The 72,089-nt window shown below is 41.0% G+C and overlaps 1 protein-coding gene across 2 annotated transcripts; it reads right to left on the bottom strand.

Moving 5' to 3' along the window:
• Positions 1-15,562: 15,562 nt before the first annotated feature.
• On the bottom strand, positions 15,563-70,694 carry syne3 (spectrin repeat containing, nuclear envelope family member 3). 2 transcript variants are annotated; one of them, XM_085391894.1, is made up of 18 exons: positions 70,550-70,694; positions 63,511-63,668; positions 59,095-59,267; positions 54,115-54,424; positions 52,625-52,780; positions 51,954-52,313; positions 48,187-48,323; positions 47,096-47,270; positions 45,088-45,270; positions 43,890-44,033; positions 41,709-41,843; positions 36,638-36,799; positions 29,854-30,026; positions 28,674-29,160; positions 27,090-27,233; positions 23,649-23,834; positions 22,747-22,797; positions 15,563-18,443 (listed from the first exon to the last, which is right to left on the bottom strand). In XM_085391894.1, exons 2-18 carry the CDS (start codon positions 63,652-63,654, stop codon positions 18,258-18,260), a joined length of 3,306 nt encoding a protein of 1,101 aa, XP_085248020.1. In that variant the 5' UTR covers positions 63,655-63,668; positions 70,550-70,694; the 3' UTR covers positions 15,563-18,257. The 2 variants fall into 2 exon arrangements, with proteins under 2 accessions (XP_085248020.1, XP_085248021.1); XM_085391895.1 differs by having other exon boundaries at positions 15,563-18,440.
• Positions 70,695-72,089: the final 1,395 nt, after the last annotated feature.

Here is a 72,089-nt window from a genome sequence, read left to right as displayed (position 1 = left end):
AGAGCTGGCAGTGAAGACAGGAACAACAGGAAGTGAGCCACAGCTCTTCACTTTATGATCTATCTGATTTATCTAGTCACTTGTTAAACTTGCTCAGTGACAGGCAGACAAGGCCTCATTAAGAGTTGAATTAGAGTCAGAATGCTTCTGTAAAACAAAGATTTCTGCCGTTGATTTGAATACATTTATGAGGTTGTCCAGAACCTTTCATTAGTTCATTTGGTTGTGCTTATTGAATAAAGCTCATAGCAAAATGTGCTATTTTTATATACTTTAAATAGATCTGAGATCAAACACACTGACATGTATAAAACACAAATTGGTGTGAAATGAATCAGCTGTAATTGTCATGGTCTCCGTGCCTGCCCGGTCGGCCCCACAAGGCTACAATTGCTGTTTCTGTTCTCTCCCTCTCTGCCTGGGCGGAGCTCACTGTGGGCTCCCGCCCTTGGCCCACACACACACCTGACAACACTCACCCATCATCACCGGGAGCACTATTTGAGGCTGGAACACAGATCCTCTCGTCGCTGGATGATTGTACCCCTAACGTTAGTGTTCTCACAGCTCTTGTGCTTCATATTCGTGATTTGTGATTAGTTGGTGACCTGCCTTCTCGTCTGCCTCAGATCTTCCCCCCCCCCCGGACCTGCGACCTCCCTGCTGCGGGAACGTGTGTGAGTGTGAGCGAAGAAGACGTGAGCGAGTTACCCTGTGATTCCCCCGGAGTTTTGGATCCCTTCACTGTACATATATTGCACTGGCACTGTAAATAAACTACACCTTGGAGATACCTTACCGCTCTGCGTTTGAATCCCTGTACCAGATCGTGACAGTAATGGTGCTTTGCTTTTGTTTTTAAGGTGTTAGCTTTTACTTTCAGACACCAGAGACGAGTTTAGTTTTCTTCTGGCTGAGAAACAAGCTAAAAGGGCAGCACCTACTAGTGCTGTGCAAAACTGCACATTTTGGTATTGATCTGATACCAAGTAAATTAGAGCAGTATTACCACCCATATGGAAAAGATATATATAAATCTTATAAAGTTTGTATCTGTCTTGTGTGAAACTTGTATGAAAACCATACAAGAGTGAAAACAGATATAAGATCCCTTGAAAAATTGTATAATGAAACTTGTATGTTTTGGATACTTACTAAAACAATATATGAAAGTAATAAGAAAGTGGCCACTTTCATGAGTAAATCATATAAGTTTTTACTATTTCTTTTCCATATGGGCAGTACCGATACCTTTAACCTATAAAGGGACCTTATGTAGGGGAGAGCAGTGTTTCATGAATTATAAGCTGAATCATCGTACATTTGCCACATCTTAACACATTTCAATAAACACCAGCATAACAGTGTTGTTATTTTAACTATTTTTTACTTTTTGAAGGACTTTGGGTCTACGTCTGTTGTTTAAATGTGCTCTAGGCTATGAAGAATTGACGTGGTGATATCTGCAAGAAGATGAATGGATATTTGTTCATTAAAAAAAAGATTTAAAAAATGTATTTAACATGGTTCAGTGGGATAAAGTAGGGTTACACTGTAAAAAAATGTAATATAAAAATATTTTACAGTGTATTTTACAGTTTTGTACTGTTCTTCTAGAATAGCATTAAATTTACATAAATAGACAGTGATTTTACATTTCAAATGTAAATTAACGTAAAATCACTGTAAATGTAATAAAACATAATTTTCTTGTTTTTTTAAATGTATTTGTCTGTACATATGCATATTTAGATTGTTAAAATACATTCACAAATGTATCATAATTTCACAAATATTTGTCCGTTATTTGAAAGATTGAACTGTTAAATTCAAATGTAATGATATGGAAAAATATATAAAATCATTCTTATAAACTTTTTTTTACATCAAATAATTGTTATTATCATTGCTATTTAGGGCAATCATGGCTCAAGAGTTGGCAGTTCGCCTTGTAATCAGAAGGTTGCTGGTTCGAGCCCAGCTCGGACACTCTCAGTCGTTGTGTCCTTGGGCAAGACACTTCACCTACCACCTACTGGTGATGGCCAGAGGGGAATTATAAAGTGGAATTGTAAAGCGCTTTGAGGGTCTCAAAGAGCGCTATATGAATGCAATCCATTATTATTTAAACCAACTGTTAACTGTATATTTCTGTACATTGAAGTATTATTATTCATATTGCCGCATTCATTGACCTTGTTTATAGGTAATTTCATTGTTTAGTCACATTAAACTGTTCCTAATTTAATGTTTAAAAGCGCTTGAAAAAGGCAAAATCCCATGTAAAATTAGGGCAACAAACTGTATTGTCATTACTGAAAATAACCGTATTTTCATGTGAACGTTATTTTCTGTTATTTTCTGGTATTATTTTGGCGCCCCAGCTGCTGGAATATTACTGTTTTTTTAGGATTTTTTTTTTACGGTTTAGGTTAACTGGTGATCCTAAATTGCCCATGGGTGTGAATGTTAGTGATGTGTCGGTCGCGAACGAAACGGTTCTTAGAGCCAACTCTTTGAAGTGAACGACGCGAGCCGGCTCCTTATTGGGAGCCATGGGTTGTTTTTTTTTCTTTCTCGCTCTCTCGCACTTTTTTTCCGCTTCACTCCGCACGCGAGCCTTGTGCTTTATGCTGGGAAGAGGGGGGAGGGGCGGTAGTTACACTCGTAGTAGCACAGGAACAGAGCGGGCGGGAGAGAGAGAGAAAGAGAGCCAGGGACAACAACGTCACATTAGAAAGGTGATCATCCACAACTATTTTCAGTTGCGGATGATAAAGGATTCAGAAAGTTTATTCATACAGGCCCATATGACAGAGAATGTGCCTCTTCTTTTTGTTTTCATATTTTAATTTATATTTAATTGTGTTGTGGTTTGCAGTGTTTTGTGTTGTTTCACTTAAATATTGTTTAAAAGGAATAAGCTGAAAATTTAAATAGTTACAAGTTGAAATGTAAATAGCTGTTTTTTGTATTATATGATTTATTTATTACATTTTATGTGAAGTGAATAAATAAAAGTATATTTACGGTGGCCCCTAGAGACAAAGCACATACAAACTCCAAAACACGTACAAACTCTGAAGCTGTACAAACCCCAAAACACGTAAAAACTCAGAAGCACGTACAAAACACAACAGAAGTGCTCCAGGATGCTAGGGGCAGTGTTGAGCTTTTGTTACCTAGTAGCTACACAAGCCAGGAAATACCAACGACTGGATTTGGTGTGTGGTAGTAACAGGTAAATGTTCCTTTTGTGCATAATTTTATATTGTTGTTAATAATAAATTAATTAAAGCAACAAAGCAACCTGAAGAGCCGGTTGGGAGCCGAAAGAGCCGGCTCTTTTTAGTGAGAGTGAGCGGTAGAGTGAGAGGAAGGCAGAACATCTAGTGTAGTGAAAGAAGAAGTAGAAATTGTAGTAGTTCAACTGGAGAAATGTTGCCAATTAACATTACCTCTTGCATGTCTTCAATTTGTGGATGAAAAACCAGAGTACCCAGAGCATATTTAATATAGTATAGCCAGAGTCATGTAATATCTTGTAGTATGAATTCAATGAAGGTGTCTTAGTACACTTCTCAAATATATGTTCAAGTAAAAGATCAATGATGTTATAACGAGCTAAGATCAAAAGGTTCATCCCATCCCCAAACACTTCTCATCTTCACAGGAAATATCGACACACTGCCACAAACATGAAGACGCTCCTTCATTTATGCAGCATAACCTCCCTCTCACAGGCCTCTGTGTGACTACCTGGATCCACAAGCCTAAATATAGCCAGTAAACACACACGTGCTCTGAAAGCACACGCATTTAGATAAAGGACAGATGTCAGATTTTTAATAAGTATTGAGTTTTTGGTCTTATTTTCATTTACGGCATTTTTGTCTTTGTCTTTCTTACTATTGATCTTTTCATCACATTTCTGTGTTTCATAGTCTTTGGTTGCAGCTGAAGTGTTAAAATGAAGTCATGAGGTCAAGGAAAATTGTGAGAGAAAATTAAGGAGTTACAAAATACTTTAAATACAAAATACTGTTCTCAGTTAGGTATTCATGCAAGATCCTATTCCATTTACGACCAGATTGTTTTAACCCATACAAGGATTTTTGTAATCTACAAACTAAACCTTCCCTCTTTTCATAACCTTCTGGCTGGTTAATGTAGACTTCATAACCAATGGGAGCGTGTAAATACGCAGTCTTCACATCCATTTGATGGCGTAACAGGTTCTCCTGCGCTACTTTCTGTAACAGAACTCTTATGTGGGTTAAGTTAGCTGTTGGTGGGAATGTCTCCCCACAATCTATCCACATCTTTTGACTGTAACCCTTGGCTACGAATCTTGCCTTGTATTTGTCAGTTCCTTCAATGTCACTCTTAAAGCATCTGTTCCGTGTTATAGCTGCAGTTTGAATGGAATTTTGGTAGCTGGCTCTCAATTAGCATGCACTTGCCCATTTCAAAAAGAGTACGCCACCTGCTCTTGGCTGTACCGTTCTGATGGGGTGAGTACGGGGCTGATGTCTCATGCTTAATGCCATTTTTTTTTAACAGGGTTTGGAAATCTCTGCATGTGAACTCTGTGCCATTGTCTGATCTGATGCATTTTACATTGCCATATGGTGCAACATCCGCTAGAAATTTCTCTGTTGCCTGTAGCGTATCAGTTTTTGTCTTCAGGAAATATACAAACACTGAGTTTGAATAATCATCAGTGAATAACTGTACATATTTGTACCCGTCAATAGATTCAGTGGCTATCGGACTGCTAAATCTGTGTGTACCATCTGTAAAGGAGCCTTTGCTCTTGTATCAGGATCTCTATTTCGGGTTTGTGCAAACTTTCCCTGGATACACACTTCACATTCCTGGTCAGGTCTATCGGTTCTCCCCTTAATCTGCATACCATTAACCACACCCTGCAATCTTACTACATCTTCGTAGTTGCAATTACCTAATATCTCATGCCATGCCTGTATGTCATGACACGTGTTACACTTACAGTATCATTACCCTCAACTTCAGTCTGCAAATAGTACAACTTGCCATACACATGAATGTTAAAGTTAGTACCGTCTTTGTGGGTAAACATGTCCTGCCCTTGTGACTGTTGCTCCTAATGCAGTGGCTGACTTTACTGAGAATATGTCCTGGAATAAACGGCGCATCTTTAAGCGTTGCTTTGTGTCATTGGCCTGTATTGTCAATCAGGAACACCTCTGCATCCCCCCTCTGTTGGGTGATGCCTCCGCACTGGGTAACGTCTGCCAGTTCCACGCTGTGTGACTCCGGTCTGAACGCATCGTCAAAGCTCTTGAATTTGGCGATGTCATTACTGGGTAGCCCCAGTGTCCACCAACAGGCCTTTCTCCTCAATGCTGTATGCTGACCAGAGATGGGCAAGTAACGCGTTACAAGTTACTTGTAATGCGTTACTTGTAACGTGTTACTGTAATCCGATTACTTTTTTCAAGTAACGAGTAAAGTAAGGGATTACTATTGCAAAAACGGTAATTAGATTACCGTTACTTTCCCGTAGGAACGCTGCGTTACTGCGTTACTAAAACCATGATTTTTTTGCGAGATTGTCTCATGACAGTGACGTAAGCGAGTGCGACATTCGTGACAACAGCTGTGTGCAGATTAACAATGGGTAATATCTCGAGTGCGGGAGAGAGTGTGAGCATGCAGCGTTTAAAGCGTGGAAGTACTGACCTTACTTTGAGTTTGATTCCATAAAAAGTGACAAAAACATTAGTGTCCGCTGTGCGTGGGAAGAAAACTTCTTTTTACACCGAAAAAAACCCCTAAACTTCCAAGCAAGCACCGAGTAGCTACGACGTAATGGGAAACTCACAGAGAAATTCGCGGATTCTTCCACTGACCACGGCACACCTGCACCAGGGTAAACCTCCGCCTACCTCACTCCTGCTTTATGGGTGAAAATAGACCAAAAGGACCGCTGAGTCTTTGACTTTATTTATTTGTTTTACTTGCATCTATTTGAAAGAGTGAGTGTAAACACACACAAAAAAAATTATTTCATGTGCTGGAATGTGCAGAAAATAGGTTTATATGTTAAACTAATTTCTTCCAGTCAGAGAATGTTGCATATAATTAAATGTTTGCTTGATGCATAAAGTTAAAAGATTAAAACTGATAAAACAAGTTTTAAAAAGGGACTTTTTTATTTGTTTACATTTTGTATGATGGATTATGCAGAAAAAGTAGAATTGGGCTGAAAGATCTATCACTTTATCACCTATTCAGGTTGTAAATCGTGTTTTTAAAAAGTAATTAAGTAACTAAGTAATTAATTACTTTTGAAAATAAGTAATCAGTAAAGTAACGGGATTACTTTTTGGGGGAAGTAATCAGTAATTAGTTACTGATTACTTTTTTCAAGTAACTTGACCAACACTGATGCTGACTATTGGACTTTGATGTCTGCACCCTTAATCCTGAAGGCATAATCCGGCGTTTCTGCTTTGGATCCGTTGCCACTCTCATCTGCAACCTTCCGCGCGCCATCTTGTTTGTCTTTATGTCTACATGTGGTACCACTGTGTGTGTTGCTTTTGCAATGACTGCACCACGTCCTCCACGTGGAGCACACTTTTGCTCGGTGGCCTTTCCACACTTGAAACACACAATGTCCACATCACTCTCGTATCTGCATTCTGTGCTTGATCTCGTGTGCTCACGCCCATTTCTTACTCCTGTTTTCATTACATTGTCGCTACACTCCGATGCGCTTGTCTTTTCGGTGTCTTCAAAACTTCGTAGCTTTGTTTTGAACTCAGCAAATGTCATATCTTCCTTATCGTGGGTCATGTGTATTGCAAATGGTTTAAAACTTTCAGGTAGTCCCTTTAAAACCATAGCAATCAGTAATCCATCACCTAAAGTCTCACCCGTGTTGCGCAGCGCTGTAATGGCGGCCTCGGCTCTGATGACATAGTCTGTGACATTCTCTTCCCTCTTTTTCTGAAGGGATGTCAGCGTGGTGTACAGGTTGATGATTCGGGGCTTCCCCTTTCCAGCGTAGTAGTCCCTCAATATTTTTAATGCTTTTCTCCCATTATCAGGGGCATCTCTCATAATCAGTGAGAGGCTTTTATTGTCCAAAAATTGGATTAACTCGGCGTAAGCGTCGGCGTTCTTCTTACCATCTGCCGCTACTTCAGCCTTACTGTTCGGTTCCTTCAGAACAGTGTCTTTTAATCCCAACAAGTGCAAATATCCTAGCACCTTAGTTTCCCAAAGTTCATATTTGGTCTCATCTCCGTCAAACATAAGTCGAGGCAGCCTGCTTGCTCCTCGTTGATCCATGTTGCTATTTACCCGTTAGCCTGCTATCCATTGCGGCTCCGGATCTTCATAAGAAAAAACTCCTCTTCGAGTCAGCCCTGGGCCCATAACCTGTTGAGACTGTGTTGAGTATTGCAGCATTGACAGCGATCAACTCAAAGGAAAATGACGACGGAGGCAAAAATGTCCTTAATATTTTGGGAACTTTATTCCACCTTAACACGCGGCAAAACCTTTACTCACGGGTGCCATTTTTGTTTTGGTATACTTTCTTTTCAGGGGCGTGATGACTCAGCATACGTGCCCTTACAGTGAAAACAGTGCCTCCTTGTGGTGACAACTAAAATATTGTATCTGTTAAACAACAGTAACCATAATAGTAACATTAATCGTCTCCGTCCTTTTCTCTCCCCACATGCCGCTGCCATTCTTGTCCATAGCCTTGTTACTTCCCGGATTGATTATTGTAATTCACTTCTTTCTGGTCTTACCCAAAAATCCATCCACAAGCTCCAACGCGTCCAGAACTCTGCTGCCCGTATTATCACCAGGACCCCTTCTATCCACCACATCACTCCTGTCCTGCAGGAGTTTCATTGGCTCCCGGTCAAATATCGTATCAATTTCAAAATACTCTTGTACACATTTAAGGCTATTCATCATCTCTCTCCTCCATATCTCTCTGATCTGGTTCAGATCACCGCCCCATCTCGGTGTCTTCTTCCCTTTCTCTCTCTGTCCCCTCTCCCCGTCTTGCCACCATGGGGAGCAGGGCTTTCAGCTGCTCTGCTCCTCAACTCTGGAATTCCCTACCTTCTGATTTAAGAAACATCTCTTCCTTCTCTCTCTTTAAGTCCCAGCTCAAAACTCACTTGTTCAAAATAGCTTATCCCACATAACCTCTCCACTCTGCTATTTTAAATTTGTTTCATGTCTTATGCTTTTATGATTGTGTAAACTGCTTGCTTTTATGTTGCTTTTATTATTTTACTGTGTACAGTGTAAATAGTAAATGGCCTGCATTTGTAAAGCGCTTTTCTAGTCCTAAGGACCCCAAAGCGCTTTACACTACATTCAGTCATTCACCCATTCACACACACACATTCACACACTGGTGATGGCAGCTACATTGCAGCCACAGCTGCCCTGGGGCGCACTGACAGAGGCGAGGCTGCCGGACACTGGCGCCACCGGGCCCTCTGACCACCACCAGTGTCCTTGAGTGTTCTGAAAGGCGCTTTCAAATAAAATGTATTATTATTATTATTATTATTATTATTATTATTACAATGCAGTTCAACACATTTTATAACAGGAGTACACACGATGTATATCTTAACAGACTGTTGTTTCTATTTACTTAGCTGATTGGTTCTTACCATAATATGAATTCTAACAGTTGTCAAATATGGCTGTCAGCTGTGTACCAACCTGACTTCTGCACAACACAACTGATGGTCCCAACCCCATTAAGAAGACAAGAAATTCCACCAATGAACCCTGACAGCCACACCTGTGAAGGGAAACCATCTCAGGTGACTACTTCATGAAGCTCATTGAAAGAAAGCCAAGGGTTTGCAACGCTGTCAACAAAGCAAAGGGTGGCTACTTACAGGAATCTGAAATATAGGACATATTTAAAGTCATTTACAATTCGGCAATTTGTCAAAAAATATATACCTTGAAAGGTATTTCATATATGACGCTAAAATTTCATCATAACTGGTCACATTTTCAACCATATTGTAATTTTCACCATTATGCAAATTGGAGACAGTCAAGCAGAAGGCTGGGTTTATTTAAGACAGACTGACTATATCTGTGTGTATGTATAGCAAACTATAGTTGTGAAAGTTAGACACTAGAAAAGGTTTTTAAAAGGGTGAGCATCCAGCACATTTATAAATCTGGAAGCTTCTTTCAGCAAGGCTGCTCTGCTTTTTCTGCATGTGATTTGGCAGCAGGAGCAAGAGTACCAGATTGCAGAACAGCTCGGTGAGCCATCTGGGAGGGTGAGGTGAGAGCAGCGTAGGAGGCTTCATACACAAAGAGCAAAAAAAATGACACAGATGTGCATGTTGGATGACAAAAACAGCAACAGTGATGTGAGAAACCAGTTTTAGATCAGGTTGAACTGTATTTAACATTTAAATTTAAAATAATTGATTACACGGCAGCGCGGAGTAGAAGTGCTGTAACTAAGTTTAAGAATATAATTCACCCACTGTTATCATCTTCAATGCCCTGTACCAACACACAGCAGAGCAGCTACCGACAAGCTACTCCAACAACAGAGGTCGATTATTTTGTTAATCATTTTTAACTCTTTACTACGTATGACTGTGGATGCTGTAGCTCCTGTGATAAAGAGAGCCTCAAATAAGAATTACTTAACTCCCTGGTATAATTCTCAAACACTTACCTTAAAGCAGATAACTTGTAAGCTGGAGAGGAAATGACGTGTCAAAAATTTAGAAGAACATCATTTAGCCTGGAGAAATAGTTTGCTGCTTTACAGTGGGGCAAAAAAGTATTTAGTCAGCCACTGATTGTGCAAGTTCCCCCACTTAAAATGATGACAGAGGTCAGTAATTTGCACCAGAGGTACACTTCAACTGTGAGAGACAGAATGTGAAAAAAAAATCCATGAATCCACATGGTAGGATTTGTAAAGAATTTATTCGTAAATCAGGGTGGAAAATAAGTATTTGGTCACCTCAAACAAGGAAAATCTCTGGCTCTCACAGACCTGTAACGTCTTCTGTAAGAAGCTTTTCTGTCCCCCACTCGTTACCTGTATGAATGGCACCTGTTTGAACTCATCATCTGTATAAAAGACACCTGTCCACAGCCTCAAACAGTCAGACTCCAAACTCCGCCATGGCCAAGACCAAAGAGCTTTCGAAGGACACCAGGAAAAGTATTGTAGACCTGCACCAGACTGGGAAGAGTGAATCTACAATAGGCAAGCAGCTTGGTGTGAAAAAATCAACTGTGGGAGCAATCATCAGAAAATGGAAGACATACAAGACCACTGATAATCTCCCTCGATCTGGGGCTCCACGCAAGATCTCATCCCGTGGGGTCAAAATGATCATGAGAACGGTGAGCAAAGATCCCAGAACCACACGGGGGGACCTGGTGAATGACCTGCAGAGAGCTGGGACCAAAGTAACAAAGGTCACCATCAGTAACACACTACAACGGCAGGGAATCAAATCCCGCAGTGCCAGACGTGTTCCGCTGCTGAAGCCAGTGCACGTCCAGGCCCGTCTGAAGTTTGCCAGAGAGCACATGGATGATACAGCAGAGGATTGGGAGAATGTCATGTGGTCAGATGAAACCAAAGTAGAACTTTTTGGTATAAACTCAACTCGTCGTGTTTGGAGGAAGAAGAATACTGAGTTGCATCCCAAGAACAACATACCTACTGTGAAGCATGGGGGTGGAAACATCATGCTATGGGGCTGTTTTTCTGCCAAGGGGACAGGACGACTGATCCGTGTTAAGGACAGAATGAATGGGGCCATGTATCGTGAGATTTTGAGCCAAAACCTCCTTCCATCAGTGAGAACTTTGAAGATGAAACGAGGCTGGGTCTTCCAACATGACAATGATCCAAAACACACCGCCCGGGCAACAAAGGAGTGGCTCCGTAAGAAGCATTTGAAAGTCCTGGAGTGGCCTAGCCAGTCTCCAGACCTCAACCCCATAGAAAATCTGTGGCGGGAGTTGAAAGTCCGTGTTGCTCGGCGACAGCCCCAAAACATCACTGCTCTCGAGAAGATCTGCATGGAGGAATGGGCCAAAATACCAGCTACTGTGTGTGCAAACCTGGTAAAGACCTATAGTAAACGTTTGACCTCTGTTATTGCCAACAAAGGTTATGTTACAAAGTATTGAGTTGTATTTTTGTTATTGACCAAATACTTATTTTCCACCCTGATTTACGAATAAATTCTTTACAAATCCTACCATGTGGATTCATGGATTTTTCTTTCACATTCTGTCTCTCACAGTTGAAGTGTACCTCTGGTGCAAATTACTGACCTCTGTCATCATTTTAAGTGGGGGAACTTGCACAATCGGTGGCTGACTAAATACTTTTTTGCCCCACTGTATAAGAAAGCCCTCAAAGCTAGAACATTTTACCCCATCACTGATTGAAGAAAATAAGAACAACCCTAGGTTTCTCTTCAGCACTGTAGCCAGGCTGACAAAAAGTCAAGGTGCTGTTTACAAGTAATGTTAACGTTAACTAGTAATAACTATATCACAAATAAAATTTTAACCATTAGAGAAAAATTTCAATTACATTTTCAATACAATTTTATTTGTACAGCGCCAAATCACAACAACAGTTGCATCAAGGAGCTTTATATTGTAAGGTAGACCCTACAATAATAAATAGAGAGAAAAACCCAACAATCATATGACCCCCTATGAGCAGCACTTTGGCGACAGTGGGAAGAAACCTCCAGCAGAACCAGGCTCAGGGAGGGGCGGGGCCATCTGCCACGACTGGTTGGGGTGAGAGAAGGAAGACAGGATAAAGACATGCTGTGGAAGAGAGACAGAGATTAATAACAAGTATGATTCAATGCAGAGAGGTCTATTAACACATAGTGAGTGAGAAAGATGACTGAAGAAGAAAAACTCAATGCATCATGGGAATCCCCCAACAGCCTACACCTATTGCATATAAATAAGGGAGGATTCAGGGTCACCTGAGCCAGCCCTAACTATATGCTTTAGCAAAACGGAAAGTTTTAAGGAAAGAAAAGTTTTTATCTTAAGAATAGAGATAGTGTCTGTCTCCTGAATCCAAACTGGAAGCTGGTTCCACAGAAGAGGGGCCTGAAAACTGAACCATTCTACTTTTAAATACTCTAGGAACAACAAGTAGGCCTGCAGAGCGAGAGCGAAGTGCTCTAATAGGGTGATATGGTACTACAAGGTCATTAAGATAAGATGGGGCCTGATTATTTAAGACCTTGTATGTGAGGAGCAGGATTTTGAATTCAATTCTGGATTTAACAGGAAGCCAATGAAGGGAAGCCAAAACAGGAGAAATCTGCTCTCTCTTTCTAGTCCCTGTCAGGACTCTTGCTGCAGCATTTTGGACTAACATTATCTACAGCTACAGTTTGAGTAGTAGTAGTTCAACCATTACTTACAAAAACATCTGGAGACCCAGTGGTCTTAGCTAATTATAGGCCAATCTCCTTCCTTCCTTTCATATCAAACATCCTTGAAAGAGTAGTTGTCAAACAGCTAACAGATCATCTGCAGAGGCTTATTTGAAGAGTTTCAGTCAGGTTTCAGAGCTCATCACAGCACAGAAACAGCTTTAGTGAAGGTTACAAACGATCTTCTTATGGCCTCTGACAGTGGACTCATCTCTGTGCTGCTAGACCTTAGTGCAGCGTTCAATACTGTCGACCATAATATCCTATTAGAGCCATTAGAACATGCTGTGGGTATTACAGGTACTGCACTGCAGTGGTTTGTATCATATCTATCTAATAGACTCCAGTTTGTTCATGTAAATGGAGAGTCCTCTTCACACAGTAAAGTTAATTATGGTGTTCCACAGGGTTCAGTGCTAGGACCAATTCTGTTTACATTATACATGCTTCCCTTAGGCAGCATCATTAGAAGACATAGCATACATTTTCACTGCTATGCTGATGACACCCAGCTCTATCTGTCCATGAAGCCAGATAACACACACCAATGAGTTAAACTGCAGGAATGTCTTAAAGACATAAAGACCTGGATGGCCGCTAACTTTCTGCTTCTTAATTCAGATAAAACTGAGGTTATTGTACTCGGCCCTGAAAAGCTTAGAAATATGGTATCTAACCAGATTCTTCCTCTGGATGGCATTACCTTGGCCTCCAGTAACGCTGTGAGGAACCTTGGAGTCATTTTTGACCAGGACATGTCCTTCAATGCACATATTAAACAAATATGTAAGACTGCTTTCTTCCATTTGTGCATCATCTCTAAAGTTAGAAATATTGTCATGGCTACTGGACGGACTCACGCACAGACAGTTCTTTCTTTCAGAACAAAAGGAGATTATTTATTTACAACAGGGATCACCTCAGTGCTATATATGTACAGTGAGTTGGGAGGGGGGGGGGGGGGGTCCAGGGCTCCAGGGAGAGAGGGGGGGAGGGAAATCCACACACGCTTCCTCTTCCACTCAGTCACCGCCACAGCTCCTCCGCACACCCGCACTCCTCTTCGGCCGCACTCGCTCTGAAACTCCACACACGCTGCCACACCCAGGCAGGTCCCGTGATTTGGTCCAGAAGATGGATATCTACACACAGAATTCAACGTTAGTTCCACAGCAAAATACACACAGGGGATTCTTTTGATAATGCCGAGAGCATGAACTCAGGAGGTTCAACGTTCCAACGATGAGCTGCTCTGTGCCACTGCCTTAAATAGCAGCTGGGGAAATCAGCCAGATCAGCAGCAGGTGGAGACAATCACACAGGTGCATGGGCCAAGAGCGAGAGCCTGTAACGAGCTCCACCCAGGCAGAGAGGAGGAGGAGAGACAAAGAAAACAAAAAATCGGCCACGGCCATCTGTTATGGCCTATGGATCATTTGAATTTAAAGGGCTGTAAAGCGAGATACCACCGGGTGATCCGGGCTTTGGGCTTTGAGAAAACGTCCCCCTGCCCTGTGTTTGAGGCGTCCGTCTGCAGGATGAATGGGAGGGGAAAGTTAGGTGTGTGGAACAGTGGCTCCCCACAGAGAGCCTTTTTCACCTGCACATTTGCCACTCTGTCCACTGGACCAGATCTGGGGTGTCCTTTCAGGTGAGATCGGTCAAGGGCCTGATTGGGTCCGAAAACCGGAGAAGAACCGGAGATAGTAACCAGCCAACCCCAGAAACGTCTCACCTCCTTTTTAATCTTTGGGAGTAGGCAGGATGCAGTACCTGCTGTTTTCTACATCTGTGGACACACCTGTCCGTCTCTCAGTGGTACCCCAGATACTGTACCTCCCTCCATCCAACTGCACACTTCTTTGGGTTGGCCTCATGGATTTTAGAACCGTGGCCACCCGCTGCACATGCTCTGCCCAGGTGTCACTGTGGATGATCACGTCATCCAGGTAGGTGGCCACATATGCAACGTGTGGCTGCAGCACCTCATGAGGCGCTGGAAAGTGGCTGGGGCTCCGAACAAGCCGAAGTGTGACAAATGGTCAAACTTCAACCCGTACGAAGTGGAGAAGGCTGTCTTTTCCTTGGACTCTGCAGACAAGTGAATCTGCCAGTAACCATTAGTTAAATCCAGTGCAGTGAAAAATTAAGCTGTGCCTAACCAGTCCAGGAGCTCGTCCATCTGGAGCATGGGGTAGGCATAAAATCGTGACACTTCATTTAACTTGAGGTAGTCGACACAGAACCATTTAGACCCATCTTTCTTCATAACTAAAACTATGGGGCTACAGCAAGCACTGTGCAACTCTTCTATAACTCCCATTTTCAGCATTTCAGTCAATTCTTTCTGAACAATTTGTCACCTCAGGGCCCTGGGGAAGAAGAGTGGAGGTAAATGGATTAGTGTACGCTCTGCAGTGGCAGGCCCAGGAGGCTTCCTCCTCAGTGCTGGCACAGGAGGTGGTTACGGCTCACCACTCCCTCTGGCCAGGCAGCCAGGTGATCGTTCACAAGGGTAACCGTGGCTTCCAAGCTCACCGGTCTGTGGCAATGGAGCCAGCGCACTGTTTCCCTGGGCAGGCCATCCACAAACTGTTCTCGGACCACCATTGCCAGCACGCATCCGTTCCCCTCCAGTGTGATTACTTCACCTCCCTGGCACCATCCCACCACACCCCTGCGACATCCTGTCTTCCTTCTCTCACCCTAACCGGTCGCGGCAGTTGGCCGCCCCTCCCTGAGCCTGGATCTGCTGGAGGTTTTTCCCGGTCAAAAGGGAGTTTTTCCTTCCCACTGTCACCAAAGTGCTTGCTCATAGGGGGTCATATGATTGTTGGGTTTTTCTCTGTATATCTCTTATGTAGGCTCTACCTTACAATACGCCTTGATGCAACTGTTGTTGTGATTTGGCGCTGTATAAATTAAACCCCATTTAATTATCCAATCCTCTTATGTTCACGTCAGTGGAAAAATACAGGCACTTTGTTGGTAGCATTAATCGAATATTCAACCCAATACAAAAAAAAAACCAACCAAACCACACAATGATTCCTCACAAAATATTTAATAACAGAATAAAAAACCGGTTAAATACAAGCATTGTCGAATAATATGAAGCACTTCTTCCTTCACTATTCTATAATGTAACAATATGTAAATCCTACATGTCAGAGTTTACCTGCATCTTCACAATGAATACATCCATCTGAGGAAAGTTTGCATAACATATATTCTACCCTCTCTGTTGCTGAAAGACCAGCTGTGCTCAAGAGATGCAAGTCATTGGACATGTTGCATAAATTATTAATAAATGCATACGGTTGGATTATGGGATTTGAGACAGGCATTGCATAGGCTTTTCGAAAGGGATACATGCATACATATCATAGGACTGAGTAGAACAGTGCAGCAAGGAGCAATGCCACACAAGTTATTCTTGATTCAGCATACAATGCAACACACATGATAGAAACACGTATGCGTTGTGTTACTATGTAACTCGTATACTGTATGCGTGGTGCCAAATACAGCCAATCCAATCTTTAAGGCTTTGTAACTGGATGCCTTTACTTTTATGTAGTACATATTTTCTTAATTTTTGTGTAAAGCTGCTACATGAAGCAAATATATTGTTGATCACTCAAATAAGTGACAGAAGAAAAAAAACAAATAAAAAACTCTGTCCATTGCTTTTGTTTAATCACCACTGATAAACCAGTGTGAACCACAGTGAAAGTTCAAACTTGACATTGTCAGGGGTGACACTGGGTTCATAGCATACCAGAAAAAGTAGGCCTTTGTGGCATGTGGCCCACATTTTTTTTCCAGGTTTCATAACCAAAAATATGTTATAAACACTAGATGACTCTGTACACACGGCGAGCCTCATATTGTAACCAGGTTCTTGTTGTAACCTTGATATGATAGTACATAAAGTAACAAATCACGAACTGAGATCAAGACTTTTCTATTGAAGTCAGAGGGGTATACAGTTTTACTGTTTAGTCAGGTTTCACCATTTATTTTTTAGAAATGTCAAATATGTTCAAAGTTGGACTAGAATGTACACTTTACACACTTCAGCAGTGCTTGCCACTTGATAAATGTAAATAAATTCTGAGAAATTACATAAAAATCTAAATCAGGAGAGAAGTGATTTCCAGCTCGATACGTCATTAAACATGAACACTTGGCCGGCAACAGGAATACCCATCCACCCTTTGGCACATTTTACTCTATTCTGACATCATCAGTGCACTGAGCTATAGACTCTTTTGTTCTTTATTACAAGCAACGCCCACTTCTTTGATCGACTGCAATGGCCTGCTCCCTCTCATTCTCAGTTATTTCAGATGCTGTCCTAAGAAACAGATAAGACAAATGGAACTAGATAAGCATAGCATGACCTGGAGACTTTTTAAGACAGTATTAAAGAGTCCATGTTCCTCCCCAGAAGTCAGAATACAAGGGCGGTCTAATCCAAACTACTGTATTTACTCCAACAGTGACCACATTTAGCTATTCTGCTTTTATGACAAATTAAGGGAATGCATTACTGTGAAAAGTGGCCATGACAGGTATCAGAGAGTCACCAGGAGCTTCTCCTTTACTCTTTACGTAGATGAGCAGAGCATCAGCATGATGATCAACACAGGAACTGTAGTCAGCTGCACTGATGATGTCACAACTTCAAAACACAAGCAAACAGTAAGCATATTGAAACGGGAAAAAAAAACCCAGACTGTCTGCAAATATAATAAAAATGTTCTAAGTGACGATAAAAGTCCTGGAGCTTCAGTGGACAAACCTCGAATTTGTTTACAGGGCTTTTTTTTTGTTAACTATAAAGGCTCTACTTTGAGCCTTTAATATTCCTGTTGACTCAACCTTTGGCAACCATCAGAAATAAAGCTTTTAAATTGCGACAAGGGTTTATTTGAGGAAATATGGTAAGATATTTGTCATTTAAAATGTATAAATGCCAAAGTACCGTGTCTAGCATTGCTGCTATAGTCTTTGGTTTCAGCCTTCTTGTTCAACAATTCTATGTATGAACTGTGACTTTGGCTTATCATGTTGTAATTTCTAAATCTCTCTTTGGTGGATTTAAATGGTCAAACTAAAACAATTCCAGTCAGCTGATAATCAGTCTCCAATCAAACAAGCACTGATCCACGTCTCCTCAAATTTTCAAAGTAAGAAAATTAGATTTATGTGAGTCTGGTAAAAATGATACTAAATGAAAATAAATAAATAAAAGAATCGAACGAATCTAAAAGTCCCAAGCTCAAACTCAAAAGCATGTCAGGACTTGTATTTTATAGATGTTAAGCTTTCTCCTGTCTTCATAGACACTTCACATCTGTAAATGATAATATTAAGAATGACTGATGTGCCAATTAATACTTCTAATGGTGATGGGCAGTTTTACACATGGTTAAGAGATCATGGTTTCATATAGTGAAAAAACCTTAGAAGACATTTAACCATGCAGTGCAGAATGCAAAATGTTGTTTGCATACACACGATGCTCTAGGTTGCACTATTCTTTTAGACTAGATCTGTCACAGAGAGATATGCACTGCAGACTTTAGACTGATCTGAAGTTTGGGTAGACCAGCTCTGTGGTTCTAGTACAGTTACATATGATCTTCAATCACAGGGGAATGCCGGGTCTTAGGTAATCAAGTCAACATTTCCTACATAATCCACAGCCCATCATAGAGTTTTCTGTTGTCAGGAAATCTCCTATGTGGGTGGAGGTCCTTCGTAGCGGAGCATGATGTTGAAGGATCGGGCAAAGTTGTTAGAGAGAGAGCAGCTATTGCCTTCATCCATGAGGGGCAGCAAGAAGGCCAGGAGCAGCAGAGCGAGGAAGAGGAGCCACAGAGGAAGAGCCAACCGACAAACCCGCTGCAGCAGTCCAGGTTTCTGCTGATGAAGAAGTAATACAGGGTTACTGGAACACATAGTTAATCAAACAAATGAATCCCCATTGACACATGTTAAAATGACCAACTATACAGCACTAAAAAGTGTGCTTGCTGCCCAGCACAAATAATGCTTCTGGCCTATTCTTAATTAATCCATTTGGAACTCTCAGAGCTTAAAGTTGGGTTACTTTGACTGAAAAAAGCAGTTGTAGCTAGTTGCTAATAGCAATGTCCCATGCAATTGCATTGCTGGTGCCTCTGTAATGGAGCAATAGCATGTCCAAGTCTACCCGTAAATTTTGGTGAAATTCTAATATTTCTTCTTTTTAACTTTGTTAGGCAGCACATTTGCAGTTCATGAATACTGCTTGCTAACCAAGCTACCCAAGGCTGCTAGCAATACTTGATAACAACACTGCACCATCAGTCATCATGCCTGGTTAAAAATAAACAAAAACAATATAAAAAAAAAAGTCGATATCACAGCAATCAAAACCATGTTTTATTCATCTCTACAGTGTTTTTATTAGCATCTATAACGTGAATGACAACAATGATATAGTTCTGTGATCATTCATCAGCTCTTAAAAAGAGAAAACCTGTTCAACAAGGAAATCTGCACCATTGCAAGCAGAAAGCAGAAGACAGCTCAGTCACACAGTCAGAAACAACACATACCAGAGCAAAATGACTCAGCTCAGGCCTCTGCCTCTTTTTTCTCAGACTTGTTATTCTGTGAATCATGTTTACCGCCTACATCCATCTTTCACCTTCTGAACACTGTATCACCAGCCTCACTGGTGGCAATGTGAAAACAACAAAACTGAGGTCTACACAGTGTAATACCAGGAAAAAGGCAGAAAAATATTTAAGATGCTTTGTATTGGTGTGTAGTACAAATAAAACTTCCCAAAATACACCATTGTTGTACTTCCTCACGTCAGATCTCTGTGCACTTTACTAATAACAATACATACAGATGGCTGAGGGACAAATTGATAGAAAACGCATTAATGAACTGGAATGAAGTCTTTGATAATGATGATGATTATGAGAATATGCACAATGCCTAATGAGCCACAATGGTTTTGTGTCGGGCATCATTGTGTTGTGTTTAGATTCACATTTTATGGTTTTTACTCAATGAAATATTTGTCAATGGAAAAATAGTGTATAGATTATGGTCACTAGTTACCATTTTTTCAACTTTCTGGAAAAAAACCAACCCTCAAATAACAGCAGCTCCTTCAGGACAATAACTGCAACTGAGTAAATGTAATAGCACTGCAGCTGTCTGAAAGGCTTTTCCAATATGTGGCTATTACTGTTAAAAAAGATATTTGGACGTTTCTTTGGTCCACTCTTCTTTACAATGTTGTAGCACTCCACCAACCAGGACTGTATTGTTGCCAGTGCTAAGCCACTCCCCAGTAAAAGACATATGACAGCCTATTTGTCAGAAGGACTCTCAAAGCACGAGAAACAAAATTCTCTGGTCTGATGAAACAAACATTGAACTCTTTGGCCTGAATGCCAAGCCCTCACCAACTCTAAAGAGCAGACCCCCTCCAACCCCCGACAGGGGCCTCAAACTTGCACAGGAGCTCAACAGCTTCTTTGCTTGATTTGAGACCACCCAACCCCCACTCCCCTTGCCCCCCACCTCCCCCTTCTCCCTCCAGAAGCATGAGGTCAGGAGGTGACTGAGAGCAGTGAACCCCAGGAGAGCTGCTGGCCCTGACAGCATCCCAGGAGCTGTGGTTAAAGCCTGCACGGACCAACCGGCAGGGGTCCTCACCAGGCTGTTCTACTTCTCCCTGACTCATGCTCGGGGCTGCGTTCTCAGACTCCTACTGTATGCCCTGTACACATATGACTGTACACCAACCCACCCAACCAATGTCATATCAACAAATATGCCGGTGACCACTGTGGTTGGGCTCATCTCTCATGGAGATGAGAGAGGGTACGGAGCAGATGAAGAGACCTTGTCCTGCTGGTGCTCAGAAAATAACCTGAAGCTGAATGTCCTCAACACAAAAGAACTCACAATGGACTTCAGGAGGTAAAAACAGGTCCACTCCACTCTCATTATAAATGGAAAACGAGTGGAATTTGTCTCCACCATCAGGTTTCTGGGCACCCACAACTCCACCAATCTCACCTGGACCCACAACAACAATGCCCTGGTAAAAAAGGCCCAGCAGCAGCTGCACTTCCTCCATGTCACGATGAACAATAACCTAGACCAGAAGCTGCTGCTGGCCTTCTATCGATCCTCAGTAGAGAGCGTTTTCTCCTAATTTCTGGGTGTTTGGTATGCAGAGGCCATAACTAACAACACAAAGGCTGTGTAGAGGGTAATTAACAGTGCCCCCCCCCCCCCCAAAAAAAATCATAGACTGCCCTCTGCTGACCCCTGGAGGCCATTGTATGATTCTCCTGTCTCAGGAAAACCAGGGCTAAAGTTGACATCTTGCATCCTGCCCACCACCTGTTTGACCCGCTGCCCTCTGGTTGGCACCTCATGTCAATCAAGTCCCACACCTCCAGACTCACAAACGGCTTCTTCCCCTGGGCTATTTGGCTGTTACTAAACACTATCCCCTGACTCCCCACCCCCGCCTATTCACCTCACAAATCTGAGCCATGGTTAAGAGTAACCCCCATCACTCTGGCCGCTCACACATGGACTAAGTCTGTTCTTTGCACTACTTCCAAGCACTTTGCAACTTTTCTCTAATGTGTGCTTCTCTCTCTCTTTTGTATATTTCCCTCTCGATTGTATATATTTCTACTATTTGCTATTTATTCCAGCTGTCTACTATTTATTTTATTCCAACAGAGCTGGTTTGGGGCACCCACAATTTCGTTATACATGTACAATGACAATAAAGGGCTATTCTATTCTAGTCTATTCTATTGATCAGTGGCCACTGACCACTAATCAATGATCATTAATCAGTGGTCATGAGAACTGGATGATCTTGGATTGTCTAAGAATTTCATCTCTGCTTTCCACAATGATGTGGTTCTGTCGGCTTCATCGGGTCGTGACCTCCAGCTCGCACTGGAGTGGTTCCCCGTTGAGTGTGAAGCGGCAGAAATGTGAATCAGCAAGTCTGAGGCCATGATCCTCAGCCAGAAAAGGGTCAGAGACGAGTTGCTGCCCAAAGTAGAGAGTATACCCCGTTTTTGTTTACAAGTGAGGCAGCAGGAGATTGAGAGGTAGATCACAGTAGAGATGGTTCGGGCATCTGACAAGGATGCCTCCTGGTGAGGCGTTCTGGGCATGTCCCACTGGGAGGAGGCCCCGGGCAGACCCGGGACACACTGGACAGATTATATCTCACGCTGGCCTGGGCTTATCTGCTCAGGGTGCTGCTCCCACGACCCAGCCCCAGATAGGCAGAAGGAGAAGGATAGATGGATGGATGGACTTTTGCACAATATACGATTTTAAATAATTATAACAAATAAAAATATTAAGTTGCAACTAAACGGAAAAGAATATAGGCCATTATCATAATTCAGAAAGAAACCTAAACAAGTAACAAACCAGAAAACAAAACAGCCTAAATGAAAGTTCTACCAGTCTCAGAGAAAATCTCCACCTTTGCAGGAAGTTTGTGCACGATTAAATAATTTTTCTTTAATTTTCTTTTAAATTGTAGCTGTCCAAGAGAGTCCAGGCTTTGTTGATGAATAAAGGTGGTCATTTATATTGCCACATATGCTGTTTTTTCATGTATATTTTAGTGAATATCCTTGCAAAATATAAACAAAAGCGGGTTACTCAAAAGCTTTGCACAGTACTCTCAATACAGTATATTCTAACAATGGCATTTCTGATTTCTATGACCTCTAAGCCAAAAATAAAAACATCCCTGAAATATTTCATATATTCACAACATTTTTTGAAATGATTTATGTTAGAAAAACAAACAAAAACAAACAAAATTCAAAATCAACAAAGTTAACTTTTTGTGACCAAGTAATATATCACATGATGCGCTCACCTGAACTGTTTTTTATACCCCAGCCTTAACAGTTACTTGATTTCAGCACAAAAATGTTGTTTTCTTGATTTAGTAACAAATCTTCATAATCACATTTTTCGTTTTAATCAGTTGTTAAATCTATTTAGAACAATTTACATGTACAAGCTGGAGTAGGTAGCCCACAGACTGTGATATTTTAATCTTCCAAGACTTCAACCAACTCTGTAACTAAAGTGAAAGAAATATTTTTTGACCGAGGATGCTTGTAGTTGTCATTTGAACATATCTGAACTCTGCTCTTACCTTTCGAGGTGGTGCTGCAATGGCTGCATCCTCCTGAGTGGCTGAGACTCTCTGCAGAGAAAAAAAACCTGCCCGTTATTTTACAGTGTTTTACCAGACTGTGCGCTGTGTCCTTTAGGATTATATGTTTTTATTTATATAAATGTTTTTATATAAACAGCCGTGTCTCAATACCTAGAGAACGTTGTTAAAATGCGTAACTTTAACATCATTACACAGTCCAGTGAAAAAGTAAGGGGACAAATCTCTTGTATGTCACATAAGTTAAGAAACCATCATAAAGACAGCAATAAATGTGAGACTAGCAAAGAACAGCAATAACAGATTGTTTAAAATCAAACAACTACATTTGGGCCCCGGATACCTGCTGTATGTATGCAGAAACCAGTCTGTTACTTTTTACCTCACCTTTCTCCTGTTATATGAAATATACTTTGTTTTTGTTTACAAGATGGATGGATGCATAGTTAACACCATAAGATCCACATAGATTCCATCACAGGGAAAACACAAACATGCAAATGTTTCTAATTTGTTAACTAGATATGTCGAGTGTGATTCGGTTTGCAGACCTGAGTAATAAGTTTGCCCCAAGTGCTCTCACAACACATTACTGGTCCTCTTTGCTCTTTCTGGCTTGCCATGGTATGGCGCTTGCAAATCATTCTTACGCTGATGGATGCATCAGCATATTTGGCATGCAGACTAGAGCAGACAGGGGATTGTACCACTAACCTTCTGATTAATAGGCGACCTGCTCTACCGCCTGAGCTACAGCCACCTAGGTGAAGCCTCATCAATACACATCAATTAGACTTTTTCATTCTTACAGCAGAAGCCAAGAAAAATAGTTTCCTGCTAGTTTTGTCTCTATAATGTTCAGAAGCCAGCGGTCCTCTCACCTTGGAACTGATCCTGTTCCTCACATCTCCGACATCCTTGAGCTTAGACTTGTAAAGCATCCAGCGGTAGCGGAGGTCCTCCAGGCCGGCCTCTTCTTTTGGTCCAGTACCAGCCTCACTGCTCTGGCTATCCTGGATCAACAGCTGAAACTGCTTCTGACCCCAGGACAGGTCAGCTCTCAGAGACTGCAACAGGACACAGATTTGACTCACAGAACTAGTTTTAATAAAATAAACAGTACAGGCTTTTCCTGGTGTTTGGATTGCTACTTCTGAGGCGAAATGCAAGATTTAGAACAACAAAACTCAAATTTTAACCACAAGAGGTCAGTATAACAGTGTCTTTTAACTTGCTCTGCAGGCTGATCATTAAAAAAATCTGACTACAATCACTATGCAAAATAATCACTTTGACACGTGAACAATTGTTATGCAAGATTATACAAAGTTCTAAAACCATAGCCACTCAGCAGATGAAAAAAACCACGAGGTCTGGCTCAAGGTGAACCAGAGGTTCTGTTAGAGCTTCATTGTTATGGTAAATGTGGGTCTTCAGGCAAAACTGTTGCTGACATGTGGAATTCTTTCCCACAGTATCAGAGAGTGCAGTACTTTGAAAACATGCTGTAAAGATTCTGACTCTTGCATGGATAAAGAATGTGGGAGGACTGGTATTCACCCTGATGCAGGAAACTAGTATGGTTACTCCATTTTTTTCCTGTGACATGGCTTATACTGTTTTCTACATGGTCTAATCTACTCGTGTATTTACATATCAGGTTCCTTATTACAGCCTTACACACTATGATATGTCTATGCAGACATAAAAGAGTGTTGACACAAACAATAACATTGATGTGAAAGGCTCTTCTTTGCATTTTCAAACACTGGCTGGAAAACATCTGAGCTACACATGGGTACGGTGTTGTACCCATGAGACCTTCTCAAGAGAAACAACTGGAACCTTAATAAGTGAAATATGACGCCCTTAACAACCGGCTCTAGTAATAACTGACTGATAGCTAATATACCAGCAATAAATAACAGGCTTTAACACCCTCAGATTTAATGATGTAGTTCTAAGCGATATTCATTGTCAGCCTAATGTAGCACATCCCTCTCCTTTAATATCAGTTTCAGTCTGCATAATGTGCAGTCATTAGAAAACAAAACTTGTTTTTGTAATGACAACATTATTTACCATAATAACCAATCAGCCTCAATCAATCAGACTTGGCCCCTGCCTTTCCCTGCACTGTCACAAGGTACCGGATCCCTGCAGGGCTGTATTCTCTGCCTCCTACTGTACACCTATGACTGTACACCAACGATGGGTGGGTCATCGCTGATGGAGATGAGACAGCGTACAGAGCCGAGGTACAGAGTTAGTCCCGCTGGTGCGCAAGAAATATTAAATTATAATAACACACTGGACAATGTGAAGAGCAGTTTCAGCAACAGGTTCCTTTAACCTGGCTGCCTGAGGAAAGCTACAGGAGGTCATTCCTTCCCGCTGCTATCGGACTGCTGAATTCATCCACTTGGGTCAGATCCACACATGTGGAACAGAATGAATCACACCTCAATGCACCCTGTCGCTTTTGTAGACTGCAACATATATTTGCACACATACTTGTCCTTTTATATTTATAAGTATATTTATATTTACTCCTCTATCTCAATAGTCTTCTTAATACTTATCAATATCTGGTTCTACGTTTCGTTTTATATGAGTGCTTGACGTTTGTTGCTATGACAACTCAGTTTCCCTCTGGGATTAATAAAGTCTGATTCTGAAGTTGCAGTGTGTTGGGCTATCCATGTACTCACATCAGTTTTTAAAGCTGGAGGTCTGTCACTGAGGACTGAAGGCAGATTTGGATGTTGGGACTGTAGACATGTACTCTGGACTGAGCTTCTCTGTTTGCACAGTTTTCCAGTCACGCTCTTTATCTTCAGTAACATTTCAGAGAGGATTTTCTTGTGTACTTAAAGCAGGACGCTGCTGCATGAACTAACCTGCAGTTGTTTTAACCTTTATTTAAAAATTTTCAGCTATGTCTCTTATTTCTTCATTGTTAACTTTACCGTGATTGTCACTGAATAGTTTGTGCGGTGGACAGTAAATGCTTATCCAGCTTTTCACCCCTTCCGCCTGTGAAAGCCTTCTTACAACAGACGTGTTTAGTAGGTTACGCACATCTTAAGAGGTTTATTTACTGCTGTTGCCGACTGCACTGACACAAACAACATCCAGAAATTCAAATATCCAGACCGAATGTTTTCAAAATGCAAAACATTTCACTAAAAGTTAACATTCTGCACTGACCAATTTTTATTACTAGATTGCTAGTTTTTGCAAGTTTCTGAATGGGCCTCATTACTGTGACACAGCTGTGACAATCACCAGGAGACATGACGGTAATTTCAGCACAATCAATATTGACTGAATGAAGCATGTGAAGCATGTGGACACAGCACCACAAATCTGAATAGAAATGTGACATCTGAAAAATATGAACACTATGATCTACTGCGAGTTGGTCTGTGACAACAACATTTGCAACAGTGTGTGTAATAACACTGTGTTACAGCACAGTTTCAGAGATACCGGCTCTCAAAACAAATAATCAAAGTATCAAAAACATAGTCACAATAAAAAAATCAATAAAAAAATCAATAAATAATGAACTGGTTATTCAGAAAAATCCACTGTAGATGTGTTTTCTGATACCAACACATCTACAGTCTGCAGAGAGTTTATTATACTAGATTATTTAGATATGAAGCCCTGCTGTTCTCCTTCCAACAGCTTCATTCTCTCTTGTTGACAAAATCCTCCGTCTAGCTAGATGTGCTGCATCAGAGAGATTTTGTTCTGAAGCTCAAACAGTCTGTGCTACCTTTTCCAACATCATACCAGTAAAATTATAGTCTGTGATTCATTGGCTACGTTGTAAAAGGTGTAAACACATGTATGTTAGCATTTTAGACCTATAACTGCAGTGTGTGTCTTCACAGTCCCACCATAACAATAAACAATTGCAGCCAGGCATACATTATGCAAATTAGGGCAAATCTCAGATGGATATGAGAGAAATCTTTTTTTTCTTAAACAAAAATATCACAATACAAGGATTCATTGATTAATTCATCAGTTTTTTGCTTCAGTGCTTCATTTAACACGAGGCTGTGTGGAGCGTAGTTTCTCCCTCCTATTTAAGAGGTTTCCATGATGACAGAGTATAGACAATTTTATTTTACGCTTGAACATGTTTTTAAAGTGCTGAACACACATAAAATATTTCCCTTAACTTCTGATTGGGCAAGACCTCAATTTGGGTAGCCTGAGCTAAATCCAGCCTAACCGGTGACCACCACCTGTCCTGGCATCTTTCTGCAACAAAAACGTCCTGACTGTTTGCACATTCACAAGCTCACCTTGAGTGTATCCTGCTTGAGTCTGACATCTTTGGCGCTGTGTGCTGCTCCTTTGGAGCTGAGAATCTCAGAGAGGAGTTCATTCTGTTTGAACAGCCAAGAATCAAACTCCTTCCTCCTGGATTCATGGTGTCCTTGGCTCCCCTGGAAAACCCCAAACAAGTAATGAAACATTTACATGCACACTAAAACACCTTAGTTAAAACACCAAGTGAAAAATGAAAACCATTTAAAACCCAGATTAGTGATTTAATAAAATTTTAAAAATCTATTTTATATTAACACACAAACTTGAACTTATTTTATATGTAGAAAATGCATTTTCAGATTGCCAAAAAGTCTCTCAGTTTTAGTGTTCCAGAGTATGAAAGTATGTTACCAAAGTATTTTAAAGTGTATAAGTTGCGTCTTTGTTGCCAAGCATATTGGGCCTTAGAGTAAATGTAAAAAAATTGAAACAATTCATTGATTTGTAGATCTCAGAAACCTATATTTTATTCACCTTAGAACATAGAAGACATGTCAAATGTTTATTAAAAATATTAGCATATTTTGAATGTGAGGGCAGCAACATGAAACTCAAAAAATACCGGCAACCGCCAGCGCTACCCCTCAGCATCGTAGTCGACACACCTATGGTATTAGTTATTAAATTCACAAGGTCTTCAGAAAACATGACGTCTGACCTCAAGGTTGAGGACAATGAGATTCAAACTTGCCTGAGATTTTTAGCAGCTGCACCTATGACCTTATATCAACATAAAACATTTGGCGCACAATGAAATATAAAATATGAGGAGGAGGAAGACCCTGGACTGCTGAGCAGCTAAAATCCTCTATGAGACAAGAATGGGATAATTTTCCTCTCCCACAAGTTCAACAGTTGCATATGGACTATTGGTAAAAGAAAAAGGAACACCACACAACTTCTTTGAGATGTGTTGTGGGCAACAAATTCAAAATGTTCTTTTCTTAAAATTAGTACACTTTCTCATTTCAGATGTTTGATATGTCTTCTATGGGTTTCTGAGGTCTGCAAATCACTGACTTCTGTTTTTATTTACATTTTACAAAGCAGCCCAAATTTTTTGGTGTATCAGTGATTGTACTGGTGGTTCAGAGAAGCATTTTCTTTCCCATGATAGAGGCAAACCCAAAACAACCAGTTAGTGGCTTCAATTGTGGGAGGACTGAATAATGTGTTTCACACATAAACCCTTTTTGGAATTGGTTTATAAAAGTCAATGATGTTGTGTGTTTATTGTTTGTATTAGATCAGTTTGCATTGACGGTTTTGGTTATTTAGTTATGGAACATCCATCCATCCATCCTCTGCTTATCCTTGTCAGAGTTGTGGAGGGCTGGAGCCTATCCTAGCTTTCTTAGGCCGAGAGGCAGGGTACACCCCTGGACAGTTTGCCAGTCTGCCGCAGGGCCAGTTATGGAGCATCTAGTGCTCCATAACTGATATAGTGCACTGATACTTGGGCACTATAGTAGCATACAAAACATAACAGTAACTTATCCAGGAAGTTGCTGTAAGTTAGCTTGGTAGAAAAAAAACAAAATCCTGCACAACAGTACCATTGAGTATTGAACTGGTGTTGCTGATGCTTTCTTGGCTGAGGGTCTTCTGATCTCTCCCACTCCTCCTCCTGAGATGAGGCATCCCCCTGCTTCTGTGCTGTCATCTCCAGAGCTAATCATTGGCGGCTGAGGATAGCTGGCCTGTGTAAATAATACTGCTTCCTCTCCGTCTTCTGCCAAGACACTGCTGTTACCTCCTATTGGCTTGTCATTGGAGACTCCCTGCTCATGGCCAGAGAAATCTACTTCATCTGTTTTGAAGGTCAGTGCACTTCCCTTGACTTTACTTGATGAAATAGGATTTTCAACATCAGGTTCAGCCAATATGTGGTAACCTCGTTGGCCCTGGTTCCACCCTTCCTGGCCAGTCATTAATGCCTCCTCCCTCCCTATCATTGCCTCCGACTTTCCTCCAAGTGCATGCATAGAGCCAGACGTCTTGGCAAAGTCAGACTCTCTCTGCTCTTTGGAACTGTTCAACAACCTGAAAGACAAAGAAATCCAGGTTTCATGCTGTCGTAACTCGTCAGTGGTACCAGTGGACAGAAACTTTCATGTCAAACCTCAGTGCATACTTTAAACACAAAACCTGATTTCTTGGTTGTTTTGATATATATTAAAAAACAACATTTAGGAAACAGATCTGTCAGAGTGAGCCAAACCTAACTGTTTGCCATCCTTTTCTCAAAATTTATGCAGCGGGGACGGTCTTTCGTAGTTTAGAGAGACTAAATCTAATATAAGACACTGAAAGCATTTAGAGCATTAAGAAACAAAAAACACAACAAAAAATAAGCAGCAAATATTTGAGTAGACATCTACAGCCAGCTAAGACGGAGAAACAAAAGCTACAGACACTGGTGTCATCAGTTACTAAACAAATAACCATGCTGTGTCTTTGTACTCTTTTAGGTAAACTGAGGGTTTAGAGACATTTCTGCAAACAGCCAGCCTTGATAGGACGGGTTTGTTGAAACACATTTATAATTAAAAAATGTGTCTATGAAGGACTCAAGCAGCAGCTAGTGCTGCTAAGATGTGTCCTTTTGGTATAGACAAGGCCAGAGCGATAAAGGAAAACAAGCTAGGAGCAGTATTGTGATAATACCACATACTGTGTTAGTACCACACACTAAGCTAGGCTGAAAAAAGGAACTGCTGTGTGCTTTTCTTGTACCTGTGCAGATTCAGACTCATTTCGTACAGGGCCAACCAAGAGTCTTTTAGGCGCTTCATGTCTCCAAGAATATGGACCTGCCCCTCCTCAGAAGTCTTCTTTAAAACTCCCTGACCCTGAATATCCACCTGCTGCAGCTGGAGCTCCTTCTCTGGGAACTCTCCCAGTGCTCTCTGTGGAAAAAGGGAAAGAAATACTTATACATAGCGGACAAACTAGACAAAATATATTTTTGTCTTAGCACTAAAGCCACAGTATCTTCTTTTATTCCACTTGCTTCAGTGATGCATGTCTCATTTTTATCAGTGATACAAAGTCAAATAAAATACCAATGTATTCCATCCATATTCCATATTCCATAATGCTACTCTGCTCATGAGTAAAGCTTTGTCCACATTGGTAGCGATTTCCTCATTGCACATCTCTTTCAGCAGAGCTCGTTAACAATTGGACATTCTAGCTCCCAGCTGCCCAAGTAACCCTCTAATGCATTTACTATCAGCCCACAGTCTTTCTATGGTATCTGGTTGTTGGGTTGCTGTGAATCACTTCCTTTGTGGATGCAGCTGAAACGCACTCCCATTACCACTGGGACCACCGTTACCTTCACCCTCCACATCTTCTCTAGCTCTTCTCTGAGCTCTTAGTAATTCTCAAGCTTCTTATGTTCCTTCTTCCTGATATTGCCGTCATTCGGTATTGCTACATTTATCACTACGGCCATCTTCTTCTGCTTGTCTACCACTATGTCCAGTTGGTTAGCCGTCACCAGTTTGTCCGTCTGTATCTGGAAGTCCCACAGGATCTTAGCTCGGTCATTCTCCACCACCCTAGTGCGCGTCTCCCATTTGGACCTCGGGACTCGGCACAGATGTTTCTTCTCACTTGGTTATGGCGTTCCATGTACGGTATGCCCTGCCTGCTAGCATCTTACACCCTGCTGTTATGTGCTGGATTGTCTCAGGGGCATCTTTACACAGCCTGCACCTGGGGTCTTGCCTGGTGTTGTAGACTCCACCCTCTAAGGATCTTGTAATTAGCACTTGTTCTTGTGCTGCCGTGATTAGTGCCTCTGTGCTGTCTTTCAGTCCAGCTTTATCCAAACACTGGTAGGATTTATGGATGCCTCCTTCTTCTATCTGCTGGTGGTACATACCATGCAGGGTCCTGTTCTTCCATGATGGTTCCTCCTCTTTCTTGGGTTTCTGCTGCCTGAGTACTGAGCACCCGTTGTTTGGGATCTTCCTAATGTATTCGTGGATGTTCGTTGTCTTATCCTCGACTGTGGTACTGACACTCACTAGTCCCTAGCCTCCTTCCTTCCACTTAGCATACAGCCTCAGGACGCTGGACTTGGGGTGAAACCCCTCCGTGCATGGTCAGGAGCTTCCTGGTCTTTATGTCAGTAGCTTCTATCACCTCCTTTGGCCAGCTTATTATCCCAGCAGGGTAACTGATCACGGGCAGGGCGTAGGTGTTGATAGCTGGGCTATGGATAGCCCAGATCTTGTTCTTACCGTTCAGCTGACTTCTCAGGACTTGCCTGACCCTCTGCAGGTACGTGGTGCTTGCAGCTTTCTAGCCTGTGGGATCCCCAGGTACTTGTAGCTGCCTTCTATGTCTGCACAAGTTTCCTCAGCCAGTAGGCGTGTACCATGTCAGGGCCTGGTGCTGTCTAACTCTTATAAATGGACTGGTTCTTATATAGCGCTTTATACAACTTGTGCATTAACCCATTAGCACTTTAAAAGATATTACTGTTTGTGTTCTTTCTTGGGTGGTGCGTGAGTGGGACCAATTTCTTTTTGCGTTCAATGCACGCCGAGACTAAGAACGTAACATGAATTGGGGGGCTCATCCATCCTTTTTTTTTGTCTCGTCGGGTTGACTTGGAGCGTGAGCTTGTTCGTTCTTTGTTTGTTGCCATTGTCGCGGGTAGGTTACCAGTGTCCTTTGTTGGCTCTGTTTTTCTGGTTGGCAGTTTTATCTTGTGTGGGGGGTATGTGTTAGTATGAAATTTAAATTGGAGGATTTCACTTTAAGTCCAAATGAGGAAAAGTTGAACAGATGTAAAAAGGATGACCTCATTCTTATTGCCAATTTCTTTGATGTGACTGTGCCATTGAATGCAAAGAAAAAAAGAGCTGAAAGAGCTCCTGTGTGTTAAACTGCATGAAAGGGGGTTGTTTGGTGAGCCAGCTCCTGTGGAAGGAGTTGAGCTGGGAGCTGTTGCTGGTATTCCTGCCCCACTGAAAAATCTCCCTCCTCAAACTGGCCCTTCTGCAGACGAGCTGCAGTTAACACTGCGCATAAAGGAGGCTGAGTTAAAAAAGCAGCAGTTGGATGGCTTCCATGCACTTAAGGGTGAGGGCTCTGGAGATGCCAGTCCTCTTACACCTCCGCAGTCACCACCTCCGCAGTCACCACCTCCGCAGTCACCATCCCGTAAGCCAGAAGACAGCTTTGATGTAAGTAGGCACATCAAATTAGTCCCAGCATTTAGAGAAACTGAGGTAGACTCTTATTTCACAGTGTTTGAGCGCATTGCAGGTGCACTACACTGGCCAAAGAATGTATGGTCTCTTTTACTTCAGTGAAAATTGGTGGGGAAAGCTCAAGAGGTATGCACAGCTCTTTCACGTGAGGACAGTTTGGACTATGACGTTGTCCTGCGTGCATACGAGCTTGTGCCAGAGGTTTATAGGCAAAAATTTAGGAATATGAAAAAATCTGCCACCCAGACTTATGTGGAGTTTGCCAGAGAAAAGAAAACACTGTTCGATAAATGGTGTCACGCTACCAAAGTAAAAACCTTAGATGACTTGTGTGAGCTGGTGTTGTTGTGGAAGAGTTCAAAAGTCAACTCCCAGAAAAAGCGATAACCTACTTAAACGAACAGAAGGTTACAACCCTTGCCGCTGCTGCTGTACAGGCTGATGATTTTCCGCTGACACACAAAAGTGTGTTTACACCTCCTATTCACAACACACCAGGTTCAGTTAGCCCAAAAAACAGGTCTCCAAAGAACACCCGTCGTACCACCACCGCATCCACTGAAAATAGAGAATGTTATTATTGCCATGAGCAGGGATACCTCATTGCTGCTTGTTCCGTTCTCAAAAGAAATCAACAGTCTGAGAAGGGTAAATCTCCTTCCCCAATAAACCTTCTACAGACCAAACTTCATGTCTTAGAAGGTGTGACTGTAATTAGAGCAGGGCGATATGGCCAAAAATATTTATCACGATATATATTTGAAAATTTGCGATAACGATATAACCGACGATATAATTGATGCGAGACAAAATACAACTCCACAACATTACTAGCGCAAAAAGACAACCTTCCATTTATTTTCACTTAAACAAGAAGCTGGTTTTTATGTACATTAAAGCTTTATAAAAATATAACAGTGCAAATGCAAATTCCTTGCTGAAAGTTTAACCAAAAGGCATTTCCAGTAGAAATGGGCTGACATATCCTGAGCATAACCATGTATAATATCCACTGAAGTTAAAAAGAGGTGCTTTGCAACATTAAACTGCAGTGTGCAGTACGCATTTTTCGGACCATAAGGTGCACGGGATTATAAGGCACATTAAGCGAAACAAAGCAGTCAGATAAATCAAACTTTATTAAACTCATTCTTCTTGCTTCCTCCACTTCTGTACCATTGATTCATTAATGTTGAATTCTCTGGCAGCTGCTCTATTCCCATGTTGCTGCAGTATATTAATGACTAACCTCGTATTGTGGATGGATTATCTCAGTTGTTCTCCTGACTGAAGTTTGGTCCGTTTACAGCATCCTGCCATGCGATTGCATTTGTCTCTAACCATGAAGAACCTTCACGTTAACTTTTATAAGTGGAAAAGTGTTAGTGTTCGTCCTCCAGCTTCACTGTTTATGTTATGCTAACATAGCTGTGTCGCTAGTGATCACGTAGCACATCATTATATACCAGCTAGCCCAACTTCAGTAACCCTACAAACGTCACTGCTGTTTAGTTTCCTGTCTTCATTTATGTTGGAAGTGATAGCAGAGCTGTACGTTTGATTTTTTTCAGAAATCTCTCAGTCAGAACATGCAATATCATGCTTAGGTAACTAGCGAAACTAGCGAGCTAACTTCCGCTAACTTCCTGCTAACTTCTAACTCCGTTAAATGTAATAACTTTTGTTTTCATGGATGCCTGGAAGTTAAACTTCATAGTTACACCTGGTAAAGCAGCAATGCTGATCGTTTTATTAAAGATGAAAGAATTTAGACAGTTTTTAACTCTAAGTGATGCTGCAGTGTTGTTTGACCTGAAGGATACGGAGTTTAGGACCCAGATTACTCCCAGATTTAAGAGCATCTTAGTCCGACAAATATGACAATAACAACGGCCGCTTGCATGTTCTGCAAAAAAATGTGCTTTGTTGTGTATCTGATGGACAAACACCAAACCAGTTCCACATCACGGAAGTTGCACCATTTTTACAAACCAATTCTGGTTCATCTGTTTCACTCAACAATCGGCCATGTGCGTATGAAAACAAAGGCACTGCGCACGCGCGTTTTACTCCCATTCTATCGCGATATTTCATTTTCCTATCGTTGCCTAACATTATACCGGTATTACCGTGAACGGTATAATATGGCCCAGCCCTAACTGTAATTCGAAGTGATAAAGTAGATAAAGAGTTCAAGCCTTGTGTGTCAGAAGGTTTTGTTTCATTATTGGGAGAAGAAAAGAGGGTTCCTGTCAGTATTTTGCGGGACACTGGTGCAAAACAGTCGCTCATTCGTGAGTGTCTTACCGTTCTCAGCTCAATCCTATTGTGGTGCCGATGTGTTAGCGTGGGGAGTTAGAATGTGTGTAATGCGTGTGCCTTTGCACTTTGTGCAGCTCTCGTCTCAGTTTGTGTCGGGTGAAGTTAAACTTGGTGAGCGACCCCAGTTACCGGCTGCAGGCATTGACATCATCCTTGGAAACAATCTAGCTGGCTGCAAGGTTTTTCCGTTGCCTGAGGTAGTCGAAACACCAGTTACAGACAACAGTGGTTTTGATCTTGTCACACCAAACTCTGTTCCTTTGTTTCCTGTGTGTGCTGTGACACGTGCGCAGGCAAACAAACATGGAAACTTGGTGGCTCTTAGTGACTCTTTCCTGAGTGATTCAGATCCAACAAGCGCACCACCCGACTGTGAAAGTACCCCTGTTTCAGTAGAGCTTCAGCCTGATGAGGAAGCTATGACACTCTCAGTAGATAAAGAGAAGCTTATAGAAGCCCAGAGAAATGATGAAAGCTTGTCATCCTGTTGGGCTTATGTGAAGGAACCTGGGAAATCTGCATCTTACCTCATTGAAGATTGTGTGCTGATGCGCTACTGGACTCCCAGTTCTGGCTGCACCCATGAGGGAGTGCAGCAAATTGTTGTTCCGCAGTCATTCCGTTCCCAGGTCCTAAGCTTAGCACATGACCACATCATGTCCAGTTACTTGGGAATCACAAAAACATACAACCGTATCCTCTGTTACTTCTTCTGGCCTGGTCTTAAATCTGATGTAGTAAAATTCTGCCGCTCATGCCATACATGTCAGCTTGTAGGTAAACCTAATCAGGTGATTCCTGTCGCACAGTTGCAACCCATTCCAGTCGTTGGAGAACCATTTGAGCATGTTATTGTTGATTGTGTTGGTCCTCTTCCAAAAACAAAATCCGGAAACCAATACCTCCTCACCATGATGTGCACTGCCACCCGTTATCCTGAGGCCATTCCGTTGCGCTCATTAAAAACCTGTGGGATTGTGAAAGCACTTGTTAAGTTCGTTTCTACCTTTGGACTGCCTAAACGCATCCAAACAGATCAGGGCAAAGTCATGACAGAGCTCGGTGTTAACCATCACACTTCCAGTGCGTATCACCCGGAGAGTCAGGGTGCATTAGAAAGGTTCCACCAAACTCTGAAAAACATGCTTCGCAAATTTTGCTCCGAGTCAAGCCGTGAGTGGGATGAGGAGTTGCCACTACTGTTGTTCGCCGTCAGGGAGACATGCTAGGAGTCTTTGGGGTTCAGTCCAGCTGATTTCGTTTTTGGCCACACTGTGCGCGGTCCGCTATGTCTTTTGAAAGAGAAATTTCTCTGAGATAGGCATCGTCCAAGAGAAAACATTCTGGACTATGTTAGTTTGTTTAGAGAGAGGCTGCACAATGCCTGCAATTTTGCTCGTGACGCGCTAGCAAAGGCTCAGGTCAGAATGAAAACCAATTTTGATAAAAAGTCTGTAGGGTTTTTTTTTTTTCTTCTTAGGGGGTGGACACCTGGGCGTGCCTACTGAGTAGTTGGGTGGAGTCTCTTCCTGTCCTGAGATTGGTTGATTGGTTGATCACCCCCAGTATTTAACCACCAAATGACAGCCACCTGGCCCCCTCTCTCCTAGCCTCCACGATCCAACAAAGGACCTGTGATTTTGATTTGTTTGTGTCTTTGCCCATTGATTTGCAAGTATAACCAAATACAACCTTTTTGTGTGTGTGTCTGGCGTTAGAACCTTAATCTTGTAAATAGATTTGTAAAGTAGCAATTGTGGAGTTTTTTTCACCTTCTATATATTGTCCACTGGAGCAGCCTAGTAGGTGTGAGAAGCCATTTTTGTTGATTAAGTTTTCTCCTGTTTTTCGTTTAAAAAGTTAGGTAAGTGAATTGTCCTATATCTATCTATCTATCTATCTATCTATCTATCTATCTATCTAATTGTTTTTAGCACATCCAGTGTAACTGGCAAACACACACGGACCTCAGCTTCATGCCGGCGCCCCTCTATGCTCCACTCTCCTGTTGGGCTGTGGAAGGACATCAGCTTCTGCTTCATGATCATCAGCCACTTCTCGATGTTTAGAAGGCTGTCATGGAACCTCTCATGTTCTGCAACAATTTTGTCACTCTCATCTACCTTTGCCTGTATATAAAAGAAAAATACAAGTTAGACAAGCTTTGTCAGGAAAAAACAACTTAGAATCCATGCAGTGCAGGATTTAAAAAAAAGATAAAAAAGAAAAGGTCAGGAAAGAAGAAACATGCATCATGGAAAGTAGCTTAGTAGTAGCTACGTAGAAGCTTAAAACTATTGCAGTGTAAGTAAGGGAGGATTCAGTGTCACCTGAAAGAAGTTTTGTCAAAAAGGAACATTTTAAGCATAATCTTAAAAGAAGACAGGGTGTCTGTCTCCTGAATCCAAACTGTGAACTGGTTCGACAGATGAGGGGCCTGAAAGCTGAACGCTCTACCACCCATTCTACTTTTAAATACTGCAGGAACAACAAGTACACCAGCAGTCTGATACTGAAATGCTCTACTGGGATACTATGAGGTCTTCAAGATAAGATGATAATTCTAGGACATTCAAGGACATATGCTCTCTCTTTCTAGTCTTTGTCTGTACTCACTAGAGATGGCACGATACCACTTTTTTATGTCCGATACCGATACCGATATCATAAATTTGGATATCTGCCGATACCGATATGAATCCGATATAATGTTTTTTAATCAACAAAACTGTTTTTTTTTTAAATATCTTGCTGCATTTTGTATAAGTTCATACTCAAGTTTAAAACAACAACTACACTAAAGCTATTCTGTTATACCTGTATGCAAAAAAAAAAAAATTTCATAGTTCAGCAATACTGATCAATCTAATAAACTTAAACCTACATCATCCTCCCTATTCTGGTATTTTAAAGAGTACTTAGCGTAAATATTAAGCAACCTAACTAATAGGGTTCCAACTCCCAGCAACAACAAAAATAAATAAATAAAAAATAGGGAACCACCCCTCACACTCCACCTCATGATGCTTAATCAACGTAATCAACCTTAATTTGATGCAGTGTGAAAAAAAAATGCACAGAAATCAATTATTTTTCAAGAAATATTAAATAGATTCAACATCTTTCTTCAACAAAATTGCAGACGGCACAGATGGTACCTTCCCAAAGGAAAAAGTACTATAGCTTACTAGGGTATATTAGACTTAATAGTCACTATATACAGTAATTGACTTCTATTCATTTTGCATCAAATTAAAACTTTGGGTGTCAGATAATTATTTATTAAAAGCTAGACATTTTAAATGAGAATAAGAAAGAAAAGTATGTCTTTGTGCCCCCTTTTCCCTGTTAATGCCCTATCGGCCCCCCTGGCTAAACTTTGCTAGATGCGCCCCTGCACAGTTACCAGCGTCAGCTACGTAGAAAAAGATCCTGGAGTAGAAAGTAATATTAAATAAATTCTAACAACAGCTTATCAAGCTTAAACGTGCTGCTGTTGTTCAGCCGCTGGTTTCCTCTTTCTGGTGCAAAGTGGGCCAAAAGCAAACTAGAGACACGGACTCGCGACAGAAAAGCCGATCAGCTGATCATTAAGCAGTTTCATGATTGAAGTAGCAGCAAGAAGAGGCAGTCGCTCCATATATCGCTTGGTAAGCTTAACGCAGGAATGCTTTACAAACATTCAGAGATGGACTTACATGCTTGCTTTACTTCTCTCGGGATAACTTTGTCGGAGATGAAATGCCGGGTTGCTAGTGAAGCTCCACATGCTATCCAGACCACCGACAGGTCCTGCATGCCACAGCCGCTCTATCACGTGATGCATACTGCTCCGACGTGCTAACGTTCTGAGGTGAGTTACGGCGTGTTGCAAGTTTTGTGAGGTGCTTTCATGATATTTAATGGATCGGATTACATTTTTTATTTTTCTCCGATATCCGATCCAGTAATTTAGGTCAGTATCGGACCGGTCCATCTCTAGTACTCACTGCAGCATTTTGGATCAAATGGAGGCTTTGTGGAGTTTTTAGGACATCCTAATAATACTGAATTACAATACTCCAGCCTAGAAGTAATAAATGCATGAACTAGTTTTGCAGGATCACTGAGACAGGATGTTTCTAATTTTATAGATATTGTGCAAATGTAAGAAAGCAATCCTAAATATTTGTTTTATATACATTCAAGAACATATGTTAAAAAGTCCTCCTGCCCGGGCATGCGTTACCTGCATGGGAGGAGCATGATTCCCACAAGGGCCAATAGCCAGAGTCCATCCTTGATGCCACAATTGCAGGCAAGTTATGGATCTGAACGGAAGTGGACTAATGCTGGCAAGTGTGCGTTCATAGAAACAGTAAGTCACATTGGGAACATATTTTATTTCAGTTGCATTTAATATACCCATGTGGACAGCTGTTATTATTAGCTGTGTGTCAGCAGCTATACTGTCAAAGCAAAGTAGGTAGTAGCCTGGCTTCACAGGCTACTCCTCATTTCTAAGTTGTTTTCAGTTGTTGTGGAGAATTAATGTTCACAAAGATTTTCCTTGATGTAGTTTCTGTGCTAGCATACAAACCTGTTTTTGCTAAGAACCCCTGTGTAACCATAACGGCATTTGAGTGAGCAATTGTGTCGAGGGTGGTGTCGAGTCACAAATGAGAGAATTAGCCTAAATTGACTATGATTCTGTGTTTATTCATCCTGTTATGTCGTTATGATAATCCTTTTGTGGTATCCGTTTCTGTCCATGCATAATTTGGTATGGTGTTCTCTGTAATACTGAATGTGAGAGATGCTGAACCAGTGAAAGAGATGTTTATGTTATTTCTTATTTGTATTAATTTCAGAACCACGTCATTGTAAATAAAGTTCTTCAACACTGTGACATTATTCCACGTCTCTGACTGGACCTTATTACCAGGGATCAGTACAGAATCACGTTTCAGAGATAGCTTACTAGTGTGTCTGCTATAACAACATATGCTGGTCAAGAACTTAGAAGTACTACTGAAAGTTAAGCTAATGCATCCAGAGTAAGCATCTGATTAGATACCATGTTTCTAAGATTTTTAGGACAGAGTACAGTAACAGTTAATTGAGAAAGATCAATTGGAGAAAAAGAGTCTAAATAAATATCAGTGGTATGGAAAGTAGCTGTACTAGGGATGTTCCTAGCGACTGCATAACATTTAGGAAAATAATTTACTGGCACTGGGCATCAATTAAAAATTTAACAGTTAGATTAAACGACAAGTAAGTCAATACGGATATGGGCTGTTGTCAACAGCAAAGATTAGTCGGCTAACATAATGTTATGTTTGTGAGATTATTTTTTCCCCTCTAATAGTTAGAGCTTTAATCTCAAGAAATTAATGAAGTCATTACTACTTAAGGTTAAAGCAGTGCTTGGCTCAACAGAGGTCTCCCTTTTTGTCAGCCTGGCTACAGTGCTGAAGAGAAACCTGGGCTTGTTCTTCTCTTCTTCAATCAGTGATGAATAGTAAGATGTTCTAGCCTTATGGGGGGCTTTTTCTTTTCTTTTCTTTTTTTTTTTTTTAAAAACAGAGCAACAAAGTGTTTTTCCAGGCTAAATGAAGACCTTCGAAATCAGTGAAATGCCATTTCCTCTCCAGCTTATGAGTTATTTGCTTTAAGGTGCAGGTTTGTTATACAAGTCAGTCAAGTACTTCTGATTGAAGGCTCTTTTTCAGAGGAGCTAGAGGAAATTCTTAACACAATAATCAACCTCTGTGAATAGAGTTGGTGTAGCTGCTCTGCACTGTGTCAGCACATGGTATTGAAGGAAATAACAGTGGAGGACTTATATCCTTAAACTTTGTTACAGCACTTTCAGAAAGACATCTACTGTGATGAAATGTATTTCTCACTGCTGTGTAATCCATTATTGTAAAATGAAATGCTATTAGAAACAGATAAGACAAAACAGGATTTTGGGAGAAAACTGAGGTGTGTGAGGAAACACTGTTAAATGTTCAAATGTTCCAATTCCAGAACAAGATGTATAGTGTGATTTAAGTGGTGGGTGGGTTCCTTTACATTGCCAATTGTGTCTGTAATAATAGATTGTCATTTTCAGTATCTGCATGGATGTTAAAATTACCAACAATAATTTCTTTTTCCTGAGCTGAGCAATAAATCACATAAAAAGTCAGATGACAACACCTAACACTGCTTTTTTCTCTCCAGAGCATACCCCCAGCTCTCCATGTTACCTTCCACCTGCTCTGACTACAGATCACAATACTGTCTGCAAACATCACAGTCCACAGAGACTCCTGCATGACCTCATCCATCAACCTGTCCATCACCATAACAAGCAAGAAGGGGCTGAGAGCAGATCAGTGATGTAAACACTCGAACCTTCAACCTATCTGTCAACACACCTCACCACTGTCTCATTATTCTCCCATATTTCTCTGCCACTCCTGACATCTTCATGCGCCACACACCCTATCATATGCCTTTTCTAGATCCACAAAGACATAGTGAAGCTCCTCCACACTTTATTTATACGTCTCCATCAACACTCTCAAAGCAAAGATCACATCTGTGTTTCTCTTTCTCAGCATGAAGCCATACTGCTGCTCACTGATCATCGCCTCTCCTTTTTAAATCTAGCTTCAACAACTCTATCACATCTTCATGGTATGGCTCATCAACGTTATCCTTCAGTAGTTACTACAGCTCTGCACATCTTTCTTATTTCGTTTTCTGGTTCTTCCGGCACCGTCACCGGAGAAGGAGACGTTGCAGACCATCTGTCCCTTCTGTAATCATTGGAAATGTGTGAGACTTGCTGTTCATGGGCTTGAATCAAAAACAATCTTGCCTGCTGCCAAGATAAAAGTGTTTTGGATGGTTGAGGTCATGGTGGGTACTTATCTTGTTATTCAACATGATCATATTACTTCAGGGTCACAGATAATCTAACTCCAGCAGAAGTCAAGTACCCAGTTCCAGGGGAGTATTAGGAAAAATGGGCTATTCACACTTCTTATATGAATGTCCCCTCACCTTGACTGCAATGTGCAGATGTTTCCATTCATCACAGAGTTTCTCAAACTGAATCCTGTTGGTCTGACTGGAAGAGACCAGAGTCTCAAGTGCCATGACCTGGGCTTCATAGTCTTCTACATCCTTTAGGATGACCTGGAGACACAAAAGCAAGTGTGCACATGAAAAATAAATAAATAAATAAATAAAATTTTGTACACATCTAAACTTCAACTGAAGTGAACTTCAGTTTCACTAAGGGAAGAGGTACAGGCAAGATCAGACATTCACAGTTTGAAACATTCAAGATAACCAAAAGACTAATCACCTTTTCATAAAGCCCTCCAGCAGTACACAACAAAATTTATCAGCCTTTGTAACAACTGGTCACATAAAATAATGCAATTATTGACTATTTAAAGATGCATTATAAGAATCCAGCTGCTCTTATAGTCTCTTGGTTCATCATGTTGAATGCTTAACGTATGGAAACTACAGTGTTGCTTCATTACAGTCCTCGCCCTGAGAGACAAGCACTACATCATTCTCCTTAGTAATACTGGGATTTTGATGAAACAGTGTACAGCTTCACTGAACTGAAATACAGCGTGTCATAATAACAGTACTTCACTAACACACAGGAGTGACAGTAAATAATATTAAGTGTCTTATATATATTGTACAGATCAACTGTTAGAAAGAGATGTTAGGTTTTCATCAAATAATTTGTAGTAATGCAGCTGTCCTCTGAGAAATCCAGCAGTTTCTATCACAACAGTTACATTAACACTATTTCTCCTGCCTTTTATTTATCTGAATTGTTGATGTTTTCAGAGAAAAACACAAACGGAAAACCAGGATTACACTGCTGCATTATTGTGATACGTACATTACTCCTTTATCAGGTCAGCTAGTTTTCGAGCTGATCATTTGCACTGCTCTTGGCAGAATGCTGCTTATAACTGAAATAAACTAGCTGCATTTGTATGTTAATTAGTGCACTATTAGGTAACCCTGCAAATGCAGCATCAGGCTAATATACATTTTCCTGCCAGCTGACCCCAAGTAAAAAAACAACAGTAATACTACTATTACTAATAATAATACTAATAATAATAAAAATAAATATATAAATAAATAAATAAACAATAATTCTAAAGGCTGACAATACAATGACCTGAAACCTAAACTATACAGAAGCTTAAGCACACTTTAATTGATTAAAATACATCAGAATTTTGGTTTACAGCGCTTGTATAAAGCTACGTTCTTCATGGAAGGCAACGATTTAACAAGAAGCACATTTTGTTACAGTTCATAGTTAACATGTGCCTTTAACAGGCCATCAGTAAGTTCTGGCATGAAATGAAAAATGCAGCTATGAGTAACATTTATATTTGGATGATCTTCTCTACTTTGCCAATCATTCATCATCTCCTTATAGAGTCATCTCTTCTCCTTCTATAAACCCTCTGCTAAAGGAAGCATTAAAGCTCCTTTTTCAGTATTTGGAGAATGTCAATAGCCTTTTTCATGGCCACCACACACGCGTTACTTCACCTTCCCGAGAGAAACAGACTATTTGAACAAAACTTCTGATGACGAGAAAGGCATTAAAAGCAGTGGACGACTATTTCATTTGCTTTTGGAATTGAGAGCAATGATAAGAATTTCATTTTCAGAGTGAAATGTTGCTTCAGACGAGTGATTTTTGGAACCTTACGGGACTGAAAAACTTAAATGAGGCAATTGAATGAAATAATATGAACAGACAGCGTTTCCTGACATTGACGGACTAACTCATATTTAAAGGGTTTACACTTTACAGTGTGACTCTTCATGTGAACTGAAATTAAATAAGCAAATACAATACAATACAGTCTAACTTTCAGCATACTTGGACAACTATGTACCAGCAATGATGAGAAAATTTTTGAGGAATGCAAAGAGCGACATGGCTTTGGACCTGGCCTTCAAACCAGCCAGATCTCTGATTGAGCACTGAGAGTGCGACAGGCCAGATGCCAAACAGGATACAGACAATCTATTCCAAGTGCTGTCCATGCCCATACAGGTCACAGCTGTTTTGTCAGCTTAGAAAGATATAGTCATAGAAGACGAGTCAAATTATAGGCAGGTGGATTTATGGTGTGGCTGGTTAATAAATGTCTAACCCAAAGTCTGGCAGGTGAAAAAACTCACCCCAAACTGGTCTGACTGGCTTTTTTTGGCGAGAATGTCAGGCTGTAGACCATCAGCTGTCATCAGTCTGCCTTTGACACTGGACAACTTTGAGCACATCAGCTTGTAGGTGTCAGTGAAGTCCTTGGTTCTTGAAATGAATGCCTGTGAGAAGGAAAATGTCATTAAGTGTGTTCTTATCATTTATCCCAGTCAACTTAAAGTCTAACAGTATTTTGTCAACCAGACGTCTTCATTCTTTGAAGATGAGTTTTCATTTCATTCACCTAACCATAACCTAATTGTAACCCTGACACTAAAACCACATTTTGAGTCTCAAAAATGCCTTCAAAGTCGTGTAAACTACCAAGTTTTGGTCCCCATGAAGATGTTAATACCCGTCCACCCACCCACCCACCCACCCACCCACACACACACACACACACACACACACACACACACACACACACACACACACACACACACACACACACACACACACACACACACACACACACACACACACACACACACACACACACACACACACACACACACACACTATTGAATGAGCCATAGTATGAACACAACATTGAGTACTAAGTCCAAGATTTGACACTACAGCAAGTGCTTTTACAGTGCTTTTAGTATCTACTTTGATAATTACACCAGATCCTGCATGTACTTACTAGAATGCATTCATGCACACTTTAGTAAATGCATCTGATGATTTCAGTTTCTAAACTGTGACAGCTCACATGTGTTGCACAAAATCTAATGAGTGACGTTGTTGTTACACTGCAGTAAATAAGATTGGTATGGGCAAAGCGAGACAGAAGGGCATTCACCAAGACAATCTTGTCTGTTCACTGACACGAACTAATTACAAAACAGTTGCCAGGTTACTTATCGTTCCATAGTCTGATATCAAAAGGCAAACCCGTGATTGTTATGTAGCCTCTGAAAATATTTACTGATTTGATAGTCACATTCTCTTTTAGACTGTCTCTTGGACAACTCCGCCCTCTTTTCTCATCGCTCTCTGTATGCATTTCTTGTCAAACATGACCTGTTAATGATTTCAGGATCAGTTTAAAAGTCCAAAAGGTTTGTCTTGGTCTTTTCTTTAAGCCTGAGGGATACGGTAAAGCTTTGAATAGACTGACACTCAAACCTAAGACAAAACAAAGCTCAGTGGACGACGCCAACACGCGCATACCTGTAGCCTGCTCTTCCTCTGCTGCAGCTGAACATGCAACAGTTCTCTGTTCCTCATGGCAGTGCTCAGTTCGCTCTGCAGTCCATCAGACCTCTCAGGACCAAACACAGAGTCTAGCAGGTCCCCTTTCACTTCCAGTAGACTGAAGCGCTCCTGCAGCTGGACACTTTCCTTCAGGAGACACTAGCGCAGAGAGTAGAAAAGAACATATTCACACGTCTCATTCCTGAACGTTTTAGTCAGCACCCTGGACAGATTGCCAGTCTGTCACAGGGCAATTTAGAATCATCGATTAACCTAACCCAACTAATTGCACATGTTTGGACCATGGGAAGAAGCCGGAGTACCTGGAGAGAACCCACTCAAACTCCATGTGCAAATCTTACATAGAGTTGCATAGATGCACATAGATGGTGGAGTCAAACTGAGGACCTTTTTGCTGTGAGGCCACTATGCTGCCCAGCTAGCATTATACAACTTCTCAAAGTCCACATATTTACATGAACATTCAAATGAAACTCTAAAAATTATTTCTATGCAGACTTTCACACAGAACTTTTCACTGAGAATTTTGACTGTCCTACAGTGCAGACTGAGTTACGCAACTCAAAACTTTCCAAAGTGAAGAAAGCTAACCAGTTATGATACAATTATCTTATGAATACAAACAAGCACATCAGGATAACCAAAGTGCAGCAGACAATAGAATCGTATCTTCCCACCGAGGTCTTTGTAGAATGTAGAACGAACTGGGTTGAAACCTTTCTATGTGAGCGTTCATGTTCTCCCTGTGCCTGCATGCCTTTTCTCCGTTTGTGCTCAGTTTTTCCCTACAGTCTGAAGACATGCATGTCAGTAGGGCTGGGCAATATCATACCGTTCACGGTAATACCGGTGTAATTTTGGGCAACGATAGGAAAATGACATATCGCGATAGAATATGGGTAAAACACGCATGCGCAGTGCCTTTGTTTACAGACGCACATGCCGGCAACGCAGAATGAGAAGAGTGAAAGTGGATCGTTGAATGAAACAGATGAACCAGAACTGGTTTGTAAAAATGCTGCAACTTCAGTGGTGTGGAACTGGTTTAGCTTTCGTCCGTCAGATACACAACAAAGCACTATTTTTGGTAGAGCATGCTAGCGGGCCGTCGTTATTACACACGGTTAAAATCAATCCTTTGATTTTTCTGAAAGTCGACAGAGCCCCTTATAATCCCGTGTGCCTTATGTATGAACTCTGGTTGTGTTTACTGACCTCGAAACGATTTTATGTACACGGCGCTCGAAAATCTGTCAAATGTTTTAGTACAACTTTGCTAAGCTACGAAGCCGCACCGCTTGATGGATTGTTGGAGCATTACGGCTATCGTAGGCAGGAGCCTCGCGGAGTGATACGTACTGTGCTTCAACATAATATTACCGTATTGTGTGTGTATCACCTCTTTTTAAGTTTTGTGGATATTATACATGGTTATGCTGAGGATATGTCGGCCAGTTTCCACTGGAAATGCCTTTTGGTTAAACTGTCAGTAAGGAATTTGCATTTGCACTGTTACATTTTTATATAACTTTAATGCACATAAAAAACAGCTGCTTGTTTAAGTGAAAATACAGTGATTTTTTTTTTTGTTTTGCACTAATAAAGTTGTGGAGTTGTAAAGCATTTTGTCTCGTGTCAATTATATCGTCAGTTATATCGTTATCGCAAATTTTCAAATGTATATCGTGATAAATATTTTTGGTCACATCGCCCTGCTCTACATGTCAGGTTAAAGAGCTGATTCTAAATTGGTAGCAGGTGTTGATAGCAAGTTTTGAAAGCCCATCTGACCTCCCAACCTGTATGATTGTGTCTGCTCCGTTTGTGTTAAGCTAGTATGAAAGTTTTTCTTGGTTGCACCAAACAATTCAAATTGCAGGGGTTAACATACACAAATTTACAAAGGTGAGGAATTTTTCTATATGAGCAAAAAGTCCTTCTAAAGATAATGCATTTGTTTTACCTCAATCTTCTGGACTAACATGGCAACATGGGAGAAGTCTGTGACCTCAGCAGAAGTTTCCAACACCTGAGAAACCGTATCTTTCCATTGGTCGTAGACCAGTAGCGGGTCTTGGAGGATGTTTCTCAGTCCCAACTCGGACTCTGAACACAGTCTAGTTGCTCGACATTTCACACTGAAACACAGCACATATGTACAAATGTACAACTACAATTTGAAAAGAAGTTTCCCAGAAGCCCTAAGGTGTTATGATTTATCCTTACAGTAAATAAACAGAGTCAGATTTTGCAGCTAATAAGTTCCACATTCCTGCTGGTAGTTCCATATTTCTCCCTAGATGGAGAGCTACTGCTGGTGACACATCAGTGAAGATACACTACCAGTCACAGACACAGCTTCTAATTTAATAGGAAGACAGGAAATTTCACAAATGAACCCTGACAAGGCACAGTGGTGAAGTAAAAACTATTTCAGGTGACTACATCATGAAGCTCAGTGAGAGAAGGCCGAGGATTTGCAGAGCTGTCAACAAAGAAAAGGGTGGATACTTTAAGGTATCTGAAATATAAGACATATATAAAGTTTTTATCCATTTTTTCTTTGCTACATAACTCCATATATGCTTCATATATATTATATTTGCCTTCAGTATGTATCTACAATGTAGAAAAGTAGTAAAAACATTAAATGAGAAGGTGTGTCCTAATTTTTGACTGGTAGTGTATGTCATGCAAATGTGTTTGAAAAAGGTGCTTCGACTTGTGAAAATTTCGACTTACCAAAGACCCTCTGGAACGAATTAATTTCGTAAGTCAGGGTTCCACTGTATAACTAAACACAGCATTTATAATGTAACACACCCGCATTTATAAAGTGTGTGCATTCTTCAGATTATTATATTATATTTTCAACAGATTTATTATAGCACATACATTTTCACTTTTAACATTCTCATTTAGATAACAACAGTAATCTAAGGAAAGTAAAATGATTAATTTTACTAAATGATTAGTCATCATGGGGCCTTATTTTTAGTTTTGTTTTGGGGTTTCAAAAAACTCCCACACAAACACAAGCTCCCTAGCACATACCTTTGATGTTCTTTAACAACAGCCAAGACATCATGAGAAAGGTGACGCGAGTCCTCTGAGAACCTGAAGAGCTCCCTGAGCTGAGCCTTGAGCAGTTCCACCTGGGATTCTTCCCCTGCTAAAGTATTCCTCACACCCTGAAACACACAACAGAATATAAACAGTACAAGAGGAGTACAAGTAGCAACTCACACAAAAACTAACAACCCCAATGCTCACTGAGCTATTATATAATCCTGCACTCTAATCAATCCCAGGGTTAATTAAAGGCCATCCACTTCCTAGTTCTAACTCCTAGCTGAAATACAAAATACTAAAAACATACAACTTACAGACTGAGTACCCTGAATTACTGATACAAGGCAGGATACATTAATGGTTTCATGTTGTTTACACCAAATTCTGACACTACCATCTGAATGTTGTAGCAGATTTAGAGCTTAATGAGACTACCCAATATTTTACTGTCTAATATTGGTGAGCCTGTGTGAACTGTAGCTTCAGCCTCCTGTTCTTAGATGACAGGGGTTGCAGCTGGTGTGGTCTTCGACAGCTGCAGCCTATCTGCATGAAGGTTGGACGTGCTGTTTTCTACTGCCTTCAAGGATTCTAGCGATTCTTGTCTGAAGTCAACAAGACATTTTCACCCAGAGAACAGCCACTTACTGGATATTTTCTCTTTTAAAGACCATTCTCTGAAAACTCTAGAGATAGCTGCGTGTGTTTGCTTGTCGAGCAGTTGCTCTTGACTTTCAACTCTTGTCCCTAGTGTGGTGTCACACAGGCAATATGGTTCAATAAACAGCACTATGTAAAGGCTTTGACTCATTCTCATTTCTTTATATCTCTGTGGATACACAAAGGAAACACAGCATTTCCAAGGGTCAAAAATGGAGTGAGAATTATCATCAAGAAATTCAAAGAAAACCACAGAGTGCAGAACAAGCCTGGCAGAGGTAAGATGCAAGAAACAAAAGTAATCAGAGACATATATACAGACCTTACCTTAACATGAGTAAATGACCTAGCCAAGTTGGGAATTGTAATATCAAAGAAAACAACCCCTAGAGCATTGCACAGGAATGGACTCCAAGGCTGCAAACTAAGAAAAATTCCACTTCTGCAGAAGAGACACTTTCAAAACAGACTGAAGTATGCTTAGAACAACCTGGAGAAAGATTATGCATACTGGAAGCATCCTTTGGTCAGATGAGACTAAACTAGAACTCTCTCTGGACAATGAGGCACTGTTTACGCTTGGATAAAGAAAGAAGAGGGATACAACCCAAACAACACTTTAACACTCCCTCCACAGTGGAAGGAGTGTTATGCTGAGGGGATGCAGCATACATAATACCTCCATAATAAAGTCCAAGGCTCATGCCAGAAGACCATCAATTCTGGAGCAGCGCGAGAGATTTGCTAAAAAAAGAACGGGCTGAGTTTGCTCAGGAAGCATGTGTGACAGTTGCTGAAAAACACACAAAAAAATTACTCCAGGATGTTAATCAAAGCTCTTCTTTGTTGCTGTGTTTGGGATCACAGTCATGCTCAACAATAAAGTCCTGCCAATTAGACACTATTCAGATGCCGTGGTTGATGAAGATCTTGTGGTACTTTTTTGCATTTATAATTTCATCAATTTTACAAAGATGTCCAACTAACATCACAATTGCCAGTCTTGGTAGCCAGGGATCAAGTCCACCACGGTCTCCACTCCTGGCCGCCGTCCAACACACAATGCACCCTATCCCTATGGCGCCTGCAGGTGGTGGGCCAGCAGGAGGATGGGCCCATGTCCCCTTTTCGTGCTCTGCCCGGCCGGGCCTCTTGGACTAAGGGCCGGCTACCAGACGCTCACCCTTGGGTACCATCTCTGGGCCTGGCTCCAGGGCGGGGCCCCGGTAACCCTATCCTGGGCTGGATGAATTGTTCCCTCTATGGTTTTCTCATAAGGGTCTTCTGAATCGCTGTTTGTCTGGTCCCTCACCCAGGACCAATTTGCCATGGGAGACCATACCAGGGGGCAGAAGCCCCTGGACAACATAGCTCCTGGGATCCCTGTGACACACAAACCCCTCCACCACGATAAGGTAGCGATTCGCGGAGGGGCAAATCTGAGGCCGTGGTTCTCAGCCGGAAAAGGGTGGAGTGCCCACTCTGGGTCGGGGGCTAGTTCATGCCCCAAATGGAGGAGTTTAAGTATCTTGGGGTCTGTTACCATGGATTTCCAATGCAGTTTTCATATAATTTGGCATACCTGTGATTTTGTACCAGTCCCCTAACTTAAGTATGGCTCCTTGACTGCCACCCTTCCCCTGAGTCTGGGAATGAACTTGATCCTACTATCTTTTCTCCCGACCTTAAGAAAAAAACCCTCATAAGATTGCTTCAAGGTGAGACGATTATACAGATGAATACCCCAGATCGTCTGGCATTCCAGACACACCTAACAGAAGCCACTCCACAGGTACAGAGCTCGTCTGCAAAAAATAAATCTGGCTACGTCTCTAGGAACGCAGATAGAACTAATAATGTGACTGACACACCTCTCTGAGGAATCCGGTGTCTCAAACAAACATATCAGACAGTGGAGAATACCTCGAAATGGCAAGAAATTAAGTGAAAAGAGAAACTTGTCTATAAAATAAAATTTGCAATGTACTGTTTGGAAACATGTTGTTTGTGTTCAGGACTACCAAAAAAAAACAAACAAAACTATCAGACTAACTATCATGACAATTTGGGAGTAAAGGCACATTCAAAAAAAGAACCAGTTAAACTCTGGTGTTACTTTCTTTTAACAAAATGTTGACAAATGACAACTTTCAGCAAAGATGTGATAATTAACTAAACTAAAAACTACAACTAGATGTGATTTAGTCTTTGGTTTAGTCTGCTTCTCGGAACAACCAGAAGCATCTGACCAGCTGAAGTTAAAGTTCTGTTCTTAGTTTACTTATTTAAAAGTTCAGAAAGGTGCTAATCCATTTAGTGCCTTAAAAATGCCTATTGCCTTAATTGCCTTTTGCAATAATAAAGCCTGGATAAAACGCAGACATGAATTGTTTTCTTGAGGTTAAGAGGTAAGAGAATGAACAGGTTAACAGAAATACTAACTCCAGTATAAAGCAGAGCTGGAGTGCATCTGAGATTCTTTCTGGAAAAGCAGCTGAACAGTCAAAGGGACTACAACAACAGCAACCTGGAATGTTAAAACACAAGACGCTAGGGAGGGGCTAAGTTACAGCTAGTTGGTAAGCAGTGACTGTCTGTTTCAGAATGATACTGTTCTCTCAGACAGGTACAACAAAATAAAAACAAAAACAGTCTGAAGTGATTCATCAGATATACTTGGATGGCTGTTAAAGTACCCTCTGACCTACTCAAAGTCTGGGATACAAAGCAAAAGCTAACAATGAGGCAGCTAACCATAAACATGGCAATTATAACTCAATATGTATGTAACAAACACATTTTTCATTTTTTATGACCCAATGTGTAGGTTTGTACACTGCTCTGTGCAACATCTGTTACCCTCAATCATACACTGGCCACTTAAACTGGAACCTAAACTGAGCTTTCTTTTTATTGTTTACATCAGGACATCCCAGACAGTATACAAATCGATCATCAGCACATTAAAAGAACCACAGTAACTTTGTTACAGAAACGGCAGGAAAAGGAGAGGTAGGACTTTCCTGTATTTATCTACATCTCCACTACCCTTTACACTATAACACTGCTGATATGGTTAATAACCCTACCGTGTATTTTGTCCACTGGCCAACCATTTGCTCTTCAGTGTGGTCAATGCGATCCCTGCAGTCCTGGGTCTCCTCCAGTTCCTGGTCCAGCCCTTTGAACAGCTCTCTGAGGCGGCCGATATCGTCTCCCAGCCGCTGGCACCGGGTCATGTACTGACTGTGAGTATCCAGGCTGGAGCGGAGGCCTTCATCTGCCTTGCAAAGACCCTCCCTCAGTCGCTGCCAGCCCAGCCTCAGTTCCTCTGCCTCTTCAACCACTTCTTCCACTCCCGCAGGAGAGGTGTTGGGCCTGAGGCTTTCCACCATGCCTTCAATATCCAGCAGGGCCTTCTCCTCACAGGCCACACTGTCATCCAGAGCCTGAAAAAGGTAAGAGACAAAACATTGCATGATGGCTGGTGCAAAGATATACGACAACCTACCAAGGTAACTCAAATTTTCAGACCTCACATTCAAAAATGTGCACCTCTTGACCTTTTTCAGGCCAGAAGCTTTGAATCATTCTGTAAAAGCCTAATTTTACAGAGTGATTGAACCAGCAACCAGCTCTCATCTGGAACAACAATCTAAAATCTAATCTAAGTTACCTCTAATCTAAGGTAAACATAGCAGCAGAATTGCTCTAGACGTGCACAATCAGTTAGGAAATCAGTTCAGTTTCAGGGTCTCACTTTTAATGCTTTGAGCTTTTCCTCAGCTATGTCATTCCTCCCCATCACTTCAGTCAGTTCCTTGGTTTTTGACAGCAGCCAGGACTGGAACCTCTGAACACAACCTTGGTATGTCTGGTGTTCCTCGCAGATCTTCTGAAGCAGTGAAAGACGTTCCTAGCACAGCGGGAGATATATCTCTAGGTAATTTTTAGCATTGCACAGTTCAAAACAAACGAACATCTTAAACCACATTTGGATGTCTGAGTGAGAAACCTGAATATGAATTTGTATTCTTCTGCGAGACCTTCTGCTGAAAAATAAAAGAGAAGAAAAATACTAACAAGCGTTTCCAAGTAAGAGAGGCTTCCAGGGAATATAATCTCATTAGAAAAACAAATAAAATAAAAAACACTTTTATTTAAATCAGACGTTTCCCATTTGTAGTTAAAAATACAGCACTGCAAGCAGACTGATCTGTTCAGCTTATAAAAGCAGTGTGTGGGAAAATGCGACTGACATTTTAAAGAGCTATTTGAAAAGGGAAAGAGGAAGAACACTGTGTGACTCAGGGAACAGCACAACAGCCTGCATGTGTTTGCTCTTACTGACTAATCCAACGTTGTCTTCACTAGTAAGGTAAATTATTCAGTCAGTAAACTTGCAGTCCCTGGATCAGATTACAGGTGCACAGAATAAATATCACCACATATCTTCATTGACATATTCATCCAGACTGCACCCTTCACACAGTCATGTCCCTTGAGAATATTTCAAATGTTTGACCAACTATTTGACCCACCAGTAGTCTGTGTGTAGGTGTTTGAATTTGTGCGTGAAGTGGTTGTCATCATTTCAGCTCAGGACGACTACATCTGTAGGTGTTTCTCAAGCTCCATGCTTCCTGATGCAGAGGAACTGGACTGCACTGGAGGCTTTACTTTTACGTCCACCAATCAACCACAACATTAAAACAATTGTTTAACATAGTGTAGGCATGCTACTAAATCAGCTCTGTCCATCAGTCCACACCCACTCCTCAGTCTGTGCTTTGAAGATTATGACAATTATTATGACTCTGGGGTGTTGATTCATTTAAACTAACACAATCATCCTCCTGTAACCAAGTTTCTATAAGGCAGAATAAATCCGATTTTTTGGTCAATTATTAATTCATGTAGTGACAGACACCTAATGTTTAATAATCCACATTTCATTTGTTTACTCTTTTGTGCAGTTGTGGATACTACACTGTTCTTTCTGTGTTTTAAAAAAAAAATTTAAATGATTTTTTGCAGATTTTTGCTTTGTTTTTGTTGGTTTGGGAGCTGACGCTCAGTAAGGCTACAACTCTGCTTCCTGGTCCCAACTAACAGTCAAGAAAGGAAATGGTTTTAAAAAAGAAAAGAAAAAATAGACTCAACGACAAACTGCACTGTGACTTCTGAACTTTGCCTACAGAGCGGCCACCTTACACTTTTCATAAGAACCAGGTCAAGTAAGTGCCTCACCTCAGCTCTGTCTCTGACATGATTGTACGCTTCCTGCAGTCTCTCCTGGGCCTGAGGATCCACACTGGGGTCCTGGGTTCTGTTGTGCAGTGCAGCTGCCTCATCCAGCAGCCTCTCCAGTAGCACCGCCTGGCCTTTGATATCACTCACCACCACCCTCTGCTGATCGACCTGCCAAAGCTTCTCTTTCGCTCCCAGCTGCGCTTCTAGCTCGACATCATGGCTTCGTTGCTGCTTTGTCAACCACAGCTCAAACTCTTTGTAGGCCTCCAGGTACTCACTCCAGTGCAGCCACACCCACTCTATGCGACTGTTTTTAAGGTAAAAACAAGAAAGAGACAATTTGTGTCAGGTCCATTGTTTCAGTAAGTCCTATTTAATACGTTTTTAATTAAAAGTGATAGGTCTAACAAAGCACATTTGTTTCTACAACTAGACATAGGCTGCTGTCAAAGTTTGTTGCCTTTAAAAAGACATTTTTAGCTTCCTGAAACTGGATTTTATTTACCTTCTCGCTTATTTGCTACATTTATTTATTTGTTTGCTGGTTATTTCAGGAAACCATCTGAGGGCCATACATGAATTTCGACCAGCACGTGTTATCCTCCCCCTCCATCACATACCCCAACATTGTAAGTCAATAAAGGGTTCCTAATCCAGCCATGAGGGCATTTATGCATATCAAGGGGCTTTTGGCCGCATATGAACAATCACAAACCATGAAGGTCTAACAATTAAACTGAAAATACAGAGGTTTAACACATACATGCTAGACATCTGCATTGTTTTAACACAGCTTCAAGCAGCAGTGTGTGACAAGTGCTGTACATTATGTTCAACTACGACATAACTGCAGAATTCTTTACTTGTTTAAGAAAAAACCTTCGAAGGCAAACTCAGGATGCTTGTAAGAATCAGGAGTTGTCTTCATGATGTCAATGTACAGGGTGGGCCATTTATATGGATACACCGTAATAACATGGGAATGGTTGGTGATATTAAAGTCCTGTTTGTGGCACATTAGTATATGTGAGGGGGCAAACTCCTCAAGATGGGTGGTGACCATGGTGGCCATTTAGAAGTCGGCCATCTTGGATACAACTTTGGTTTTTTTCCAATAGGAAGAGGACCATGTGACACATCAAACTTATTGGTAATGTCACAAGAAAAACAATGGTGTGCTTGGTTTCAACGTAACTTTATTCTTTCATGAGTTATTTACAAGTTTCTGACCACTGTGTGTTCAATGTGCTGCCCATTGTGTTGGATTGTCAATGCAACCCTCTTCTCCCACTCTTCACACACTGATAGCAACACCGCAGGAGAAATGCCAGCACAGGCATCCAGTATCCGTAGTTTCAGGTGCTGCACATCTCGTATCTTCACACCAGAGACAATTGCCTTCAGATGACCCCAAAGATAAAAGTCTAAGGGGGTCAGATCGGGAGACCTTGGGGCCCATTCAACTGGCCCACGATGACCAATCCACTTTCCAGGAAACTGATCATCTAAGAATGCTCGGACCTGGCACCCATAATGTGGTGGTGCACCATCTTGCTGGAAAAACTCAGGGAACGTGCCAGCTTCAGTGCACAAAGAAGGAAACACATCATCATGTAGCAATTTCAAATATCCAGTGGCCTTGAGGTTTCCATTGATGAAGAATGGACCCACTATCGTTGTACCCCATATACCACACCAAACCATCACTTTTGTTGTTCCAACAGTCTTGGAGGGATCCATCCAATGTGGGTTAGTGTCAGACCAATAGTGGTGGTTTTGTTTGTTAACTTCACCGTTCACATAAAAGTTTGCCTCATCACTGAACAAAATCTTCTGCGTGAACTGAGGGTCCTGTTCCAATTTGTTTTGTCCATTCTGCAAATTCTGTGCGCCGATCTGGGTCATCCTCGTTGAGATGCTGCAGTAGCTGGAGTTTGTAAGGGTGCCATTTGTGAGTAGCTAATATCCGCTGAAGGGATGTTCGACTAATGCCACTCTCCAGGGACATGCGGCGAGTGCTACGCTGTGGGCTCTTGCTGAATGAAGCTAGGACAGCCACTGATGTGTCCACATTTTGGCAAATCCAACACTGAACCAGTTTCACGAAACTTAGCAATCAGTTTGCTAACTGTAGCATGGGAGATGGGTGGTCTCGTAGGGTGTCTTGCATTGAAATCTGCTGCAATGACCCGGTTACTGTGTTCACCAAATATCAACACAATTTCGATCTGCTCCTCACGTGCCGACTCCTAAATGGCCACCATGGCCACCACCCATCTTGAGGAGTTTGCCCCCTCACATATACTAATGTGCCACAAACAGGACTTTAATATCACCAACCATTCCCATGTTATTACGGTGTATCCATATAAATGGCCCACCCTGAACATAACAAGGGTTTACAGTAAGGTACAAACCACCGGTTACACACAAGCACAGAAAGACCAGATTAGACTTTGCCAGAAAATATCTAAAAGAGATGTCACATAAAAAGAGATGGCGTGTGCAATAGTTAGGGTTTAAAGTTGCTTGTTTACTTTGATTGTTTGTTTGTTTTGTTTTTTTGCACGACACCAGAACAACAGCAGGTGTCCGTAAGTTGCAGTTGCGGTACTATGGCACCTAGCCAGCCCTACAGAAGAGGAGGGGACTTAAAGGGAGTGATTTTTTTTAAGTGACAGGTAATTTGAAATGCAACATTTCTATCAGCTCAAAAATCAGCAAACACAAAAACTGCTTGTGCAGAGTTTGTCTCAGTGTGTTGCAGCTAAAGGTCCAGCTGCTGTATTTGACAGGGAGAGAAAAGAAAGAGATAACTTTCCATCAGAGATGGAGAAAGATAAGAAAGACAGGACAGGAAGGAGAGGTTAGATTTAAAGGTAAGGACTGCTCAGTGGGGTTTGATAAACTGGAAATTTAAAGCTTACATGCAAGTCCTTATGTTTTCAAATCAGAGGTCTGTGCACCTAACATGTTTTTTTATATTATGAAACATGCTGTAAATTGAACGTTAGAGGTAGACTAACTGTGGCATTTAAAGACTGCATGAAAATATTCTTTAGGTTAGTTTGGTGTACTGTGATGCATTTAAATTCAAGAACAGTGTGTGACTGATACACAGTGGCTGTGGCCATGGTCAGAGTTAGGTTACATCGAGTGTAGCAGAGATTAATGTAAATTTAAGCTGATGATGCTGAGATTCATTTTGACTGAATTCCACCTTCATACCAACTACATACCATCTAGAAAAATACAGTATACTGTCAATGAAAAGGATGGAAATCAGCGAGGACAACTCATGACATGTCTGCTTACATCTTTCTGAATTTAGTTGTGCAAATCCACAAGGAGCAGTGTGTGACAGCAGTAGCCCAGATCAGCTGATCACAGCCTGTAGACCAAGAAACTCTAACAGAGCTCTCAATAAAAATTATTGTGAGTTGTGATTCTTCCCCACACTACTACAACTGATTTTAGGGTTCCCTCAGCAGCTGAATCCCACTTCAACTCCTGACTGTGCTCATTTTCCTGTTTAGAGGCAGTCACACTAATGTAGGCATAAGAAAATCAAGTTTAAAAATGTTGCTTCTTCTTCTTCTTTCTGATTCAAGCTGAGTACTGTTAGAATTAAAAATTATATTAAAGTTTGTATTCCCATTTTCTAATATTATTTTATTATTGCATTAATATAGCACACGGCTCAGTTAGCTTTGCACAGAAAGCTGGTAGAAACTTTCTTTAAGTACATTTCAAAGCCTGTACTTCTTTTTTACTTTTACTTGAGTAAATAAGTTTAAGTACTGGTTCAACTGTTAACACTAGTATCTGTAGGGCTGCACGATTTTGCATAAAATGAGAATCACGATTTTTTTGCTTAGAATTGAGATCACGATTTTCTTTTCCAGTATAAATATTTATTGCACTTATTAACTGCACATCAACTTTGTAACAGTTGAGACTGAATATAAAAACAATAAATAAACATAAAAACAACAAATGTCTCACGTTTTGTTGTTGCAGCAAAATGTTGTACTGCTTGAAATTCCGTCTCCACCGTTGCTCGACGCTGCGTGTACAGAGCAGGTAGTGCAACAATAGAAAAATAGTTGCGGGACGGCACTGTGTAGCGTTTGTCTAGGGTGTTGATCATTTTCCCAAATCCCTCATTTTGCACAGTGTTGATGGGAGCCATATCTTTGGTCAGGTGATAAGTGATAGCCTCCGTGATTTCTTTGTGCCTGCGGGAGGTCGACGGGTATAGGGAAGCGCTGTATAAGGTTCCCGTTATTGATGTTTGGGTGGTTGACCGGGACGGATTTTCTCCTGTCACTTTCTCGTCATCCCTGACGTGCTCTCCGTTGTTTTCTCCCTGCTAATTTTAGCAGCCAGCTTCTGTATCACGTGGTATAAGGCTCCGCCCTTGTCATTTGTTGAGCAGGAAGAGTGAGCGCTTGTTTTCATGCAGAGTACGTCCCGGATCAAAATGCGGTACAATCGTCGTCGTCGTCTTTTTTCTTTAAATCGTTGTCATTTGGAAATGAGATCGCACATAAGTATGAATTGAGATCGCGATTTTCTAACGATTAATTGTGCAGCTCTAAGTATCTGTACTTCTACTTAAGTAGAAGAGGCGTACTTTCACCTCCTCTGCTAATAATAGACTGAATGCCACGTTGAGGCCGTCATTTTTTGTATCTACTCCCATCCAGAATTTTCTGAGAAATGTCAGAATTATGAGATTTTTTCAAGCTACACGAAAACATCACTGTGTGTTGTAACAGGAAGTGATACTCTAACGCAGAGAGAGGCAACACCAAGTAAGAGCCTTTTTCTCTAGTTTAGACCCACTAAGCTGAGCTTATACGGTAAGGCAATTCAAAAACAGAACATGAAGTCAAGGCTGCCCTCAGGCCAAACCAACCAGTAATGCTACACATTACCACACATCCTGCACTCCTGAACAGTGTAGATGACCACCTGTGACAGTGGGTGATGTAGGTGCAGGTCTCTTCCCAGAGGCCTTTCAGGTCTTTGAGCTGAGTATGGGTGTGGTTCCTGAGCTCTTCATTTCCATTCTGCAGAAGCTGCTCAGCAGCCACCAGCACCATGTCCATCTTCACACGGCCTTCTTCCTCTGACTGGCGGATCTTCTGTTGTCGAGAAAGGTGGAATTGAGAGAGAGAGAATGAACTGTGGATAAATCTAATTTTAACAAAATTGCCTGAGCTAAATAAAACATGAAGTGAAGTATGTTCATATGTAATGGAATTTGTTAAGTATAACATGAAAACAAAAATAGATTTTAATGTTTAAACTTTTTTTGAATCATGTACAAACCCAAATCAGAAAAAGTTGGGCCAGTATGGAAAACACAAATAAAAAAAGAAAGTAGTGATTTCTAAATTTACTTTGACTTCTATTTCATTGCAGACAATATGAACACAAAATATTTCAGGTTTTGTCTGGACACCTTCATTTCATTTGTAAACATACATAATTTTCTGTAGTTCAGACCTGCAACATATTCCAAAAAGTGTTGGGGCAGGAGCAATTTAGGGCTAGTAATCAGGTAAATTGGTTAAATATGTTACGTTAGACTCTTTTTCTCTAATTGATCTTTCTGAGTCAACTTCAATAATTACTTCCTCCAAACCATCAACGTGTCTTTTAGACCCCATTCCTACAAAACTGCTCAAAGAAGTCCTGCCATTAATTAATTCTTCGATCTTAAATATGATCAACCTATCTCTAATGATCGGCTATGTACCACAGGCCTTCAAGCTGGCTGTAGTTAAACCTTTACTCAAAAAGCATCTCTAGACCCAGCAGTCTTAGCTAATTATAGGCCAATCTCCAACCTTCCTTTATATCAAACATCCTTGAAAGAGTAGCTGTCAAACAGCTAACAGATCATCTGCAGAGGAATGGTTTATTTGAAGAGTTTCAGTCAGGTTTCAGAGCTCATCACAGCACAGAAACAGCTTTAGTGAAGGTTACAAATGATCTTCTTATGGCCTCTGACAGTGGACTCATCTCTGTGCTTGTCCTGCTAGACCTCAGTGCAGCGTTCGATACTGTCGACCATAATATCCTATTAGAGCGATTAGAACATGCTGTAGGTATTACAGGTACTGTGCTGCAGTGGTTTGTATCATATCTATCTAATAGACTCCAGTTTGTGCATGTAAATGGAGAGTCCTCTTCACACACTGAGGTTAATTATGGAGTTCCACAGGGTTCAGTGCTAGGACCAATTCTGTTTACATTATACATGCTACCCTTAGGCAGTATCATTAGAAGACATAGCATACATTTTCACTGCTATGCTGATGACACCCAGCTCTATCTGTCCATGAAGCCAGATAACACACACCAATGAGTTAGACTGCAGGAATGTCTTAAAGACATAAAGACCTGGATGGCCGCTAACTTTCTGCTTCTTAATTCAGATAAAACTGAGGTTATTGTACTCGGCCCTGAAAAGCTTAGAAATATGGTATCTAACCAGATTCTTACTCTGGATGGCATTACCTTGGCCTCCAGTAACGCTGTGAGGAACCTTGGAGTCATTTTTGACCAGGACATGTCCTTCAATGCACATATTAAACAAATATGTAAGACTGCGTTCTTCCATTTGCGCAACATCTCTAAAATTAGAAATATCCTGTCTCAGAGTGACGCTGAAAAACTAGTTCATGCATTTATTACTTCCAGGCTGGACGACTGTAATTCATTATTATCAGGATGTCCAAAAAACTCACTGAAAAGCCTTCAGCTAATCCAAAATGCTGCAGCAACAGTCCTGACAGGGACCAGAAAGAGAGAGCATATTTCTCCTGTTTTGGCTTCCCTTCATTGGCTTCCTGTTAAGTCCAGAGTTGAATTCAAAATCCTGCTCCTCACATACAAGGTCTTAAATAATCAGGCCCCATCTTATCTTAATGACCTTGTAGTACCATATCACCCTATTAGAGCACTTTGCTCTCGCTCTGCAGGCCTACTTGTTGTTCCTAGAGTATTTAAAAGTAGAATGGGAGGCAGAGCCTTCAGTTTTCAGGCCCCTCTTCTGTGGAACCAGCTTCCAGTTTGGATTCAGGAGACAGACACTATCTCTATTTTCAAGATTAGGCTTCAAACTTTCCTTTTTGCTAAAGCATATAGTTAGGGCTGGACCAGGTGACCCTGAATCCTCCCTTAGTTATGCTGCAATAGATGTAGGCTGCCGGGGGATTCCCATGATGCATTGAGTTTTTCCTTTCCAGTCACCTTTCTCACTCACTATGTGTTAACAGACCTCTCTGCATTGAATCATATCTGTTATTAATCTCTGGTTCTCTTCCACAGCATGTCTTTATCCTGTCTTCCTTCTCTCACCCCAACCAATCACAGCAGATGGCCCCGCCCCTCCCTGAGCCTGGTTCTGCTGGAGGTTTCTTCCTGTTAAAAGGGAGTTTTTCCTTTCCACTGTCGCCAAAGTGCTGCTCATAGGGGGTCATATGATTGTTGGGTTTTTCTCTGTATCTATGAAGCGCCTTGAGGCGACTTTTGTTGTGATTTGGCGCTATATAAATAAAATTGAATCGAATTGAATTGAAATAAGGATGTGATGTCAACAGATGATTGTAATTATGATTTGGTACAAAAGCAGCATCCAAGAAAGGTCTATTCCTTTAGGAGCAATGATGTGCCGAGGATCGCCTGTCTGCCAACAAATAGGTAAAGGAATTATTAAAATGTTTAAAAACAATGTTCCTCAAAGAAAGATTGTGTATAACATTCTTAAAGGATTCAAGGAATCTGAAGGAATTTCAGTGCGTAAATGATAAGGGCGCAAGCCCAATATGAACAACCGTGATCTCTGATCCCTCAGGCGGCACTGCATCAAGAATCGTCATTCATCTATAAACGATATTACCACATGGGCACAGGACTACTTTGGCAAGGCTTTGTCAAGTACCACAATACGTAGCTTTGTCCACAAATGCCAGTTAAAACTGTTCTGTGCCAAAAGGATGGACCATCACACAGTAGAAACGTGTTCAAACGAATTTCTGTATTTCAAGTATTTTTGGGGAGAAATGGACGCCGTGTACTCCAGACCAAAGAAGAAAATGGTAACCTAGAAGGTTACCAGCAACAAGTTGCCCTTAAGACTTGTTTGCAGAAAGAATGGGACAAAATTACACCTGAAAGACTTCATCACTTGGTGTCTGTAGTCCCTAAACGTCTTTTAAGTGTTATGGTAACTGGTAAATGCTTTACTGTTCGAACCTTTTTTGTGTCCCAAGAACCAAAATTTGAATACATGTTAATTTTGAAAACAAACAAACAAACCCCATAAAATTCATGAGGAACACATTAAATAATGCGCTGTTGTATTGTTTTCAATGTAATACAGGTAAAAGATAATTTAACAAAGTACTGTTTTCAGTTTGATTTTAATTTAACACACCGTCCCAACTTTCTGTGATTTGGGGTATGGTTTTTTTTTTGTTTTGTTTTTTAGTCACAGAGTGTATGATAAGGTGTGGTTGGACATCCGGTGATTAGATATCGCAGGTATTGAAAGTTATGTGAAAAAGAGATATGGGGTTTTACCTTTTTCTTCTGCAACACGAGCAGTTCAGAGTAGTCCAGCAGAGACGCCATAGGACATTGACAGCTGCCCAAATTGTGAACTTGCAAAACTGTTTTGTATTTTTTCTCTGCTCATTTTTGCCGTGTTAGATTATAGATTAGGGAGGATTTAGATAAGTGCATCTTCAGATCTGATTGTGCTTATCCTCACCTCCAACCTTTCTCCTCACAAAAATTAGAACAAGGTCGGCATTAGTAGGTTAATTAGACAAGTATTTTGTTTCTGTCTAAATTGTGGCATTCCCTTTTAGCCCTTTGTGAAACAATATTTGGTGACCTGTAATTTTTTATTTACTCATCTGAGAAAACAACACCATCTTTGATTATTTTGAAAGTTCAACTAACCGATGTGTATGTGTACTTTATTAATCCCCGTAGGAAAATTACTCCTCTGCATTTAATCCATTCACTCAGTGAAGCAGTGGGAAGCCAAAAATCCAGTGCCCGGGGAGCAGTGTGTAGGGACGGTACTTTGCTCGGGGGTACGTCAGGGTAGCCGTTCGGTGGATTTGAACCCCCAACCCTTCGGGGCAAACACTCTACCTACTGAGCTACCTCCTTCCCCCACCAGCCCTGGCCTGCCTCATGTTTTCCCGAATGGCTGGCATGATGTAATTCCAGCAGTCCTTGAGATCAAATAGCTGCTTTCCACCGGGTTATGTCTCCTCAAGTTAGACCCTGTCTGAAACTGGTCAGATGTATAACAACACAGCATGGGTCAGAAGGGAAGGGTCAAGATTAATTTTACCAACCCACCTCTGTCTCCCTAAGTCTGGCCTCCAGAGCCTGACGGGGGCCCTGCGTGTTGTCATTGGCCTTCAGCCTCTCTTGGATGGCTGTCATCCAGGACTTGGCTGAATCCAGGTTGTCTGTGAACTCCTGCTGCTCCGGTAGAGTCATGACTAGTTCTGGGTCTGAAAAGAACAACAGCAGGCAGTTTTAGTAGACACTTTCTACTGAAGAGGAACTTTACCAGCTGTAGGTTGGTGACGTTTTGAGAAACAACTTGAACAACACTTTGATATGAACAAGAGTAGAATCATTGCATATCCACTTCAGGTTCTTGTTACAATCAGTGACTCCGTACATATGGCTGTGCTCGTTTGCAGCAAAGCAGTGAGGAGTTTTTTCTGTAAAAAAATCATGGTTAGACTGAAGGTTTCTAAGGGGTTCTATATGGTCATTTGCAAAAACTTCACGCTTTGCTCCAAGACATAAAAACTATCTATCTATATTGTATATATTGACCGCCCACAGGGGCGAGTGGGGAATTTATTTTTATTTTTATTATAACAAAAAAAACCCCAAAAAAAAAACCACCCAGCACGCCCCTGCGGGCGGTTTATCCTTCAAGCTCGGGTCCTCTACCAGAGGTCTGGGAGCTTGAGGGTCCTGCGCAGTATCTTAGCTGTTCCCAAGACTGCGCTCTTCTGGACAGAGATCTCCGATGTTATTCCCGGGATCTGCTGGAGCCACTCGCCTAGCTTGGGAGTCACCGCACCTAGTGCTCCGATTACCACGGGGACCACCGTTACCTTCACCCTCCACATCCTCTCGAGCTCTTCCCTGAGCCCTTGGTATTTCTCCAACTTCTCGTGTTCCTTCTTCCTGATGTTGCTGTTATTCGGAACTGCTACATCGATCACTACGCCCGTCTTCTTCTGTTTGTCTACCACCACTATGTCCGGTTGGTTAGCCATCACCATTTTGTCCGTCTGTATCTGGAAGTCCCACAGGATCTTAGCTCGGTCATTCTCCACCACCCTTGGGGGCATCTCCCATTTTGACCTTGGGACTTCCAGGTTATACTCGGCACAGATGTTTCTGTACACTATGCCGGCCACTTGGTTATGGCGTTCCATGTACAGTGGGGCAAAAAAGTATTTAGTCAGCCACCGATTGTGCAAGTTCCCCCACCTAAAATGATGACAGAGGTCAGTAATTTGCACCAGAGGTACACTTCAACTGTGAGAGACGGAATGTGAAAAAAAAAAAATCCATGAATCCACATGGTAGGATTTGTAAAGAATTTATTCGTAAATCAGGGTGGAAAATAAGTATTTGGTCAATAACAAAAATACAACTCAATACTTGGGGTTGAGGTCTGGAGACTGGCTAGGCCACTCCAGGACTTTCAAATGCTTCTTACGGAGCCACTCCTTTGTTGCCCGGGCGGTGTGTTTTGGACCATTGTCATGTTGGAAGACCCAGCCTCGTTTCATCTTCAAAGTTCTCACTGATGGAAGGAGGTTTTGGCTCAAAATCTCACGATACATGGCCCCATTCATTCTGTCCTTAACACGGATCAGTCGTCCTGTCCCCTTGGCAGAAAAACAGCCCCATAGCATGATGTTTCCACCCCCATGCTTCACAGTAGGTATGGTGTTCTTGGGATGCAACTCAGTATTCTTCTTCCTCCAAACACCACGAGTTGAGTTTATACCAAAAAGTTCTACTTTGGTTTCATCTGACCACATGACATTCTCCCAATCCTCTGCTGTATCATCCATGTGCTCTCTGGCAAACTTCAGACGGGCCTGGACATGCACTGGCTTCAGCAGCGGAACACGTCTGGCACTGCGGGATTTGATTCCCTGCCGTTGTAGTGTGTTACTGATGGTGACCTTTGTTACTTTGGTCCCAGCTCTCTGCAGGTCATTCACCAGGTCCCCCCGTGTGGTTCTGGGATCTTTGCTCACCGCTCTCATGATCATTTTGACCCCACGGGATGAGATCTTGCGTGGAGCCCCAGATCGAGGGAGATTATCAGTGGTCTTGTATGTCTTCCATTTTCTGATGATTGCTCCCACAGTTGATTTTTTTCACACCAAGCTGCTTGCCTATTGTAGATTCACTCTTCCCAGTCTGGTGCAGGTCTACAATACTTTTCCTGGTGTCCTTCGAAAGCTCTTTGGTCTTGGCCATGGCGGAGTTTGGAGTCTGACTGTTTGAGGCTGTGGACAGGTGTCTTTTATACAGATGATGAGTTCAAACAGGTGCCATTCATACAGGTAACGAGTGGGGGACAGAAAAGCTTCTTACAGAAGACGTTACAGGTCTGTGAGAGCCAGAGATTTTCCTTGTTTGAGGTGACCAAATACTTATTTTCCACCCTAATTTACGAATAAATTCTTTACAAATCCTACCATGTGGATTCATGGATTTTTTTTTCACATTCTGTCTCTCACAGTTGAAGTGTACCTCTGGTGCAAATTACTGACCTCTGTCATCATTTTAAGTGGGGGAACTTGCACAATCGGTGGCTGACTAAATACTTTTTTGCCCCACTGTATGCCCTGCCTGCTAGCATCTTGCACCCTGCTGTTATGTGCTGGATTGTCTCTGGGGCATCTTTACACAGCCTGCACCTGGGGTCTTGCCGGGTGTGATAGACCCCAGCCCCTCCCTCTCTCTATATAGATAGCTCGATAGCTAGATAGATAGCTAGATAGATAACTAGATAGATAGCTAGATCACAGATGATGAATTTACTATTAAAAAAAAGACAAGACTCAATCAGCAAAAGTCCTCTCTAAACCCTCTTGTGTACTGGTAGTGATTCAGAGATGCTCCTGAGAAAATGGGGAGTAAGGATGGGAATTGATAATAATTTGGCTTTTCTGATTCTGATAGTCATCACTTGTCAATTCAATTCCAAATTGTCATTTGGTTCTCCTTGGCTCCACTTTCAGAGTCACCACAGAGTTGAGCTAAGCAGCATCAAAGACATTACATTCATGCAAATTAACTGCATGCTGTGTGGTCAAGTGTTTGTCATATTGGAGGCGTTCAGTCTTTGTTGTGATCAGTGTTGAAATTGCTACTGAAAAAAAGTAATAATTACACATATTACACAGAACACTTTTCTTAACAGTAATGCAGTATGTTACTAAATTACACCCAGGAGAAAGTAATCTGTTATACTGCTCATTATATTAATTATGCATTTCTGTCCTGGATGCAGTTTCCACTTTGCACAAAAAGACAACAGAATGATAATAAAGTAAAAGTAATATCCATATCCATGCTGTAGACCAGCGGTCCCCAACCTTTGTTGCGCCACGGACCGGTTTATGCCCGACAATATTTTCACGGACCGGCCTTTAAGGTGTCGCGGATAAATACAACAAAATAAAACTAGTACCGGTACCGAAAAAAAGAAGATTTATTCATAACACACGTTAAAAGACCCAGGAAAACCGAGTTAACAATAAAAACGATAACAAAATAACGCTGAAAACCAATAAAAACCCTGAAAACCATACATTTCACACCTGAGCCTCAACTCTCGCTGCCCGGTACCAAACGGCTCACGGACCGGTACCAGTCCGAGGCCCGGGGGTTGGGGACTGCTGCTGTAGACTATGGCAATATTTTCATCCTCCAGCACACAAACTGAAATCAGTTTATTGTAGCACAACAGCAAAAGATTAAATGGGATCGAAAGTTCAAGGAAGTGTAGCTCAGGTGGCAGAGCAGACCACCTACCAACCGGAAGGTTGGTTGTTTGATCTCTGTCTGTTCGTCTGTATGCCAAATATCCTTGGGCAAGATACTAACCCCATGTTGCTCTCCGATGTATCCATCTGAGTATGAATGCATGTGAATATTAGATAGAAAGTGCAAAGGAAGCAAGTGCTTGTGTGAATGAGGCAAGTTTTGTAAAGTGCTTTGAGTGTTCAGACTAGAAAAGCCAGTCCACCATGACCAACAAATTCCAAGGAATTGAACTAGCGGTTCTTGATTCACATTCATAATCTCTGAACTCGACTAAGAATTGGGATCAAAACCAAGATTCGTTGTGGGCTAACCTGAGAGACAAACCTGAGGACTCTGAGAGTTTAAGTACATGCTGTGGTAAAAGTAAAATACACCAAATAATAAGATGATCTAAAATTCTGTGCTAAACTTATATTAGAATTTATAAAGAACAGTGTCTATTTATTTCAGCATAAATGTAAAAGCTTCATTGCTGGTTCCACACTTTATTGTAGATCAATTACAAACAAAACCTGAACCTCTGCCCTGGACGATTAGAACTCCTGATGGCTCTGACATTCTCAGGCCACATTTTGCTGTTATCCCAACAGAAGGTTGGTAACGCCTAGGGTTAGGGCTGCAGCTACTGATTATTTTATTAATCGAGTAATCTATTGACTATTCAGTCAATGAATCAAGTAATCAGATATGAAATACTTCTGTCTTATTAATGACAAATGATAAACATTCAAAAGACAAAAAAAAACAGCTATTTAAAAAAAAAAAATCATTTATTTTCATTTTAGAAATTGCAATGTTTTAAAGTTCAACTGCATACAACTGTCAAAAACAAAACAAAACACAAAAAAACTAGAAGCTGTGACTGTATTTACTTTCTATATTTAAATTTCATTTTTTTAAAGAAAACATTTTTTTAAATGCAAAAATATTTAAAGAATCTCAAATGTGCTCAAACGTCAAAGCCAAATAAAATAAGACAGCGGTCCCCAACCCCCGCGAGAGTTGAGGCTCGGGTGTGAAATTTAGGGTTTTCAGAGTTTTTATCATTAACTTGGTTTCCATGGGCCTTTTCCCGTGTTGTAGTTGTGCGTCTTATTTTGAAAGAAATATTTACGCGTTACCATAGCGACCAGAGAGCATTAAGGGGCAGAGAAGAGGATGTTACTCTCAATGTTGTTGGCGCATTTCAGGAGGACGCTGCTAATAAAGTTACACAGTGAATTTGGGTTTATTATTATATTTACAAAATACCACAGTTTTTGTCTTGGTCGTGTCATTTTATTTTGTTGTACTTATCTGCGACACTTTACAGGCCGGTCCATGAAAATATACATGCAATCTAAACTAAGGCATCAAATATTTATTTCACCTCTATAACTTTGTCTCTCAGGTTTTCTGACATTAATCTGGGGTGTACTGACAGTGTATTATCTCCTGAATGGGGTAGATTTGGAGTGTGTGTATTCACATTTATCAAGCAAGTGAATAAGTAAGTTTGCCAGTTTGTTTTGATGCAGAATTTTTCTTCTGCTGAAAACAAAACGTTATGATGGTGTAGATGTTAAAAATTAATATTAACAATATTAACAAGCCTTTTGTTGATCTACATATTTTATTTTATTTTTTTTACATTATTTACATTTGATCTTTTACATTGTATATAATGTCTATTGATTTTATTGTTTATTTTAATATTTTAATATTTGTGTACAGCGCTTTGTGATTGCCTGTCTGCGAAAAGCGCTTAATAAAGTTTACTTACTTACTTACTTACTTACTTACTTACTTACTTACTTACAATAATTCAGTGGGGAAAAAAACCTGAGGTCAGGGGACTCAGAGTTTTACTTTCCCCAAGTAGATTTTTTACTAAATAAGTAAAAGAAAAATCTTTTATGCGAACATGCTGAATTAACTTAGCAAATTCATAGCCTGCTTCATGTGACTGACTGCCAGGCCAAGTGAACCCAGATAAGAGAAGAATACTCTTATTATGACACTTTGTTATGATCTGGCACCTATCTGTCCATCATATATATGGAACACATGTGGGTGATTTGCTCCAACTTCCACAAATGTAATAAGGCCAGCTCAGCACTACACACAAAGTCACTGTGACTTCAGAATGCGTTATAAGGAAAACACAAGTTACAGAATGAGAATATGAGTAACTGTGATGAAGTTCACTGCAGAAGCCAAAGCCCAAAAAAGAAAAAAAAAACCCAAGGGAAAATAGAAAGGCAGCACAGGCCCCTCTCATGAGTGACTCACTTTCCCCCACCACAGCATTCCTTCTAACAAATATCTGCACACTCTACCTCAGACTATGGAGGCTTGCTAATACTTAGGACTTCATTTCCCGACTCAAGATAGGAAATTTTAAATCTTTGTTTATCCTTGCCAACACCCACGTGCTTTTCCCTTATTAAAAATTGTTTCATCTTCATTGCTAATGCCTTGTTTCATTAGAACTGGCGTTATATTTGACGACTAAATGTAGCTACTAGTATACTAGCTGGCATCCCCTTTTATTGCTTTGTTTGTTGTCAGGTGAGTCAGCAACGCAGCGAGTTAAAAAGGAAATGCAGATGTGTTCGGGTTTGCTCACAACAAGCAACGTTGCCAAGTTCCAACGAAAACTTTTCACTTGCGTTGTAACAAATTCTTTCTCTCTCACACACACCGAGCAGCTGACACGTTTTGCGCCCCCGCCGGAACCTTTGTTTTGGTTTGCTTGATTGTATCATGGCTGTAGTGACACCCCGCTTCCTTCCTCACAGCTCGTGCGGTCAACTCGCATTACCATTATTTCCAACTTTTACACGCATCTACAATTGACGGCGGTACAATTAAACAAATTATCTGTCATGCTAAGCCAGGTTCCCATGCTCATTTAGAATTCAAAGGCACATGTGAATATTCATACATAGTTCAACTTCCACACCTAACTACAGTCTCGTTTTTAACGACTTTTATGCTATGCTATGGTATGCTAAACTATCAGGCAAAATTCAAGGTCGGTGCCCCACTGGTTTACTGTTAAAAGCACATACATACATACATACATACATACATACATACATACATACATACATACATACACACAACTAAACCATGTGCGTTCATTTCAGTTCTACCTAACTCTTTCTTGCATAGTATTTTAACAGAGAGCAACTCTAAGTACAGTACAGAGAGTTATCCGTGTTTGTAGCTAGAGCTAGTTCTGTGATTCGGCTATCTCCACGACGGTGCATTTACTATCATGTGGCATAAAACAAATACAATAAAAACTTACAGCTTTGAGTTCATCAAGTGAGAGAAGCCACCGCCGCGATCGCTGTACTTCTATGTTGTGTACAGCAAAGTTACAAAAGGCAGGAAGTAACCCTGGCCTTCGGGGGCTGGAGTGTACGGCAAGCAAGGCAGCCTGCCTTGCTGCCTTCAAGGACACCATGTAAACTGCAAATGACCTGATGTTTCAAACTAACCCAGAAATGTGCTTCAGACGCAGATAAAAACAAACAAACAAAAAAACACTAAAGGAATTAAATACTGTTAAATAATATTGCTAAGGTTTCTGAAAAGTGGGATGAAAAAAGAAGATTTTAGATTTGTCAAAAGAAATACAAAAACAAATGCAAAACTACACAGAGAAATATCTCAAACAAACCGAGTAAAAGTATGAAAATTCCTGTAGCATTCGACATGCTTAGAAGGAAGATAGTACATTTTTGCCTATTCCTCAAATAGAGATAGAAACAGTAATCGTGAAATCACAATTTTATTTGACACATTCACGAAAAACATGCATACAGGTTTTTGTTGACTGCAGATTTGCAGGTTCCACTAATATGGTATTTCTGACCGTTAATTGCATACCGTTCTCAGTTCTAGTCGTATTACTAGAGTGTTTCCGCCAGAACCTGAACTCAACAGATTGAACCAGAGGACTAAACAAACCCGGAGCAGCTGCTGAGTCCGGAGGGGTGTAACTACGAAGCAAGATTAATGGCTTAGCGCGTGTCGAGTTATCTGTGTCGCGAAGTTTTAACCGGCTAAATCACCATGGTAACTTACAGACTTAAGTAGAAATACAGATACTTCTGTTAAAAATTTCAGTAAAAACAGATCGGACAATTCATAAGATAAGGGATATAGAAACTAATCAAATAATTTATGACTCTAAAGAGATTGGAAATCAGTTTAGGAACTACTATAGAAAGTTATACAGTCAACCTCTCTCCGCTGACATTGATCAAATAAAAGCTTTTCTTGAGAAACTGGATTTACCCTCAATTGGGAACAATCAAAATGACCTTATGACCTCTCCTATTACAAAAACAGAGATAGATAAAGCAATAAATAAATTAAAATCAAATAAATCTCCCGGCAGTGACGGTTTACCCTCCGAGTGGTATAAAACTTTTAAAGAACAGCTTATACCACTACTCGAAAAATCATTCAATTATACACTCGAACATGGTGAAATGCCCCCTTCATGGAAAGAAGCGGTTATAACAGTGATCCCCCCCAAAAAAATCAAGTGAGATTTATTCAGATTATAGACCTATATCAGTACTCAATGTTGACTATAAAATATATACCTCAATTATTTCTAAAAGATATGAATATTTTATTAGAGATATTATCAATGAAGATCAGACAGGCTTTATAAAGGGACATCAAACCCAAGACAATATAAGGAGAACTTTATATATTATCAATCATATTCAACAAAAAGGAAAATGTGCAGTCTTTATAAGCCTCAATGCAGAAAAGGCTTTTGATAGCGTAAATTGGAATTTTCTATATCAGGTACTTGAGAAATTTGGATT

Source organism: Rhamphochromis longiceps, linkage group LG19 (genome assembly GCF_057381845.1).
Source record: "Rhamphochromis longiceps isolate RC_006_pf linkage group LG19, R_longiceps_female_GT1.1, whole genome shotgun sequence".
NCBI classification, from domain to species: Eukaryota; Metazoa; Chordata; class Actinopteri; order Cichliformes; family Cichlidae; genus Rhamphochromis; species Rhamphochromis longiceps.
This window is presented reverse-complemented; position numbering and strand designations above follow the sequence as displayed.

Bases quoted from the DNA above. Each gene is read 5' to 3' on its own strand.
- syne3 (XM_085391894.1), bottom strand. From the start codon at position 63,654: ATGACTCTACCGGAGCAGCAGGAGTTCACAGACAACCTGGATTCAGCC. The intron at 54,425-59,094 runs GTGGTCATCTAC...CCTTAAAAACAG, and splicing joins TACATCACCCACTGTCACAG to TCGCATAGAGTGGGTGTGGC. The intron at 44,034-45,087 runs GTATGCGCGTGT...TCCTTCTCACAG, and splicing joins AGAGGAAGAGCAGGCTACAG to GCATTCATTTCAAGAACCAA.